This window comes from Lycium ferocissimum, chromosome 10 (assembly GCF_029784015.1).
Source record: "Lycium ferocissimum isolate CSIRO_LF1 chromosome 10, AGI_CSIRO_Lferr_CH_V1, whole genome shotgun sequence".
Lineage (NCBI taxonomy): Eukaryota > Viridiplantae > Streptophyta > Magnoliopsida > Solanales > Solanaceae > Lycium > Lycium ferocissimum.
The window spans coordinates 55,167,607-55,238,741 of NC_081351.1; the positions used below are offsets into that span (position 1 = coordinate 55,167,607).

The 71,135-nt window shown below is 36.1% G+C and overlaps 6 protein-coding genes and 1 non-coding gene across 9 annotated transcripts; 3 read left to right on the top strand and 4 right to left on the bottom strand.

The window, feature by feature from the left end:
• The first annotated feature begins 6,214 nt into the window (after nt 1–6,214).
• Nucleotides 6,215–6,967, top strand: LOC132035028 (uncharacterized). Its single transcript, XM_059425351.1, has 2 exons — nt 6,215–6,455; nt 6,576–6,967. Exons 1-2 carry the CDS (start codon nt 6,215–6,217, stop codon nt 6,965–6,967), a joined length of 633 nt encoding a protein of 210 aa, XP_059281334.1.
• Nucleotides 6,968–10,513: 3,546 nt separating this feature from the next.
• On the bottom strand, nt 10,514–13,629 carry LOC132034335 (proline-rich receptor-like protein kinase PERK3). 3 transcript variants are annotated; one of them, XM_059424652.1, is made up of 8 exons: nt 13,217–13,629; nt 12,503–13,125; nt 12,217–12,419; nt 11,799–11,925; nt 11,661–11,732; nt 11,411–11,594; nt 11,196–11,328; nt 10,514–11,113 (listed from the first exon to the last, which is right to left on the bottom strand). In XM_059424652.1, the coding sequence occupies exons 2-8, from the start codon at nt 12,651–12,653 to the stop codon at nt 10,865–10,867; spliced, it is 1,119 nt and encodes a 372-aa protein (XP_059280635.1). In that variant the 5' UTR covers nt 12,654–13,125; nt 13,217–13,629; the 3' UTR covers nt 10,514–10,864. The 3 variants fall into 3 exon arrangements, with proteins under 3 accessions (XP_059280635.1, XP_059280632.1, XP_059280634.1); XM_059424649.1 differs by having other exon boundaries at nt 12,217–12,425; nt 13,217–13,627; XM_059424651.1 differs by having other exon boundaries at nt 12,217–12,425; nt 12,503–13,107; nt 13,193–13,627.
• Nucleotides 13,630–17,295: 3,666 nt separating this feature from the next.
• On the bottom strand, nt 17,296–26,722 carry LOC132034336 (probable serine/threonine-protein phosphatase 2A regulatory subunit B'' subunit TON2). Its single transcript, XM_059424653.1, has 13 exons — nt 26,576–26,722; nt 26,297–26,542; nt 24,546–24,637; nt 24,380–24,442; nt 24,012–24,110; nt 23,005–23,163; nt 22,145–22,216; nt 21,880–22,012; nt 21,598–21,662; nt 20,642–20,717; nt 19,820–19,921; nt 18,627–18,819; nt 17,296–17,853 (listed from the first exon to the last, which is right to left on the bottom strand). Exons 2-13 carry the CDS (start codon nt 26,436–26,438, stop codon nt 17,613–17,615), a joined length of 1,437 nt encoding a protein of 478 aa, XP_059280636.1. The 5' UTR covers nt 26,439–26,542; nt 26,576–26,722; the 3' UTR covers nt 17,296–17,612.
• On the bottom strand, nt 18,379–18,496 carry LOC132035707 (small nucleolar RNA snoR104). The gene has a single exon (XR_009409423.1). It is a non-coding gene; the product is annotated as a small nucleolar RNA snoR104 (small nucleolar RNA).
• A 2,255-nt stretch (nt 26,723–28,977) lies between the features above and the next one.
• On the bottom strand, nt 28,978–29,637 carry LOC132034337 (uncharacterized). Its single transcript, XM_059424654.1, has one exon. The coding sequence runs from the start codon at nt 29,635–29,637 to the stop codon at nt 29,293–29,295; it is 345 nt and encodes a 114-aa protein (XP_059280637.1). The 3' UTR covers nt 28,978–29,292.
• A 15,391-nt stretch (nt 29,638–45,028) lies between these two features.
• LOC132034338 (anaphase-promoting complex subunit 7) lies at nt 45,029–59,999 on the top strand. The gene is made up of 18 exons (XM_059424655.1): nt 45,029–45,200; nt 45,939–46,007; nt 46,151–46,201; nt 46,548–46,685; nt 46,781–46,843; nt 47,070–47,185; nt 47,546–47,630; nt 48,799–48,858; nt 50,735–50,780; nt 52,750–52,823; nt 55,142–55,192; nt 55,274–55,474; nt 55,559–55,603; nt 55,695–55,788; nt 55,911–56,056; nt 58,707–58,936; nt 59,141–59,201; nt 59,523–59,999. Exons 1-18 carry the CDS (start codon nt 45,132–45,134, stop codon nt 59,607–59,609), a joined length of 1,686 nt encoding a protein of 561 aa, XP_059280638.1. The 5' UTR covers nt 45,029–45,131; the 3' UTR covers nt 59,610–59,999.
• Nucleotides 60,000–65,727: 5,728 nt separating this feature from the next.
• Nucleotides 65,728–67,242, top strand: LOC132034339 (uncharacterized). Its single transcript, XM_059424656.1, has 2 exons — nt 65,728–67,088; nt 67,120–67,242. The coding sequence occupies exons 1-2, from the start codon at nt 65,947–65,949 to the stop codon at nt 67,127–67,129; spliced, it is 1,152 nt and encodes a 383-aa protein (XP_059280639.1). The 5' UTR covers nt 65,728–65,946; the 3' UTR covers nt 67,130–67,242.
• The last annotated feature ends 3,893 nt before the right edge of the window (nt 67,243–71,135 follow it).

Genomic DNA, 71,135 nt, shown 5'->3' on the forward strand with positions numbered 1-71,135 from the left:
ATAAAACCCCCTCATGTCTTCATCCGACTTGACCCAAAATTCTGCACCGGTGTTCAAACTCATAAAATCACGGGCTCGGCATTAGCTGCTCTATCATCGGGACCTACACTGTCACCGAGCCCGGGCAAAGAATCTCACCGTGTCATCGAATCGAATAGCCTCTTGCCATCTACCGACCCGAAGCACCCGTGGAGGAATCGGGAGGCACCGGAGTTGGGGTAGGACCCCTTTATGTTCCTCTAATATAGGAGTATGGAGAAGTGCGAGACGGAGCCTCATCAGAACTCACCCTCTTCTATATTTACCGGGACTCCTATTCAATCGCCTTCTGTCATAGCTTTGCCCTTCCGGGCGGTCGTTGCTTTCCTCTTTACCATTGCATCGAAATCATAACGCACAATTAGTGGAAAAAAAAATCTTATAACATAGCTCAATCGCACGATCTATGAAGAAGAAAGACGGTCATTGTTCCTAAATGCCCCGCATCCTCTTGTTTATAAGTGCGGTGCGCTTCATACCCATAAGCAAGACTCTACTGGACACGGCTCATAGACACATCCTAGGACGGAACTGCTCTGATACCACTTTTTCATGACTCAACTAGTGAGCCATGACGGGTACCTGGAGCTAGCTATCGAGCACCACTCATCATGCTATCTATCATACTCAACCTGGACATAGATCATTATCACCACAAATTTATCATAAAATGATCATCAATATCTCCCAAAACATGTATGTGTGCATAAGCCTAGGAGGCTACAAAAATGATGTACAGAATATACAATGAAGGGGGTTACATAGTATCTGCAACCTACACATAAGTATCTACGAGCCTCTAACTGGAGTGCGAAAATCATAAGGATGGGACAGGACCCTGTTATGCCTTAAATATATATACAAAAGAATATACCAATAGGCTGCACCTCCGGAGTAGTGGGGGGTTCCTTCAAATCTGTTGAGTAAGCTCCTTAGCGTCTGTGCCGTCTCCCTACCTACCTGTGGGCATGAACACAATGTCCATAAAAGAAAAGACGTCAGTACGAACAATGCACTGAGTATGTAAAGCATGCATATCAACATAATATAGAAATGAGAGAACATAAAGTGAAGGGATAACCTGTAACTGAATTCTTCTTAAGGCGAAATCATGCATGCTACTTTTAATAGTAAACATCATCATATCATGTACACATATATAAACTGCCCGACCATATAAGTACGGTGTGATCATTATTAGCCCGTGCCGAGGTAAACATCTCAAGCCGCCCACTAGTGGTGTCTGCCCGGCCAATTAGGCACAGTGTAATCATAATCATAGCTGCACACTATACATATCGTAGTGGTGACTGCCCGGCTAACTAGGCACGGTGTAATCTTACATATACATAATATGAAGCATGCATGAGAGCTCAAGTAAAAGCTGTAACTCTATCGGAGTGACGTAAGGTCGGGAACCTCCGATTATCTTATGGATCAAAAATCACCGCTAGGTCTCACCTTGAGGGAATCAATATCATGAGGTGAGACAACAACAAGAAATAACATCAATGAGCTCATGAAATAAGATTGTTAACTCATAATAGCATCATCGTTATCATAGGACATGTCTTGTCTCTAAATTTCATAAGGAACTCTTAATAATCTTAGACTTTTAACTTTGGAATGTAAGAAGGTCATGGAAATATAAGAAAGGAAATCGTAGTAGACGAGTCATGCCTATTACACCTCCCATATTATTTCAAGGAGATTTCATCTTATTGGTGGTATATACCTTCGGTACGGTAGACCGCACCAGAGTTTTGGTCATGAGATATTTTGCTTGGTATGTGTGGTGTATAAGCATGTATTCTTGACATTTCAAGGAAATTGGAAGTGAAACGAATCGAATCGGAGCAAGACGAAGCAGTTCAGGAAACTGCTAACACCAGTCAGCGTCGATGGCCCAAGGAACAGACCGTCGACAAGTCGACGAGCCGTCGCCTGGCACCGTCGATGAGGTTCTGCGATCAGACCTCTCAGGCATAGAACGAAGGCGCACGTCGACGAGCCGTCGACCCTGCTCGTCAACCCGCGGACTCGCGGATGAAGCTTCCAGCCCGATTATAATATATAAGCCCCCATGTTTTATTTCATTATTTCTCCCAAGAATGCCATCTCTATATCTCTATAGAACCCTCTAAAACTTTCTCTCTAATTCTACAACAATCTATACCAAGAAATCAAGAGCAAAAGCCAAGATTTAAGAGATTCATATACTATGAAGCCTATTAGGGTTTGTGGAGAGTGAGAATTTCTTTGGCATGCAAGTGAAGGATTCCATTCTAATGGAGTGTAGCGACTCAAGGCTTGTTCCCAAGTGTTTAAGGTGAGTTTTATGTTTATTTCTTATTATTGAGGGTATTGAGGGGTTGAAAGACTTGGATTATGGAAGAACATAGAATATGGAGCTTAAATGTAGAATCAATGGTATTCTTGAATAATAGTTGACATGAATCATGACTCTTGATGTATTATGAATAGAATCTTGTTACAAATGACATTGAGAACATGGGATAAACATTATATGTGAGTAAATGTAGTAGTGCACTATGACCATGATTATAGATGACTTGAAATGAAATTGGGAAATGTGGATAATGTAAGTGAATGGAGATTATTGCTTAGGATATTGTGAATGTTATTATAGATGTTTGGGAGTTGATATATGATATAGAGAAAGTTGTATAAACAAAGGAAATGCTGCCCAATTTTCTCTAGCCTTAGTTAAGCATGTTCATGTGATTGATTAGCTAATGTTAATACGAACTCTCTTGAAGGTAGAGACGTGAGCATTGGAAGAGAACGTTCAAGTGATAAAGTAGCCAAACGAAAAGGTATGTAAGGCTAGTCCCTTCCTTCTAAGGTATGATTCTCATGAAATGAATTCCCTTTTCTTTCCATGACTTTCTTACATTCCGAAAAATATGAGTCAACGTTATATAGAGCTTCTTTTGAGACAAAGAATAAAAGATGCGTTACGAATTCGATAATGGTAATGAGGAGCCTAAGTCTAGAGATTCTAAAGCCTATGATGCGACGTTAATTATTATTGCTAGACCCACCTTATGATACTAGTTCCTTCAAGGTGAGGTATGATGATTATGACTTTTCCATAATAGAATCGGGGGTTCTCGACCTTACGTCACCCCGATATGGTTATAGATTATCTTGGCATTCTAATTTATGTTTTATGATGAGTTTATGAGATGTATGCGATGATACGATTTCACCGTACCTAGATGGTCGGACATATCACCGCGAAGGCGGGCTGCATATGATTCCACCGCGCCTAGATGACCGGACATGTCACCGCTAATACGGGCTGCTTATGATTACACCGTGCCTAGAGGGCCGGACATGACACCACTAGTGGGCGGCATATAATGGTTACCCGGACGCGGGTTAATGATTTATGATATATGAGATATGTATAAAATGCATTTACTTTTAAAAGGCTAAGGTGTTATATCTTTACCTCATGTTCATGATTTCTTTATTATGCCAGTTTCTTTTCATGCCTTACATACTCAGTACAATGTTCGTACTAACGCCCTTTTCTTTGGACGCTGTGTTCATGCCCACAGGTAGACAGGGAGGTGATCCGGATTCGTAGGAGCTATCAGCAAACTTTGAGAGCACTCCATCGTTCCGGAGGTGCCATTGATTATTATTTTGTGTCTATATATATTTTGGACACGACGGGGTCCTGTCCGGTCCATATGTCTAGTACTCTAGTAGAGGCTCGTAGATACGTATGTGTGGGTAATATGGTCTCACAATTTCCCATTTGTATATGTATATTCTTTTGATAGCCAAAGGGTTTATGTATAAAGAAAGGTAATTATGTTTCAAAGTGAAAATGGTTTCCCTATGATTAGAAGCAAGAGATTAATGAATGAGCGCAGGATGAGTATGATGAATAGTAGTATGAGCGGTGCTCGCTGGTTAGCCCCGGGTACCCGTCATGGCCCCTAGTCGAGTCATGACAATGCCTTTGAAAGAAAAGGGCTGGTCTTAGATACCTTTACGTCTCCTTAACGGCTAAGCGTTCTCCTTCTAAGCTCACAAGTCTACATTCAAGAGAATCCGCACCATAGTTAAGCCATTGGAAACATGCCTAAGCTAAGCTAAAGCGACTAAAGGGCTAACAAAAATTGGGCAACATTTTCTTTGTTTCGACAACTTTCTCCATATAATATAACAATTCCCAAACATCGATAGCGACACTCATAATATCATAATCAATAGATTTCTCAAGTTAAATATTGTTCACTTCTCAAATTCACCTTCAAACCATCCATAAATATAAGTATAATACAACATCATATTCGTTCTTCATATAACACTTTCTCAACGTCATTAGCATCATTCATAACAAGATTATACTCATCTCATACTAAGAATCTTGACTTAAATTAGCTTACTACTCAAAATGCCCTTATTTCCATATTTGAGCTCATATTCTACATTCTCCTCTAATCTAAGTCTTTCAACCACTCAATACCTTTAATAACATTTAATAAGTGTAAAACTTACCTTTGATTATGTAGGAATGGTCTTTGGATGAAGCTACTCCACTTGAGAAAACCCTAACATCAACACAAAAAGGAATCCTTGACTTCTACAAACCCTAGTGAGCACCTATATATACACTTGATTCACTTGATTATTGGTGTTTGATCTTTGATTTCCCCCTTGTATCTGTGTTAGTATGGTGTATGGAATATTCTAGAGCTCTCTTGAAGTGTGGAGAATGAGTGAAATGAGAAATAAGAACTTGGGCCCCTCTTTTTATAAAATTTAAAAGCTGCCTGCTATGGATTATACGGACACTTATACGGTCTGTGTAATTTTATACGGTCCGTATAAGTGACCGTATAATCTCTATGATACCGACGGACCGTATAAAGTTATACGAACTGTATAATTGGTCGTATAACTCACCCTTTTCCCGAATTTGTTCTCGTCGATTCATTTGATCTCTAATCCTTATAGAACCTTCTTAGCACTTGTTTAATACTTCATTAACCATCTAAGGAGACTTATAACTTCCTCTCAAGACATTACTAAATAATCCTTAACTCGATAACTTGCGAGACCTTTCCCAAACACAACTTATACTTCAATTCTCCTCAACGAACTTAGTTTCTCCGAGTCATATGACATCAAAATCTTATCGTATATACTTCAAAGCTACTTAATACTCTCCTTAATGTCATAAGGGCTTCATGTTCGCTTTCAGGTGCGTTAGTCTATTCACAGTATGACAACACCGAATGTCCGAGGTGTAACAAATAATGTCCTTTATCTTGAGAGCAGAATTGGAGGTAATCCTGTCACTTTTGCTGAGGTAGTTGATTTCCAACATTGTTTGGATGAGTGTGAACTTGCAGAGTTACCAAATACTGGATGTCAATTTACTTGGAGTGATAAGCATGGTACAGACAGAATTTTCACAAAAATTGATTGGGCCTTAGCAAATGGAGAATGGGTGGATAACATGCCACAATGCATAGTTAATGTGTTGCCTGAGGGGGTGAGTGACCATTGCCCCCTAGTGGTTAAGTTGATAGAAGATAGAACAAAAAAGAAAAGTTCTTTTAAATTCTCCAATATCTGGAGTACACATCCTGATTTCTTAAGGATAGTAGCACAGGACTAGGCAAATGAAGTGGTTGGATGCAAAATGCACAAAATAGTAAAGAAGTTGAAACTATTAAAAGGAAGCCTGAGGAAGGTGCATAAGAAAGATTTTAATAATTTTTTATCCCAGGTGCATAAAGAAAGAGCTGAATTGCAAAGACTCCAGACTTTTCTGTAATGTAATCCAACTGATGGGCCACTGCAACAAGAGGAGAAGGTGATGTGTGCAAAATTCAAAACTTCTGCATATCTGGCTGAATCATTGTTAATAAAGAAGAGTAAAGCTACTTAGATAAAAATGGGAGATGATAACACCAGATATTTCTTTTTTGTACTTAAGCAAAAGAAGTTAATGCAAACCATAACTCAGATAAAGGATGCTCAACAACAATGGCAACATGAACCTGAGACAATTGCTAATGTGCTTGTGGACTACTATCAAAAGCTGCTTGGAAAGGATGATGGAAATAGGTGACAGGCTCGAGCAGGAATCTTTTCTCAAGGGGAAAGATTGACAATAGAACAACAAATGCAGCTGGTGCAAGCTTATACTGCAAAAGATGTTAAGCAAGCAATGTTTAGCATTAATGAGAATAAGAGCCCTAGGCCAAATAGTTATGGTAGTGGTTTCTTTAGAGCTGCTTGGAAGGTGATTGGGAATAATGTGTGTGATGTTATACTGGAGTTCATGAGTAATAGGAAGATGCTGAAGCAACTGAATACAACTATGATCTCAATCATCCCAAAGGTAGCTAAACCTGAATTTGCTAGTCAATACAGATAACCTGAATTTGCTAGTCAATACAGACCTATATCATGTTGTAATGTACTGTATAAGTGCATTTGTAAAATGTTGTGTGTAAGACTGACTGGCATTTTACCTAGTATAGTGAGTGACACTCGAGCTACATTTGTGAAAGGCAGATCACTTGTGCACAATGTACTGATGTGTCATGACATTTTGAGACGTTACAATAGGAAAAATTCCTCTGCTAGATGCCTAATGAAAATTGACCTAAGGAAATCTTATGATATGGTCAAGTGGGAGTTTGTGGAGGAAATGCTTGAGGGATATGGATTTCCAGACAAGTTCATTCAACTGGTAATGGTGTGTATCAATACAACAAGATTTTCAGTCAAAGTGAATGAAGAGGGATGTGGATACTTTGAAGGAAGGAGAGGGTTGAGACAGGAGGATCCTATCTCACCCCAACTCCTTGTGCTACTGATGGATTATTTGTCTAGGATCTTAAGGAAGATGAGCCAATTACCTGATTTCTGATACCACCCCATGTGCAAGGAGCAACAACTTACTTATCTAACCTTTGCAGATGATTTAATGATCTTCTGCAAAGAATGAAAAATCTGTGAGAAGAGTGATGGAAGCATTAGACTATTTCTCTAAAACAACTGGATTGGAAGCAAATACAGATAAATCTAGTTTGTATATTGCTGGGGTTACTGATTCAATGAAATAAAGACTGCTGGACATTACATGTTTCTCAAGTGGATCTTTTCCAATGAGGTATCTAGGCTTGCCTTTATCCTTAAAGAAATGGAACAAGATTGATTGCCAACAATTATGTTTGAAGATAACTGAGAAAATTAGATAAGTGTCAACTAGACATTTGTCTTATGCTGGAAATTTACAAGTGATCAACTCTATACTATTTTCCTTGCACAACTTTTGGGGGGCAGTGTTCATCTTACCCTAGAGTGTAGTGAATGAAGTGGATAAAAAGTGCAGGATTTTCTCGTGGGGAAGTACAGAGGAGAAGAAGAAAACTGTCCCTAGTAGCATGGGACAAGATCTGCAAACCCAAGAAACAAGATGGTTTGAACATTAAGTGTTGTAGAGTATGGAATATAGTAGCATTTGGCAAGCTGATCTGGTTGCTATTGACCAACAAGGAAATACTTTGGGTGAAGTGGATTCATGGTATCTATATGAAAGAAGTGAGAATTTCTGGGAATACACAGCACCAGCTGACTGTAGCTGGTATTGAAAGAGGCTCAATAAACTCAAACTTGGCATGAGGAGGTGGTATAATGCAGACAGATACAATCTTACAACCTCAGGGAAGTACTTAATTGCAAAGGGCTACTATGACATGATAGGTGCAGGACAAGCAATGGAAACTAGCACACTGATATGGAGTAAAATCCTGCAACCTAAACATAAATTCATCTTGTGGTTGGCAGCTTAAAGGAAACTGTTAACTAGGGGAAGATTAGCAGGAATTGAATGTCCAAATACTGAATGTGAACTGTGTGATATGCATGCTCATGAAGACAGTAACCATCTCTTCAAGGACTGCACTTGGGCTGTGGGACTGTGGCAGGCTATGAATGACTGGATTAAATTGCAATTGTCAAAGAATTATATTGTTGATGTACTGCAGCTGATAAAACAGAAGCATTGGCCCAGGATGAAGAAGGAAATTGTTGCTGCTGTTCTAGGAGCTATGATCTATCATATTTGGATGGTTAGAAACTGGAAATTTTTTAGAAAGCAAAGTGTAAATATAGAGTTTGTGATACAACAGATGAAAACAGTAGTTAAGGAGAGAATATAGATGTTTAGAGATTCCAAACATGCTAGGAAATGTGAGTGGTTTATTGAGCAAATTTGTAATTAGTTCTTTGAGGCTTGAAAGATCCAGCAATCTTTCTAGAAGAGGGTTGGAACTTCAGGTGCTCCTTAGTGTGTCTTCAGTTTTGTTGCATGGTAATATATTGCCCAAAAAAAAAAGTGCCAATGTTGTCAATTTTCATTTTTTTAATCCGTTCCCTTCATCATTAGCTAGAAATTTCGAATTTTAGTTCAAAAAATTTTAATAGCAAGGCTTCACCTTAAGAGTTCTTTACTGCTTATCTGAATTAATTTGATCGGTGAGTTTTGAATATCGTATGACTAAAAAAAATTGTCATGTCTTTCTCCAACTTCTCTTACAATTTTGGGTTCTCATGTACTTTAATTTATTCCGGAAAAAAAAAAAATATCACAATGAGTTTCATACCCAATGGTATATGCCAATATCTGGACCTTCGAATGGTCCCATATAACATGTCCCATAAACTGACTATATTTTTCCCTTTCTAACTAATTTGATTTCTCCGGTCAATTGGTTTTGTGGGTTTTTATGAATTTTCTTTTAGATTCTTTTTTCAAAAAGAAATATCTATATTTTGACGTAGTATACGATATCTAAAAATAAATTTTTGCATTGTCATTTCTTCTATTAAAGTCTTAACGGACTGTGTTCATTCATTCCTACATGTTCAGTTTTACTGTGTCTTAATATTAGCCGGCTTCATTATTTGATTTTGATTAAAAATGAGTAAGTCTTTGGTTACTGTCAGATTATGGAATAAGTAGGCCTTGATGAATTATAGACTTAAGAAACTTGGAGCTGGAGCTGAAGCTGTGGCAAAATTAAGGACCCTCAAATTTAGCAAGAAAGTGCTGCAAAAAGTTTAGCATGCTTGGTCCCACCAACATGTGAATGTCTCTCCTTATATTTATTGGAAATGAGAAATGACACCATTTTACCCTTTTTCTCAACTCACCCCAGTTACAGAAATTATCAGCCTCTTCTATCCCTTTCACCCTGTTCTTTCCCTTATTTTTTCTTACTTGAGTCGAGAAATTCATTGACACCAAAACCAAGATGGTGATTTAACTTGTATCCATGGACAATGTATAGAATCTTACGCGTGCAATTTTGACTTTTTTTAGTAGGTTACTTGCATTATTTTTTAAGTGAAAAATGCTACTCTCTCCGTTTGTTTGTCTTATTTTAGTCCGTTTAAAAAAAGTTAATACTTTTTCTTATTTAAAAGAATCCTTTAATTTCAACTTTTCAATGATTAAGAAGCACTATAAGAAAGTCGAATTTGGTACATGACTACATTCTACATTTATTTAGTTTAATACCACAAGATTCAAAAGTCTTTTTACTTTCTCAAACTCCCTGTCAAGTCAAAACTAGACAAACAAATTGAAACCGAGGGAGTACTTATTATGAATAGTTTGTATATAGAAGTTGAACTCGTCAAAAACATGTCAACAACTATACTTGGTATCAAGCAATGATTTTAGGCTAAGTTGATTGAATGGTTGACTACATTGCTGAATAGCAGTTATGGGATCTCCAGCATCCATTACTGCAAAAATGGCTGATGATTGTTGCAGTGGTAAACAATTTCTATTAGAAGCAAGAGAAAAAAGGGGGAGGTGGAGTGGGATGGTACTCAAGATTTAATGGTTTCCTGAATTGAACATTTTGTAGTCATCTTTAATATAACAATGGTGTTTCTTATTTGAAGGGAAGAAAGAAACATGCTGGTAACTGAAGGTAAAGAAATTGTTTTATGTCCAATACATCTGTTTGGACGATTTTAGTTATGCACTTTGGATGAAAGAGCTCCTCACATATTTTTTTTCATTGATGCAGCGGTGCTTTTTTTTATCTGATGAGATCACCGTTACTCGATGATCTGGCAGCAATGAGGAATCAGAAGTGAATTACATAATCAATTAGTCAATCCTCATAATGTAAGTCCTTAGTGGTCTCTATAAAGATGAAATATATCCAAGCTTTATTTCAGAATCCTCAAGTTCCAAATGTAATCGGGAACGTAATCATGTTCATGAACTGAATGTGCTGTTAGGTCCTCTCTCATTCATGAACTTGAACCGAGTGAAATGTATATATATGCAGTAAATGTTCTTGCACCAGAATGATCCTCTTAAGATTAAATCTTGGCAACAACAATTTCTTCTATGTGAAACAGTTGATAATCCGATGAGAATAAACTATTCAAATTGGAAGAGCAGTTACTATTCAATTAACTCAATGTAAAAGGAGCACGGGATATTGTACTAACAAAGAAGGTTTCCCTCTTCTTCTGGTTACAATAATCGTCAAGGCCCAACCACAATCAAGCAGGATGCTAAATATCATAAATCAAACAATAATGCCCATAAACGCCTATCAGGATTGCTAGCGTAATGGACTGAAAAAACAAACAAAAAAATAGTTGCCGATTAATATTTCAGGCAATGACCTTTTGCTTCTCTACCTTTGTAAAAAGAAGCAGAAGGAGGGGAGACCATTCAAGCGGATGTACATTTAGTTGCAGGCTGAATTCTTTGGAGAAAACAGAAATCACTGCTTCAGTTTGTAAACAATTGACTTCCTAGAGTAACTGTGGAAGTACCTTCTCCCATACCAGTTGTGTGCATGATCTCCCTCTCAAGAAGCCTTTCAAGATCCAACACAACCGTTTCCATGGTTGGCCTATATCTACCAGGAAAACTCATGCATCTCAATGCTATCTTGATCAAATCCTTCATCACCTCCCCCGTGAAGCTTCCCATCAGCCTATGATCCACTAAATCCTCTGAACTCAGCTCTTTTTCAACCTTAATTTTGCCAAAGTTTACATAAGCAGTCAGTATAAACATCATGAAATGTTTAGATATTGAATTTGGTTCTTTAACTTACCCAATCAAGTACGCTTTGGTTTGATCCAAATTCATCTATATGTGAAGCATCCCTTCCAGTTATGAGCTCTATCAGGAATACCCCAAAACTATAAACATCACTTGTCTCACAGAGAATTCCAATTTGGTTTATCCTAAACAACATGGAACAGAAAACATATCAAAAAGTGCTTAAAAGTCAAGTTCGTACTCAAATGAGGCAAAGTGGCTGTTTACTCTGGATCTCTAAAAGCATTGACAGAACTGAGGCCAGATGGACCTGCATCATCAATTTTTTCGAGCAACTTCAGAATGCCCGCGTCTGCAACTTTGGCAATGAAGTCCTCATCAACCAGAACATTAGCTGTTTTAAAGTTCCCATGGATTATTGAAGGGCGTTGCCCATGTAAATGACTTAATCCTGTTAGAGTCAAGAACAAATTTAGAGTCATCTTTGTTTTGGTTTTGAACGAGTCTTATGATATACCTTTAGCTGTTCCAATAGCAATAGATAACCTTTGCTTGAATTCTAGCTTTGTTGCAGATTCCCTTCCTGTGTCTGACAAGAGAACCAATCAGCTTTGGCATATAATGGGCTAATATATATGCAAGGATAGATCCCTACCATACAAGTGATTGCGCATGCTTCCATTAGGCAAATATTCAAAAACCAGCATGGAGTATCCACTATCTTGGCAGTAACCTAAAAGACTGACCAGGTTCCGGTGCTGAACCCTTGATAAATGGGCAACCTATTATTCGAAATGCAAAGTTAGAGCTAGCTTTAGAAAGATAATTGAATTAGATGGTTTCAAGATTGGTTAAACTTTTGTATTGAAATGATAATAAGCATATTCCTTTGAGGTTCTAGTTTCAACTTCTTTTCTTTTTTATTAAAACAGGAATATGAAATTCAAAAATGTATTGGTTCCTTAAGAAGGAAACGAATGAAGTGAAAAATGAGTAGGATAGTATATAATCCATTCCTTGCCTTTTCTTCCTATTGTATTAAACAATCAACCCCTTTTAATAGCTAGACATACCTCTTCAGTAAACTCCTGTTTAGGAATCCCTAAACGCCTTTTTATAGCAACGACAGTTCCATCACAGAGCAACCCTTTGAAAACCAGACCAAAACTTCCACAGCCAATGAGATTGTTTTCATCAAAATGATTTGTGGCTTTCTCCAACTCTTCCATTCTGAATAACCTTGATGGACCAAAAGATGCTTCCCTTTTCATCTCCACTGAAACTACTTGGGCAGTACATTTAGCAGAAAGCAGAGTTAGCAGGGAAAATTTTAGTGATGATTTTATTTTTCTACATTACCTACTGCAGATGGATCTGAAGAAGCTGAGTCTGAATTCTTATTTGAATTCTTCCTGCTGCGGTACGCGCGAAAACATACAAAGCAAATTACTCCCAAGAGGAGTACTGCCCCTCCAATTCCTCCTGCTATAGGTACAAATGAACTTGCCATCCAAGAAAATCATCCAATTGATTTGAACATTTGACACTTGTGGTTATATGGATCAATGAAGAAACACTTTCCAGTCAAATTACTGTTGAAATTTCATGTAGTCCTTTATAGCAGTGCTAAAAACCATAAAGATGAATAAAGGTACCAACTTGAAGTACTCCATCAGTATGAAAAATCACATCAAGGTGGTGGTCCTCTTGTGTACTAAACATAGTTTCTGACCAAATGCTGATCTCAAGAATCCATTTGGGAAACAGTAACAATGGTAAGGAAGAAAATGCTGCCAATTTCCTCCTATCAGACAACTCATTGGCTAATTTCCATAGTACCCCACTTTCTTGTCCATGCATTCACACATACCAATATGTCAAGAAAGAAAGAAGCTCTATCAGCCAAGAAAGAAGCTCTATCAGCCTCTTTTCATACCCAACAAAAATCTCTTTCTTCTTCTTCACTTTTTCCCTTGGCTGGCCTGCTCAGTAAAACAAAGAAAAGGGAATTAATATTTGTGGCTTTCTTCAGATTCTGTCCATCTTTACACCTATTCAGTTAAGATTACATACCTTGTCAGTTGTACAAGTAGTACTTTTTGATTCCCCTGTGTAGTAAGATAGTTGGCACTGAAGATGACACTTAAAGGTGTCTAACAATTTCCACACAGCAAGAATATCTTAGTAATAAGATAGGGTGTTACAAACCTAATGAAATTACCAATAAAATGTGCTTTAGTCAAGTGTTGGGAACCTTTCAAAATATAGGAAATAAGGAAGAGAGGTTCTCATCCAATGTGAGTAGCTGTAACTGATAGTGAAAAAAGTTTTTGTCTTTACTAGGTTAGGAACAGTGAAAAAAAGTACTACTCCCTTTTACTGGACAGACATAATAATTGAAAGGAATCAAAAGAAAAGGTGAAAAAAAATCCATTTATCAATTTTAAGTCTTTTCCTTGCATCCACACTATGAGCATTTTTGCTTTCTTTTCTTTGTATGACCTGGAAAGAAGAGTGTCTCTGTTATTATTTTTGTTGGTAGAATGAGACATCACGTCATTACAGATCATGACAGCTGAGCAAATAAGACATTCCCCACACCAAAATCCATACACACAAATGCTGCTGGACTTATTTGCTGTCTTCTTTTATATTAGACCTTAATATTTAGGGGTCATTTGGTTGCTAGTTAGAGTTATGCATGAGTAGTAGTTATGCATGTCTTAGTAAGGCATAAATTAGTTATGCAGGGATGAGTTATGTCATCTCCGATGAGTTATGTCATCTCCTACTCTGCATAAAATAATACTACATAAGTTCTCTCATAACTAATACATATATGTATTAGTTATGCAGAAAATAAAAACATGAACCAACTATTGTATTAACACAGTGCTATGTTTTATGTGAAAAAGGAAAAAAAAAGCAATCATTGTATAACTTATGCTAAATTCTATGTGAAGTTTATTCTTCCCCATATTATAACCAAAAAATATATAAAGTTATGCTAACTTTAGCAAATGATTACTTTTTAGTGTTCCATGGATCTATTAGTGTTTTATAATGCACATTGAATTTAAGTCTGTGTCCTCCTCTTCCACTTTTTGGGTACTAATATAATGGTTGGTGACAGAGTGATAATATAATGGTAGGGGTCAGCCAATCCGATCGCTGTGAATTTAAAAGAAAAAAGTCTTATGCACCATCACCATGTACAAAAATATCTCACTATAGTGTTATATGAAAGACTCTAATACCAAGTACTCACTTTGTCCCATTTTATGTGTCACATTCTTTTTTAATATGTATTGTAGTCCCAAAAAGAATAACGTCTTTCTTTATTTATAAAATATAATTTTAAACTTCTCATTTTATTCTTAATGACATGAATCTATAGTCTTAAAAGTATCTATGGCATATTTTACACCCCAAGTTCAAAAGTACGTATTTCATTCTTTTTTAAACTTCATCACATAAATTGGGACGAGGGGTATTGCTCAGTGAAAACATTTGTCTATTGTTGGTTTTCTGATGACCTGATGATTGTTTGATTTTTTATATTATGAGTATTTAAATTTAAACTCTTATTTGCCTCTATATTTACCGCTTGTGGGGCTGTTGGCATTTACCTTTTCTTTTTTTCTCCCTTTTTTACCCCCAAAGGCTGTAAGATGAGCTCTTGGTACTTGTATGGAAGATTCTTGAGATGTAAGATATTCCCTGTACAACCTCTTTTTGTCTGGCTCTGTCTCATTTATAAGTTTTGTTATTTTCTTTCTTATGACTTTTGTGTCCTCTATTTTGGGAGGAACAGAGAGGGAGCTACAGTGAATAAATAAAAAATGTACATTTACATGAAGTTAACCGCCCAATTGACTTTAAAAAAAAAAAAAAGTATAAGTGGGTGCAATGGTATCAATTTAAAATTTTGAATTTATCTCTAATCGAGCCGATCTCAATTCATAATCGTTTTAAAACAAGTGAACAATAAGTAGGCGTTCGGCCATCAATTTTGAAACCATGGTTTCAAACCAAATAATAACATTAATTAATTTAGTGTGGTTTAAACCCTTTTAAACCATGGTTTGAACCCAAATCATCCAAAAAAGCATGGTTTCAACTTTTTAAATACAAAATTTAACCCATAAGTTAATATTTTGTAAAAAAAATCATAAGTTGGTAAATATTTTTAACAATTACCCCCATCAATCATTTACCAATCTCATTAACTTCCACCAACCTTTATTTATGTCTACCAATCTTTAATTTATGTGGGAAGATTATATTAAATAGTAGTTACATTACTATTCATGTTAAATTTTCGATTTTATTGAAGAAAGTTTGATCAATTCACGTTGATTTTTTAGAAAAGTCTTCTAATAGTGTACTAATTTTGTTATAAACTATAATTTGCTATTTTGTAAGATTGTATAAGAATTGAGAATGTTTTGATAATTTTCATAATTTGTAGTGGTTTTTATGTCTATAATAAAATACAACTTAAAATAAATATTCAAATACGATTTCAAACCATGATTTCAAACCATGTCCAAACGGGGCCTAAATTTGACTACTAAAAAGCATCCACGTTGTATGCTCGTTCTAGTCAAGAATAGAGGCAAATTGAGAATTTGGTATTAATGGGTTCAGATGGTGTAGTACATATATATTTCCACACATAAATGTGTTGGATATGTATACATGATTATAAGCTATCAATTCAACTGAACCTGCAGCAAAAAGTAAGGCAGTAGTGTCTCTAGCTAAGAAACTAGCCATTAAGTGGAGAGAAGTTAGATGTGTCTTTGGTCAAGAGACTTAACCAAAAAGGAGGAGAGTAATGCTGGAAAATTAAAAATCTGAAAGAGAGGTGTTGCTTTCAATATGCTGTGGTGTCTAAAAGTAGGGATATGTGCATGTGCAGTTCTCTATGGCTATTCCTATTAGACACGGGGTCGTTTGGTAGATAGTCAAAATTATTCCGGGATTGACTAATTTATCTCATCTATATTTTATAAAAGGTATATAAAATAATCCCAAGACATTCAAGACTAATTTTTGTATATGTTTTGGCATAAGGTATAAATTTATCAAGGTGATAAATTTATACCTTCTACCAAACATAAGATAAAAAATTAGTTACGGGATATCTCAGCTTATACCTTCTACCAAACGACCCCTATGGGTTTAAATTTTGAAGACACTTTTGTACATGTTCTCAACCGTCTATTATGTAGTTCAATTAATCACATAAAATATGTCATCTCCTTTAATTACATACGTCGGCCTCTCAACTGGAACAAGTTTGAGGTTTTGCAACTTATTAATGTAAGGTAATGGCACTTGAGAACACGCCCAAAAAAATTCTAAAACACTTTATCATATGTTCAGTTAATCAATTGAAACAACCAATAGTTCGAGGTCGACGCTGAAGGTAATTTTTATAGAACCATTATGTATGTGCAGTCGAATGCAATTGGTTACAAACACCAGTGGTCCTAAGACCAATTTTACTCCCATCTGCTACTTTCATTATCAAGAAAATATTATTTTGGTGTTTCTTATGGGTCGTTGTTTACTCCTTCCTTTTATTTCTTTTTCTGTTTCGTCTCGTCTTCATCACAATAGATTCTTTTTTCGTTATTTATTCTAATGGGTGTTGCACAGTGCATTATCATCAGATTAAACAAACTATAACTCTATCTTAAACTAGGTGACAGGACTACAAAATCTCTCCTTTATTTCCATTTTAATCATCCCCACATTGTGGGATTCACTGGGTATCTTGTTGTATTTCCATTTTAATCATCCCAATATTGCTAAATAATTTATTTTTAAAAGGCAACGTGTGTCTGATGTGCTATGCGGGAAAAAGTTATATACATCACGAATAATCAGTGTGGATAAATATATTCTTTTGTTTTACTATGAACGTTAATTAGAAGAAATCATTTGAGAAATGAGAACTGAAAGGGGTCAGCACGTACTTTGAATTCGACTTCAGTCAGATTCAAGAGATTTATCTTGGTTATAAGAACTCTAGACTATAGTTTCTCACAGAAAAACAATTTCATATTATTGATAAAACTCAACAAGTTCATGAAAAGCATAATATACTTGGCCAAAGGTAGAGATGATACAAGAGAGCAGGAAAACCTGAAATAGCTTTTCATTATAAGACTTGTAAAACATGCTCAATTTTGTGGGGTATGGCCAGTGAACTAAGCAACATGCACCTTTGATTCAGTCTCCACCTCAGATTTCAGGAATCTCTCTGCTACACAAGATTTCAAACATACAACTTCTGCAGGTTTGTTCAGCATCCAAGACTACCATAGTGACCGCATTGTTAGCCACTTCCCATTCACACAACTAAGAAAAGCTGAATTCTCTACATACATAGGATAATCTATTCTGCAAACTAGGATCTGATGTTAATGCAATTACAGATGATTGGCTCTTTAATCCTTCATCCTTCTTCTTGGGGTTCTTCCTCTTCCTGTAGAAGATTTTCCCTGTTGTCATGGGCCCAGAAACCACGGACGTCTATAAGCATGCTTGCAACAGTGCCACCTTGTTTGCATGATAGCAAATCAGCCAGTGATATCCTCAAAGGATCAGCCGGCTTCACCATATCCCATATTTCATCCCTTACGTCCTCGATGCAAAGTTCATAGTTCCCTCCTTCAATCCATTTCTGATGGACATCTCTGTTTTTTAAAATACAAAGGACAGTCATATCAGACATGGACCACTATAGTGGAATGCTCGGCGATAAAAGAATAAATCTGACTTTTAGATATGAATATTTATCCCTATCTGAGATAATGTAAAATGTTTGACGGACTGAAAAGTATGAACCAAAATCATTTTTGGTGTTTTTGGACATAAGTCGGTGCAATATAATATTAATGGAGAGCGGAAGTGGGAGAATGTTTCCATTTACCGAAACATATACTTCAGTTCTAAACAACCAAATACAAAAAGATCTCATTAAGGAAAACATTTTACATCATACCAAATAGGCCTTAATCAGGACACTGGAAGAAATTCTGTAGCAAATTATGGTGACTAACACCTAGATGGACCAACTCCAAAACCCTCCAACCTTTCTTGAGTTTTTGTTCTCTTTTCCACATCCCATTTAGTGTACAAGGGAGAGGTAAATGGTACGGGTAGCGTATAGAATCAAATAGTGCAATTCAGCCTATTGAGTGGATGGCAATTCAATGAGCTGATGTATCTGGTTATTTGAGACTTGCAGCACTATTTCAGGAACCACAAGCAGGAAACCCCAGAAACTCTGTTTAGGAAGACTGAATCAGGATACATATCAACTTATATGTGATCCCTTCTTTCACTTCCATATTTCAATTTTTCTTTTCTCCAGTAGGAATAACAAATACAATTAACAATGTACCACTAACCAGACAGGTCGAGAAAATTTACTCAAAGCAAAAATATAACTTCATGTTCCTTTTACCTGAATAGCGTGTGAATATCAGCTGTAGTTAGGAAACCCCTTCCATGGAGATCAAGACATCTGAACAAATATGTTAGACCCTCCGGAGCATCCTTGTTTTCCAGGGCCAGAACGAAGTCAAGAAAACTTTCAAAATCCATCTCACGGGCATTGCCGCCTCCAATTTTTCCACGTCGAACATGCTCGTCAAAAACTAGTAATTACACAAACCAACAGAAGTTCACAACAAACATACAAATTCAATCCTTGTAAAATATAAAAGCTATAGAAGGTTCAAAAATGAAAACACCACATGACTTCTGACTGTACAGATGAGCAATGCAAATTGGTATGAGATAACGAGCACAGAGATGAAGAAAACCTTATGAGAGAGAAAGAGAGCTGTTAGATGAACGGGCCAAGAGTAGTCCACTGCATCATGTTACAAACAGCAAGGCAAAGTGGAAAAGCAACATGATGTGGCTGAAGTTCATTTGAAATGTTTGTGGTATTTCCTTGAACGAAAGGCAGGATAATTTTACGTCCATGCAAATGGAACACTTCAGGTAATCCATCTTTAAAAGGGCCAAATTCCTTTAATTCCTTTTCGAAAAAAGGGCCAAAATCCTTTAATATCCAGAAGATGAGTGGAGGTGCATCTATTCTATCTAGAGTCTGGACTGTAGATACTGTAAACACGACCTATAGAGGGTCAGAGGGAAAGATTGCCGCAGTAAAGTAGGCAACTATATTGATGATGGAGGTAATGTTTCTAGTGTTTAGATTACATACTAATCTTATTTTTTTTAAGATAGAACGTTTCCAAATGTTTTCTTAATCATTATAACATCTTGAACTGCTTTATGGTGCGTAACAATTGGAAGTGTTCCCAATTTGCGGGTAACTCAACAGGTGGTGTCAGAACTGATTCTAGCAACGAGACAATTGTAGGACTTCGATGATGGCATCAACACAAGGCATATTCCTAGGTTTAGTGTCAGGTAGGTGAATACACAGTGTCTATCTTGGACAGCAAGGTTTCAATGTGAACTGCAGGAGTGACTCCTATAGGACAAATTCAAGCAATAATTGCAGAAAATGAACGAAATAGTTAGGAAAATAGACCACAGCTGCAGTGGACCACACGTCTGAAACGTCCCATAGATCTCAAGAAAGATACATTAAACGGTACATAAGCAGACTCTCAGTTTTACCTCTTTCAATGAAGATATCTGTTAGTGTACCATCTGCATATTCCCTTAGCTCCTGCTTGCTCAATGTTCCGTTCATATCTTTATCAAGAGCAAGAAACATGTCTGCATAATTCATATAAACATATTGATCATAAATCAATGAAGGAAGAAGAGGAGCAGTACCCAGAAAAATAGAAAGAAAAAAAAAAAAGGAAACAGCAGAGAGAGAGAGAGAGACAAGGAAAAGGAGAACAAGAAGAAAAAGAAGGGAAAGGAGGAAACTGTGGAGAAAACGGGGAATAATAAGAAAGATGTGAGCGGAACTACAATGGAAATTAGGATATTGTGTTTCCCGCAACAACCACAGAAGCAGGTATTTGGACATCTAACAACCAACTTTCTCCATTGTATGCGGTTTGAATTTCAAATTTCCACCAGCTCATGTATGAAAGCTACAACCAATCTTGTAATGCATGACCAAGTATTGAGAAAATTGGAAGCACTAAACTGACAACCTTTGTTTCATATCACCTCAACCTTTGTTTCCTATCACCTCACAAGTACTTATGACAGCATATCTTTTGAGGCCAGGATCACCACTTATACACCTTACAGTTCTGTACTTGATATACTATATGGAACTATACTCATTCAAAGGGGAACAATGTATCAGAGCTGGTAAACTAGCAGACAAAATGGTCCAGGAGTCGGGAAACGTTGGAACTACAACATAAACATACTGCAACCAAGGCTTACAGCTTCAACAAAAGCTGTGTAGAAGCAAAGCAGTAGACAAAGCATGACATGGATCTGCTTCTAAATTAAGAGATTTAAAGCACTGACCACAAATGCGCTGTGCAGAAGTCAAGGAAAACCAGTTTTCAGCTTGTTCTGTGTCAGTGACTTCTTCCTCAGTCTCCTAGTAGAACAAAAATGTGAACATGTCATCCTCTAAGTAAAAGGAAAACTAATGCAACTGCAGATTCTTGCTTTTAAAATAAATAGGGAAAGTAAAATAATACAGTTATATACTTCTCCTGCCGAAAATAATGAATGCTTGCTAAAAAAATAGTTTACGTGAACATTTTTGTGCATGCAAAGGAGTAGATGTTTTAGGGGTAGATTGTTAAAAAACTGTGGATTTCAGATTCTAGGTGAGATTGTAAAAGTAGGTTCAGAAAACTATGCAAATAACTTTGTTAAGATTATGCAAAATAATGACCTGGGATCGTCACTTTTATGTGTTTAGAAGTTCTGGGAACAGCCGAAATAACCGGATTCTACTTGCCAACCCGCAATTTTAAAGCAATAACATTTAGCAAAATACTAGGGTTGCAAAAGATATCAAAAGTTGAATAAACTAATTTGAGATGTAAAAGTTCTTTCCAGTATTTCACCAAGTCCCAAACAGCTTAAATAATGATTTTTTTTTTATTTTTTTTTTTTAATCAAGCATATGAGCATTTCTTTGGAAAACATTTCTGAAATTCAATTGGATTGATTAGGGAGAGAATAAGCCATATGAGCATTTCCTTTAGGGCAGAAAGTTTGATTATAAGGAATCCATAAATTTTGCTGAAGGAGGTGCTAAATGTAAGAAGTTAAATGTTCAAAGCTGATTAAAATGAAGGGATATGAGCATTTCCTTTAGGATTGAGAATAAAGCCCACTATAACTGTCACACGAAGAAATGACAGGTAAACTGCCATACACTTTAAACAACTTGTGCAATATTTATCTATAGCTCTTGAAGCAAACGTAATTGCATAAAGTAGTAGCAGACAACAACAAGAAGTTACCTGGTGAAGTTCCATCAACTCCTGGAGACAGTTGCTAAGCAATATCTTTTTTATGCATGCCTTACCTGTTGGGATCAACATTGCACTTTTCAAGGTAAATTCAGGTAATGACTGTAAAAAAAGAGTTTGTCCAGCAGCCCGCGATAAGGCTAACTAAGATCTAATGGGTTGGGGACATAAAGCAAGAACATTGTGCTTAGAAAATTATCGATTTGCTGAATTACAAAAAAGCAGGAGTACCACATACACCGGGTAATGAGAACAGTCATAAAAAATACAAACCTCGTCTATGGGGATCACAAAAGAAGAAAAATTTGTGTGCAGCTATACGGCAATACATTTGCACAAAAGCTGCTGGCATGTCTCGAAGCTGTGCTAGGTTAGGAATCAGGCCCCGTATATAGGCTTCCATTTCCTGTTTGACCTCAAAACGTGCATATGTGAATACAATTTGTCTAAGTGAGCTAATAATACGAATGTAATAACTGTGTAAGGCAAAAAGTAGTAATAGTAAAACATTGGAGTTGAGAATAGTGGAGAACCATACATGGGGTTGAAGGAAGCCATCAGAGTCTTCATCAAGCTCACTCATGTCAATTCGGGCTTGAGTAAGTGAAACCTAAAAAGCAGAGAGATCATATTACATATGCAAAAAATCTGACGCAGACAGCTTAATACCTCTTCCTAATTTATTCTTAGCTAAATATTAACTCTCCATTTAAAGTAAGCCAAGAAGATGCATCAACTCTTCCAGAGGACCAAGGACTACTAATCATCAAATTCCACAAAAGAACAAGTATCAAATGACTACAGAACTTTTGGTCGCCAACATCAAAGTAACCATTACATCTCGCAAGATGAACCCACATTAGAAAATCATGGCCAAGTAGCTTGCCTGCAGAAACCTTTCAGAACATCTCTTTTAACTACGAAAAACGTCCAATAATTACGCATTATATATTCTTACAGAGACAGATACGGAACGCCATGCTATTGGATGAACTTTCTGGTTCAACAGAAGTTCCTGTTCAATATAAGTCTAAGTAGCTAGCAAGATCTGCGAGTAACATATTAACTCTATTATAGAATTGGAGGACAGCCAATTCATGGTGCCTCCAGTTTTTTTAACAAATAAAATAGAGTTGATTTATGCAGTTCAGAGGGGTGCAATTCTGTCAGGAAAAATTCACACTCTCTTCTCAAGAGCTGAATCTTATTTACGCTTTCTCTTTCTTTAGTTTCTTCACATTTTCCTTCTTTTCCTTCAGGAAGATCCATGAGAAAGACACTAAAACAAGCACACGCAAATGATTTGACAGGGAAGGATATCTGAGTTTATTCAAACACTGTTGAGGGAAGAAAATTAGAACTAAAAGGACTTTGCAGATAGGGATTGATAATACTCACTGTACGCATCACATAAAGGTAAAATGGCAGGATGGCAATTCTCCCTGATTCATCCTTCTCAAACTTCATGAAATTTGAAGGACTGAAAAAGCGGCGACATTTAGGCCCTATTTGTTCTGTACAGACAGAGGCAATGTGGCAAAAGTCTTCATAATTCATCTAAACAAGACAAAGAATCACTTTCTCAGCATTTCATGCTTACAAGTGTTACAAGAAAGCAAAGAAATATTACACTATTGAAATAATAATATCACCAATAATAAATCAAGAATACTTTTTGTCTTTTTTTTCTCAGATGGCTCAAAACAATGTCTATGGTTAATTGCTCAAAGAACAAAGACAGTGCAACCGACATAAAAGAGAAGCAGTAAGGAAGTTGAAGATATATTCACGCAACTAGATATCGTCAAAAGCACATCAACAAGGAGCCAACAAAAAAAAAAAAAAAAAAAAACTGAAGCATGAAAAATACAACCATAACCACTTAACACCTATTCTATCAACATATTCAGGTTTATTATTAGCTGAGCCAAAGTAAATGGGAAGTAGGATTCAAGCGATTACAGTGATTAGGTATGACAGCCATTCGGACAAAAAATCGAAATGGTGAGGACTCTAAAATCGTCCATGCTAACACTTCCTGAATTATAGTCTCCAACTCTAAGTTCAACAAATAGAAATCTGCTGACAGTTTTCTGAATGATGCACCTATGTGCTCATGTAGGTGACATTTGGCAAACACAGTTTAGACATTTCCAATTGAAGAAGACTGTATATGCAACAATTTTTATCAACACGTTACTCCATTATGAAGCTAAAATTAACTCACCGGAAAGGGGCAACAACACAGAGCTGGAGCGAGTGCAAAATATCTACCATATGTATGTATGTGTTAATGTGTGGTCAAACATGAGACAAGAGAGGAGAGCCTTCCAAAGAGTATCTCATTACTCACTTGATGCTGGTTACTAGAGTTGAACCGCAGGAAAATAAAGTTAAGGTCTAACCTTTTCTGCACCAGTTGCATCATCTATCACGCAGTTCTCTCTTAAGCAGACCCACATAGCATCCAAATCATCAGCATTCAGCAAAAGGTCAGATTGTTTCTGAACAAATAAAAGTGGTTTATTAACTTTATATATTTTCACAAACGTAACCTATAACAATTTCTACAATCCCAATGACACTGTTTCCAAAAAATAAGTAAAAATTACTAGTCATCAATATCAACATGATGGCCATCAACCTGAAAACCAGAACCCCTCGGTAACAACAGAGAGAAGCTCCTTGGCCATGAGCACTGGAAGACTGGACCTCAATGCTTAAGGCTATACAACTAGTAAGCACATGCAAACTGGGAAAAGGGTATTAATACCTTTAAAAATCGGTATTTTGCCAGCCTCTGAACCCTATGACTAATAGATCCCTCTTCAGGTTTCTATAAGAAAGAAAAAATGATAGAAGAAGTATTAAGGATGAGAATAGGAAATGAGGTAGAAGCAACACAACTAACACTATCTTAAAGGAATGCAGTGTGATACCTTCTTATAAAAGCTAGGAATTGTGCCAGCTTCAGCACTCTTTTGCTGCTTCTCCTTGAAAATATCTAGCAAGATTCTTTTTGTTTCAAGCTCTGAATGAAACAAGGCAACATAGTCAGACGACGCAGACTGCACATAGATTCACAATTTACAGCAACAATAGACTTTCATATCAAGGGAAGTGTTAAACCAAATCAAAACATTAAAAAGAAGGTTTTGACACAGAAAATGTTTGAATCACCCAGCTAAGTTAGTATAGGAGGGAAAAACTAGTATGGGAGGGAAAAACTAAACAAACATATTAGCTTAGAAAAGCCAGCTCTGCAAATAGACACCTAAATCGTTACAGAAAACTAATCCGTCCTGAAGTGACAAATGTGGAGTCAATTTGAACCATTGGACACAAGTACGGAACAGTAGCCCACTTGAATTCTAGATGGACCTTTTGATCAATAGAAAGCAAGTAAAATATCACACGGTGTTCTTGGCTCCAACGGCATGAAATGCATCATCATAATATGGGAGAAGCTCATCCTTAACATAATTTTTTCTGTTTCCTAATGTGCATATGTAAATAAAACAAACAGAGTGGAAAGAATCAAATTACCTGATCTCATTTATCTAAGGAAAAAAATGAAAAGCAGACAACAAATGTTCTTACAACTATCAGATGTACAAAAAAAACACACAGCCCATGACCACCTTTGAGTTCTATCTAACTTTTTATGTGTTGACACAAGTAGTCTCAAGAACCAGACTACCATAGTTGGATCTCACTGTCTCCACTATAGTTTAACTAGTCCTCCTCCATCTGCCATCTTCCGTCAAGGATTAATAGCTCGTGAACAATACTAATTTCAAAAATAAAACTAGCACATAAAATATCACATATATAACACTTTTGAAATGAAAATGCATATAAATGATTAATTGAATGTCACATAGATACAATTTCAGCTTGTGACTCCTCAAAGCATCTAAAGAATTAAATCTTTATAAGGCATGAATTAACCTCGGAAAAATCACAGTAAAGTTAAACTAACACCGCCCACTTGAAAAACAAAAAAAAAAAGACCTTCAATGCTTGCATATATAAATACATAATTGTCACCACAGTTGTATAGAGCAACAACAAAAGAGGCATCTTGATCCCAAACTATTTAAGCTGTATGAATCCTCTGCATCCAATTCCCCTCAACAGTATCCTATTTCTTCAGCTCTATCATATGGAACGAAAATAAAGAAAAAGCTGAGACAAAAAAAAAAATTGGAAAATACTCCCTCGGTTCACTTTTACTTATCACTTTTAGCATATCAAGAGAAAAAACATACTCCCTCCGTTCACTTTTACTTGTCCACTATTCCAAAAATAGATTTTCACTTTTACTAAAGGATGTGCAAAGTCCAAACTGGACAAGTGAGGGAGTACATAAACAAGTTCTGGTAAATCTATGCAAAAAGAAAGTATCTTTCCTTTTTTTTTTTTTTTTTTGGCAATTCTATAATTCCAACTTTCCACATGACATGTTTAAAACCACAAGATTAAATGGCATTTTGGTACATTCTGCATATCTTTAATTTAAGATCACAAGATTCAAAAGTGTCCTTTTGTTTCTTAAATTCTGTTGTCAGTCAAACTAAATTGGGACGGAGGGAGTAGTATATGGACGAAAATAAATAAAAAGCTGAGACAGTGAAAAAAAATGGATAAACAAGTAGTGGTAAATGTATGTATAGAAAGAAAGACAGACCCATAAGGGCTTCGGATCCGAGACCCGCCCCGGATCCGATGTATCTACGGAGGTTTCTGACCCAAAGCATTGAGGATGCCGGGGGAATCTTTCGCTGTGCCGGAGCCTCAGGCCCTTCTCCATCGCTTGACCCACTGTACATTTCTTCAACAAAATAATGGTCTCAAATGAGCTTTGATCTCCAAACCCTAGAAATGTACATACATTTACAACACTGAAAGCTTGTCGATTGGTTGCTGTGTGGAGCTCCCTCCAAAGGTAGGGAGAGTGGCTATGCACAACAACACAAGTCAGAGAGGAAAGGAAAATTAATAAATTTATGTTTGGAAATTGACTCCACACAAGGGAAAACAATCCCCGGATAGTTTTATCGTCAACTCAGTTTTTGTAGTTTCGCTCACCAAAATAAAACTGTACTATTTTTTTCTCTTTTTACTTTGGCTCAATGCTTAAATTAACCACCAAATTACTACATCTAAGACTCTTTATTTTATTATTATTATTATTAACGGTAGAGGCTCAAATATACCCTTGTGCTATTAGAAATGGTATAAATATACCCTTTATTATATTTTCAGTTTAAGTATGTCCCTTTCTTATACGTTGACACTAATTTACCTTTATTTTTTAACAGAATAACACGTGTCAGCTCATTAATAAAAAAACCCGAGCCGTTTCCAAAGCAAAGTAATCCATGCCCATCTCCAACTACTACGTCGGCGCCGTTGGTCTTGATGTCGATGGTCATCTCTTCCTCGAATTCCGGCAAAAGAAATTTGAACCGGCAAACCATTTAAACTTTTACGAATACCTTGTGATGCCAAGAATTCAATGAAATCGAGAATCATGACATGAGTACAAAAAATGCAACGAATAATTAAATTTTCATTGATATAGACCTCACTATCATAATCACTAACTCCCACTCTCTTCACTATTATTTTTCATGATAAGTACACACATATCCAGTTTAAAAAAAGATAAACTATAAATGGATGATCTATAAACCATCGATTTTGCGGAGCATAGCTTATCCCAACACTATGTGTTGGACAGACAAATACATCTTTAAAGCAAATTTTGAGTGGCAAACATCCAAAACTTAAAATCTCACTTACCTCAATTGCGTAATTTAGATAACCTTTCCAATAAACCAAAAGATACTTCGAGATTTCAAAATCACCTCAAATTAAAAATATGATTTTAGATAGTCAAAAATCACTAAAGAAACATTTATTTTTATTTTTATATCAAATCAAACCCGAAGACAAAAGTCGATTGAAAAAATCGACACTGATCGACGAGTCCGAATCAAGACCACGTGAACTCCAAAACACTAATCAAAATTAAATGTTGATGATATTTGCCCTTCAAATAGAAGGTTTCAAGTCGAAGAACCTAGGGCTTAAATTCTCAATTCTAGCATTTTAAATTAAAGTAGCTCAAGCAGGAGATGACAAAAAAGCGAAACTATAAAAAGATTAAAGACCATTTGCGGCTTCTTGCATAAGTAATAGCAATGAGATAGTTCTTTAATTTGTATGGAAGTAAACCAAGCTTGTAAGCTTTAATTATGCGATAGATGTTATTCCCTCCATTTTAAAATAAGTGGTGTTTTTACCTTTTTATTTTGTTTCAAAATAAGTATTGTTTCTCAAAATCAAGAAGACATTAATTTTTTTTCCCTTCCATTTAAATAGATGGAGTTTTACACGACAAATGAAAAATCATCAAAGAGCTACTTCTTTTTGAAGACATTTGGTTCAAAATTATTACTAGTAATAAAACGCTTCTTACTTTTTAGGAATGAGTAATTTTCTCAAGGAGTGTACCCAAACTAGAAACACCATTTATTATGGAAAGGGGAGAATATGTTTTTCATTAATTCAAAATTATCTTTCTGTTGCATCCCTAACATTTGAATCTCAAGCTAATTAGTTCACTCTGCCCTATATTATGGCCCCAAAGATTTAATTTCTTGTTGTATTCCTGACATTTGAATCTCTAGCCATGCTCTTTTGTCCAATTAATACACTTTGCCCTATATTCTGGCACAAAATGACAAGCTAGAAGCCTATAACTACTATGTTTGGACAAAAGACAAATCACACAAGAAGCCGGATAGAAACTCTCCCTCCCTCCCTTAAATATCAACAAATCAAAAGGTTGCTGATTTAAGGAATCTATAATAACCTTAAATAAAAATTTCAAGATATATAAACTTACTCATATTATGTCAGTAAGTACTTATTACATTATCTCTGAAAAGCAAGTTATACTTTCTTTCTAAACCAACGATGTGTTAAATGCATAAATTAGTGGAGTTGACCGCTACTTCAGAATTCACAACAGGAAATTCAGCTTCGCATGAAAAGAGTACCGGAAAAGTAAGATAATTTAACCCTCATAAAAAATGCAACGGCCATCAAAACAATGTGTTGAGTTAAAGTTGAAACTGAAGTACGGTTTGACATAAATTTTATTGAATTTTACTTGTGAAAGTTGAAGACAGATGAGTAGAAACCAATATTCCACTTAAAATCCAACGGAGTACGTGAATTTTTATTGCACAAAATGTGCAAGTGACATAAATTTCTTAGGCCTAAGTTTGCCTGAGATGGTTCTTGAAAATAATGCAACAGAGAAAATTTTCTCCTGGCAAAGACAAATGCTAAAAGTAATTTAGCCTCCATAAGTTACATTCCATCTCTTAGATAAACGGAAGTCACAGTCATCGTCCACACAAAAGCGTCAAATCCAAGCATTTGCTTTCAACATCGTAATGGGTCAGGGGTCTTAAAATGCCAAGAAATGTACATCAACTTTAGTAAGTGTACTGTTTTCCTCATAACCCTACTAACTCTTAGCCAACTTTGCCTTTACAATCACGCATCATCACACAAGGAGTGACATCCTTATAATTTCATTAACAACTTCAATTTAGTATTTGAGCACAAAAGAAATGGGTAGTTACTTGCATGGGTAAAAACAAGTATCTATTTGGTCGATATATCAGAAGATGGAGGCGCCTTACTAGCGGAAGCAGATGAGGAACTAGTTGACGCTTCAGCTTCAACAAGTTTCCGGAGTCTTTCTTGAAGGACTCGAACTCGACTTTCAGTTTTACGGAGCTTTCTCCATCTATAGGCAAACCAAAGCCCGAATCCCCCATACACAACTATATAGGAACCCCAAACATAGGGGTAAGTTTCTGCATTCTCTTTGATCTTCTGGTACTGGTCTTGTATCTTGTCTGCCCAATTAGTATATGAGTAGCTTCCCAACTGCTTTTCTGCTTCAGCTGATTGTGGACTACCTTCACTTTTTTCCTGAGAAGTCATCGCTGCTCCCTTGATTTACCACTTGAATCTGTCCTCAGAAAGATAAAACCACCTCGGAGACGTTTGTTGCTTGGCTACAGAAAAAAGAGCATTACCTGGTTACTTTGAGGAAGAGCATTACCTACAAATGCCCCAACATTATATGGTCTAAACCCCTCCATGGGAGGCACACAATGTTATCCGATATGTAGAAAATAAAAGAAGCATTACTTTGATACTTTCACATTTGCAATTTGTATCGAGTTACTACTTAGTACTTAGTACATGCTATGATGCAAACAATTTATGGCCAAATCGATCTAAACCTAAAGAGGCATCTTAACAGCATATCTAAGATCAAGATGTGTTTTGTCTTGTCTATAAGGTTTCATCCGGATAATACTAATCTCTTGCTTTTTCTGTTTCTCAGTATCTGTGACATCATAAACTATAACAATTTTATATACTTCCAAATAAAGACAAATCAAATAGTCATGCATTTGCGTTTTGAGCCCACCGGACTAGACATCAAAAAAATATTTTGTTATAGGATTGAAGATCTTCTGAATACTCCTTTGTAACTATGAGACCTGTAACTGTTTGTGGCAGGTCTGATTTTTGGATAAATATACAAGTGTTACCTTTTCAAAAAAAAAAAAAAAAAAAAAAAGAGAATAGACATCAAAATGCCAAATAACGATAAAATGTCAATCACTTGCATTTTCTAAAAGGTGCTTGGAAAGCTAAGGTCAGAACTACATAGTCCAAAATAACAACTGATGTGGTCACCAGTTGAGTAATTGGAAGTTAAACACAGGCTCAAGTTCATGGATATTGTAATCAAGTCCAAATCAATTAGTAGAAAAGTCCTAAAAGTTAAAAGCGGTTACAGATTACCAACTTCAGAAAAGGATCACGCAAACTCTTTACAGTGCTTCCTTGCAGAAGCAAAAGAGCTAGAAACGCAATATTGTCGGGAAAAATTCCATGGAATACCAAATAAATCCATGTGCAGACTTTCAATAATCCATGGACCAGTTTATCCAACCTGACAAAATTATGATTAGAAGAGCAAACAAAAGAGACATAAACAACGTTTACTTAGCTTCAAAATGTGAGTAAACAATTTTGGAACAGTTTGGGTCCCTAAAACAATTAAACTAAAAATCGAACAAACAAAGCCGTCAATGTCCATTATCATCCCTTTTATCATGATAACAACTTAGAACCCGAGAGAATTGCACCATTAAAGGGTCACTCCCCAACCAAAGCTTATCTAAATTACATGTCCCATTATTGAATTCTCCATCTATGCAAAAATGATTGACACATTTCTTTGAACAGAGGCTAAGCCAGAATCTCAATTTTAAGGCTTCTAGACTTTAGAACGACGGTTTCAAGTAGTAATAACTGGGTTCTAGATTTAATATCTAAACATATTTAATGAATTTCTTAATGCAAATACACTATTTGAGCAAAAGCTACTGGGTTTGGCCGAACCTGTATCCGGGCTTCTAGCTCCACCCCTAATCTTTCAGATAGTTCAACTTTGACTAACATTTTGAAATATAATCATTTCCCATTTTGATATGATAAAAAATGTGATATATTGACATATATCACTTTTTTGTGCGATCTGAATTTCAAGTTTAAAGGAAATCTAGTCTACTTAGCTCCTAATATTGGTCAAATTAGTATATGAATATGTGAAAAAGCACCAAATAGATCGGGATAAAGGGGGTTAGCTCCATTAAATTAGAACTTTGATTCGTCAAATCTAACTACATGCAATTAACTACTACTAACAATAAAAGCAATAGGATGTGAAATGTGTACCTTTAGCTGGTAGTTATTTCTCTGCAAAGAAATTCGTAGGGTTTATTGAAGGGGGAAGAATTGACATACACAGCCAAACACACACACTCCAATGACAAACCTTCTTCTGTTTTGCTTTTTTAACCTTTCGACCCTCTAAAGTATTGGATTTGTAAACTTTGGTGCCATTAGTTTCGTCTTCTTATTTATTGTTTAATTTTGTTTTACTTTTTAGGAAATTGCTTTTCATAACGTATTATTATTGGAGAAGGATTATGTGTTCATTTAGATTAATGTGCATATGTAAATAGAACAAACAGAGTGGAAAGAATCAAATTACCTGATCTCATTTATCTAAGAGAAAAAAATGAAAAGCAGACAACAAATGTTCTTACAACTATCAGATGTACAAAAAACACACAGCCATGACCACCTTTGAGTTCTATCTAACTTTTTATGTATTGACACAAGTAGTCTCAAGAACCAGACTACCATAGTTGGATCTCACCTTTTAGAAAATGCAAGATATTGACATTTTATTGTTATTTGGCATTTTGAGGTATAGTCTGGTGTGCTCAAGGCCCAAAGGCATGGCTATTTGATTTGTGTTCTTTGAAATTTTATAGAATCTTAATACAGTTTGTCATTGTCAAAAAAAGAATCTTAATAGTATATGGTGTCAGAGATATTGTGAAACAGAAAAAGCAAGAGATTAGTATTAGCCTGGTAAACCTTTTAGATAAGACGAAGCACATTTTAGATATCTTTGTTAAGATACCTCTTCAGGTTTAGATCGATTGTTTTTGGCGATACATTGTTTGCATAATAGCCTGTACTAAGAGTATTTTGTAACTCGGCACAAATTGCAAATATGAAAGTATCAAAGTAATCGTATTTTTATTTTCTACATATTGGAGAACATTGTGTGCCTCCCATGCACGTTTTAGAGCACATGACTAACCCTAATTTGTTAAGATTAAGATATAAATTAATTGATTATGAACTATTACTCCTTCGACTAGGAAGGAACTTGATGAAAAAAATTGTAATGTTAGCTAGTATAGGAAATTAAAGTATCCTAAGCGACACAATTATGGGCTGTAATATTTCGAATTTGTAGTTAATATAATATTGTTTTTGACGTCAAAGATAAATGCCAGGAGAAACAAAGCGAAAAGAAAAAGTCAGAGCAGAAGAGCAAAAGCTGTCTGCGTATGACTAATTGATTTGAAAAGAACTCTTGAGCAGCCATTAGTAATTTGATCAAATTTTCAAAAAATACTTTTAAGTGTAATTTCTCAAAAAAAAAAAAATGTATTTTTGTGGAGAAACTATATTTTTTCAGCTTCTCGAAAACATGATTTACTTCAGAGCACTTTTTCTTCCTCTAAAAGCTTGACCAAACACTTCAATTTAAAAAAAAAAAAAAAAAAAAAAACTTATTTTTTGAAATTTTTGAGTGTGGAGAGGAACATTTTAATAGCTGAGTTGATTGGCTAAGTGCACTCGGCAAGGTTCGAATCACCACCTTCTAATCCCCTCCCCATTTTTCCCTGCCTCTTTCCTAGGGCTGGGCGTTTGGTATTCGGTTCGGTATTTTTAAAGTTCGGGTTCAGTAATTCGGTAATCGGTAATTGAAAGTATATACCAAATACCGAACTTTCAAACTTTGGTTCGGTAATTCGGTAATCGGTAAATCAAACTTCGGTTCGGTACGGTATTCGGTAATACCATATTGAAGTCCACTGTATTAGAATGCAAGAATGCTATGCAAGGGGTCAATACATTGCAAGTATCATGAGACAACCAAACTTTGGGGGGGAGCAATCAAACTTTTCATTCTTGAATTCACTCTAATATTCATTATGGACTATTAACACTCTTGTCAAGAACAAAAGAAGAAGCAGCAACAGAAAACTAACATAGCAAATGCATTTAGCGCAATGACATTCTTCTCATATTTGTCAAGCCACACAATTAACACTTAAGCAAATGCATGCATGTTTTGAGCTGATCTCTCAACATGACAGTAAAGAGAAACAAAAACATTGAGTTCATCAGACTCTTATTCAAACTAAAACAGAAATTAGCTGTAAGCCAAGACTAAAAGAGAACCCTTTAAACCTGTTTGGTAAGGAAAGCAGTTCTAGAGCTATCAAACTTGCAGCAGCAACAACAAAAGAAAACATAAGTATCAACCTAAGGTTACCTGGACGGCGACGAGAACAACTGAAGTGAAGAGTGAAGTCTGAAGGGTTCACTTGAAATTGCAATGGAGCTTTTGTGTGCGTGTAATGTGTTAGGTCGATTTGGGATTTACACTGTGAAGTGGTTTTAGGATTTTAGGTGTGCAAGTGAAGTGATGAGTGATGGGTAATTTACCTTTGGCTTTATGGTGTATTTATTTAGGGCAATTGACCTTTAGATGTGGTCTTTAATTATTGCCCCCCTTCCGAGCAAAACTAACATAGTAAAAAGACATTACTACCCCTAACCGTTACATATAAAACACAACAAAAATCGTTATTCTCAAATCCTTCTATCGTTAACTTGACCCCAACTTCGTTCCCAAACAGATTTCTCAATTATTCAAATCGTTGTTTCAAGCCAGATTTCTCCATTGATTTTGCTGCTACAACATCAGTAAAAGGTACAAATCTTAATTCAACTCAATTTAACGATTTTATGGAGTTTAGATTGTTAATATTTGAAAAAGATCATCTTCTACGACACTCGATTATTAAGAAACGAGATGACATACGGACTCAGATTGAACATTACGCACTATAAAATTATTCAGCAAAATAGAATCGATTGGATTTAATGCTTTGCTCTGATTTTAATTACTTTATACCTTAATTAAATTAGTATACAATGCTTATTTACTTGAAATTGTAATTATAGTAAATTCAATTTAAATCAGGCAATGCTTATCGATTTAAACTTGAATTAAGGTAAACTGTGTGCAAATTTAGAACAAGTATGCGGAGGAGGCAAAAGTTCAATTTGCAAAAGAGTAGAGTATGCCGTTAACGGCAATGTTTTGAACCAATTTCATAACAAGTATGCGGAGAAGGCAAAAGTTAAGTTTATGTAGAAGTATAAATTAGTCCGATTCTTCGCATTATCATCAAGAAACAAAAATTCATTATGCGGAGGAGGCAAAAGTTCAATTTACAAAAGAGTAGAGTATGCCGTTAACGGCAATGTTTTGAACCAATTTCATAACAAGTATGCCGGAGAAGGCAAAAGTTCTGGTTTATGTAGAAGTATAAATTAGTCCAGTTGAGTCAATCCTCTAATTGGAATAACTATTTGCGAGCATTTGATTTTATTTGGATGAAGGTAGAGGAGGTTTTCATTTTTTTTAATTTTTTTTAACCAAAAACAATTACTGCATTATCATCAGCAAAACAAAAAGTGCTTATGTCGGAGGAGGCAAAAGTTCAATTTACAGGAGTAGAGTATGCCGTTAACGGCATTGTTCTGAACCACCTTAATAACAAGTATGCCGGAGACGGCAAAAGTACAATTTACAAAGTAGTAGAGCATGCCGTTACTGGCAAAGTTCTGAACAAACTTCGAACAAAGTAGGCATATATATATATATATATATATATATATATATATATATATATATATATATATATATATATATATATATATATATATCCACAAAACATAAAATCCTAACTTCATAAGTACCAAACTACCATCATCAGTTCTAATTTCACGTGTACCCATTCCAAATTGCCCCATCGTCAACTTGGCCAGTGTGCTGGAATAACCTCTGCCTTACAAATCGTAATTCTCTTCGTAGATCATCATTTTCTCTACTTAGAGCACCGTAAAGAGCCCTCGTAAAATCTATATCTCTTTTGATATCGGCAATTTCATGAGTAATTTGCAAATTTGCAATATTAGGATGGATTTGGTTATGAGGATGGGCATGTTCATGTGCTTGCCCGTGGCCACCATTAACATGTACAATATGTTGATTTTGGTTCATTTTGTATGTGATTATATCTGGTTTTCAGAAGTAAAGTGTTTTTTTTTTTCCTCTTCAAAGTTGTGTTGGTTTATATAGAAGTATAAATTAGTCCATTTTAAATTGGAATAACTGTTGCATGGATTTGATTTAAATTGGATAAAGACAGAGGAGGTTTTTCAGTTTCATGAAAATAATCTGTTGCAATTTCATTGGAATAAGCTGTTGCGTAAAAAGCATTACTCCGTTTTTGAAGAATGCGGTAGCGGCAGTAACTTCGTTTACAAAATGGTAGAGTATGCCGTTTCGTGCATACTTCATGACATTACATACAAAGCCGCCGGGAAGGCGAACTTAAATTTTCAAAACTAACAACTTAAATACATTTCATTTTGGTTTTTTCTCAAGTGAATCTCTCTTCACGCAGAAGTTTAACAAAAAAATGACACCAAGATGCATCTACGTAGCCTTCAACGGCAAATGGGGCGCCGCCTACAATTATGTTAATCATGAAACCAAGCTAATACTTGTCAATGATGGTGTAAATTTTCAACAATTCACTCAACGGATATTTGCGGGGCATACACAACATACTCGGCAAAAAGAGGCCAACATATGGTTTGACACGGTGAGAAAACATCCAAAGGGATGCGTGTAAAAAACGACATTGATCTTCACACTTGCTTGTACCGCTCAACAACAATGACAACTTCAAGAATTCCCGTTTCATATTAGAGTTCGATTCAGCTGATGCGGAGGACAACCCATTACAAGAACATCATAATGAATCTATCCTAATGACAGAAGGACAAACCATAGAGGAAATTGACAGACAACTCTGCATTGCTTATGAAGAAGACATGTCTGAAGTTGGATTGGATGACGAACAACACAGCCCCCTATGGACATAACCTTGGGATTACACTTGAGCAGAGCGAGATAGTAACTCCTAACGGACACCTCGCCAGCCTACAATGGCAACCGCCAAACATTGAGCAAGTTGTAAACAATGACCTTTCTCAGCATCCAACTTCAATGAATGTTGTATCACTTACTCCGAGCATGACAGTTGAAGAGACACAAACACAGCCATGCAACAAAACAAAGACACTAAAAAGGAAGAGGATACAAAATGATACACAAATTTTGACACCTAGTGCATCGATTGATCAAATAGAAGTTGGCATTTTATTCAAAGACAAAGATACAGTGAAAAAGTGCATGAATAACATTGCAATTACTCGTCATCAACAAGACAAGGTAGAAAAGTCATGCACGCAACGGTATTACATCGAGATGTGTTGATCCAACCGCATTTGGCGTTTCCACAAGTTCAAGGTTCGTAGGATCAAAGTAGTTAACTTTTCAAAGTAGTTAACTTCGAAAAGAGACATAGTTGTTCAATAAATTTCATCACCTCTGACATAAGGAATGCAACTTCAAAAGTCATAGCGGAATACATTACAGACCTAGTACGCCATACACTACAAGAGATAACACCCAAATTTGTCATTGAAGAAATGAGAAGCAGATATGGCTTGCACATTGGTTACCACAAAGCATGGCGTTCCCTCCAACACGCTTATAATGTCATAAGAGGAATGGAAAATAACTACACACTTCTACCGCAATATCTTCACATGATGAAATTAAGAAATCCCCGGAACAGTTGCTAACATCAAATGGACCGCTGACAATAAGTTTAAATATGCTTTTTTCGCGTATGGAGCATCAATTGAGGGTTGGAAACACTGCAGACCAGTAATGATGGTGGATGCAACCTTCTTGAAATCAAAATACCGCGGTGTGCTCATGATAGCAGTAGCAAAAGATGGAAACAACAGCATATTTCCTCTCGCATTTGGTATTGCTGACTCTGAGAATAATGAATCCTACAGGTGGTTCTTCAGACACGTGAAAAAGGTGTTTGGCACGCGCAAAGACCTATCAATTCTTTCCGATCGCCACTCGTCAATTGCAACTGCAATCAAAGAACTGTATCCAGATACCCAGCATGGAATATGCATCTACCACATGGAGAAGAACTTGCAGAAATATTTCCCATCCGAAGCGATCCTATCACTGTTCTACAATGCAGCAACTACCTACAAACAGGCAGAGTTTCGTACCTATATGTCACAGATACAACAAATCGACCCAAAAGCTGCAGAATACATAGAAGAAGAACCACCGGAAAGATGGGCACGTTCATTCCACACCAACAGGCGTTACAACATGCTCACAACAAACAATGTCGAGACAATGAATTCTGTATTGAGGAAAGCAAGGGAGTTGCCAATAATGGCATGTATTGATTACATCCAGAACAAGCTGCAAAATTGGTTTTACCAGAGAAAATTGGATGCAACAGGACCGTCCCATGACCTGACGTGTTGGAATTTGAAAAGATTCTGCTTTTGAAAAGATAAGTAGAGGCTTCACAATGAAAGTAAGTACATTTTACCAACACACACTTCAATATTAGATTGGTGAGCAATGAATAGTTTAATTTTAACCAAACACAAAAGTTATCTTTGGATAAAGGAAAAACTATCACCCTATTTTTATACTTAGTTCTGCCGGAAGGGGCAGAAACTTATATTAACTAGCATGGAATTATGCCGGTGAGGGCATAACTATTACACTGTTTTTATGCTCACAATGAAAGTAAGTAGATTTTACCAACACACACTTCAATCTTAGTTTTATGAGCAATGGATAGTTTAAAATTAACCAAACACAAAAGTTATGCTGGACAAAGGAACAACTATGACCCTATTTTATACTTAGTTTCCGGAAGAGGCGAATATTATTTTCAATGTACGGGAAGTATGCCGGAAAGGGCATAACTCTCATATAATATGAAAATTGCCACAAAAAATATCACTCATTTATATTGTCAATTTCCACGGTGTAGAAAACATAACTCCGTCAAAATTTGTTGTGAAAGATGAAGGATATCAATACAATGTAGACTGAAGAATATGACTTGTGAGTGCTTGGAGTTCCAAACCGACGAGTTACCGTGCACACATGCCATGGCGTTATAGACAAAAGAAGTTTGCCAAAATCTACATACTTGTGCGGATTGGTTCAAGAAACAAGCCGCCAAGAGACATACAAAGGTGAAATACTATCGATTGGAAATCAAGACTCATGGATTATTCCACAAAACATTTTGGATATTAAAATAACGCCGCCCGATGTTAAAATAAGACCGGAAGAAAACAAACAAAAAGATATCGCCCAAGCAGAGAATCAACAAAGTACACATACGGATGTGGTAGATGCAAGTTCTTTGGACACACTAGGGCAACCGTAACCACGGTCCGCTCTCAATCCATATTCAAGAAGATACGGAAGAGGAAATTGTCATCCTAACATCACACTCTTATACATGGTTTATATGAATTTATCTTATGATTCTTGACGCATAATGCACACTCTGCCTGAAAAGAAATGGCAAAACTTTGGTATTACTAAGACTGAGACTTCAAGCATCTTATCACTCATTTATTCTTCTGTCCATTATTTCTTTTATTATTTTCTTTTATTAAGTTGTTATCTTCTTTTGTCTTTGTTGCTGATTGTGGCAAGTTCTCGAACTTAATTTACTCGAAAGGGCGGAACTTCAAAAGCATAAGTTGTGATGCAAATGGCATAACTTTGGTTTTCAACAAAATAACAACATTACGTCACAAATAATCCCCAATAAATGCATTTTGTCCGGTCAATAACTTCAAAGGGTTTGTCTTTGTTCTTTGGTTTTGGCAACTTTTTCGAACTTAAATTATGCCGTAATGGGCGTAACTTCTATTTATAAAATGAGAAACTATGCTGACCCCGGCAAAATTCGATTACACAACCACCATGAAGTTGTGATGGAAAGGGCATAACTTGGATTTTCAACAAAATAACAAACTTTTATGAACGGATAAGTTGAGATTAAAAATGAACACCATCAAATTACAAAGGGGCTTAAATTTGAAATTTATAACACAAACAAACTATGCAAACTTAATTTATGCCGGAATGGGCGGAACTTCTATTCATAAAATGACAAAGTATGCCGACCCCGGCAAACTCCTATTACATAACCAGCATAAAGTTGTGATGCAAAAGGCATAACTTTGGTTTTCAACAAAATAACAGCATTACGTCACAAATAATCCCCAATAAATGCATTTTGGCTGGTCAATAACTTCAAAGGTTTTGTCTTTGTTGCTGGTTTTGTCAACTTTTCTGAACTTAAATTATGCCGTAATGGGCAGAACTTCTATTTACAAAATGAGAAACTATGCCGACCCCGGCAAAATTCTATTACACAACCACTATGAAGTTGTGATGGAAGGGGCATAACTTGGATTTTCAACAAAATAACAGCTTTTATGAACAGAGAGAAGTTGAGATTAAAAATGAACACCATCAAATTACAAAAGTTAAAGTTGAAATTTATAACACAAACACAAACTATACAATCTTATAACATTTACAAAAAACACAAAGGGCGCACGAAAAAAGAATTACATGGTGCTTTAAAAATAACTAAAACAAACTATTTTTTTTCCTTTCTTAACCACGTGATCTAGCTCAACTAAAACAAACTATATTTTTGCTTTCTTCACAGACCTTGCTCTCTTTTTCATCTCATAATCACACACCATATTGTTATGTTTTCAGTTTCTTCTTTTTTCCATTTTTTTTAAAAAAAAAAAAAAGAATTAATACATTTTCAATTGGAAGTAAATTTAGCAATACCTATTAGAGATATTGGGAATAAGAGTCACTTTTTAGTTATCTTTTTTTATTTCTAGAAATTTAAAAAAAAAAAAAACTGTTACTACGAATTTAGCAGTACGCCGGAAAGGGCAGAACTTCTGTTCCCAACGGGCAAACTTATGCCGGAGGCGGCAAGATTATTTGGCTTGACTTTTGCATATTAAGCTCTTTGGATTTCAATTGGATTTTTTTTATTTTTAAAACCAAAAACAGCTACTCAAATTTAAATTGGAGTAACTGTCGCAACTATTGACAAAAATACAAAGAATTTTTCAGTTTTTCTTTCCATTTTTATTTTTTTTAAAAACAAATGTATTAATTGGAAGTAACTGTCGCACTTATTCGAGATGTAACTGTCACTTTTTAATTATCTTTTTCATTTTTAGGAAAAACAGTTACTTCCATCTTAGAAGTATGCCGGAAGGGGCAGAACATCTGTTCACAAAAATGGCAAAAGTATGCCGGTTAAGGCAGACTACAATAGAGCACAGTTTGAAAAAGTGAAACTTCATTATATGTACAGAAATGAAAGACCAATTTACATATACATCATTCGAAAAAGGGGGAGACACAATAACATAACACTTGCCATAAATAACAACAAAAAAATCAATTCACTTTCCTAACTCTTCTGCAGTACAGTATACATCTTCAACAGCAGAACTCAACCGTTTCTCAACTGGAGTACTGCTTGGTGTAACCAAACACCAATTAGGATAACCATCATCTTCTTTGTTTTCATCTTCGCATCTCGGACGTTTTCTACTATCTTCAACAGTTGTTTGCTACTTCATTTACATTTTGTGATGCTTCATTAGAAGAAAACGAGATAATCTCCGCATTGAAAAGCATTATTAATTGCAGCAATTTCTTTAAGTGCTTCTTTTTTTGCGCGGTCTTCATTTTCTTTCACAAATTCCTTTTCAAACTGAGAAAGAGTTTGAGTTTTATCAGACAGTTGACTTGATGAAGAAACAGCAGCATCACAGAGCATATCGAGCATGGGAGACGTCTCATTTTTTGTAAACCTTGCTTTACAAGATTCCTGCAAATCTTTTCCAAGATTTGCATCTAACTTCACCTCATCATTCACTGAATAACCCAAATTGGTTGTCTTTTACCGGATGCACAAGCTTTACAAGATTTGTTTTCGCTATGCGATCGAACTAAACTTTCAACACAATGCATCACATAATCAAATTTACTTTCCAAACTGTCAAGTCTACTTTCCAAACAAGTTCTTTTAGCACTTTCGAAAAGTCGCTACACATGACTTTGTTTCATCATGTACACGAACTAAGCTATCCACAAACCTTAATCGCACCAACAAAATTTTTATCCAATTCTTCGAAACGGCTATCCAAAGACTACAAAACAACGAAAAAAAAAAAATTAAACAAAGAAGAAAAGAAAATGAGAATAAACAAAAACACCGAATGCAAGCATGCAAAGTATACATATCATATTAACAAACTCAAAAATAAAAAAATAAAAAGCCATACGTTTACTTGATTGACAATTGTAGATCGTTCATCATCAAGTTGATTCTTCACACTAGACAAAACACCTGTATAACAGATCAATAAAACAACACATTACTTTTGATGTCATTAAATTAATGTTGAATAAGTATGCCGGACCAGGCAGAACTTAAGTCTGAAAATGAAAACAGTTTGCCGGTAGCGGCAGAATTCTAATATGAAAGGAGAAATGTATGCCGGAAGGGGCAGATTTTAAGTTTGCAAAACCAAAAAATATGCCTCAAGGGGCATAAACTTTCATTTCCAAAACCAAAACAGAGAAGACTGCAAAATGTGTTACCTACTAAAATAAGTCTCAAAATGAGAACAGTATGCCGGTAGGGGCAGAATCGAAATATGAAAGGAGAAATGTATGCGGAAGGGCAGATTCTACGTTTGCAAAACCAAAAAGTATGCCCCAAGGGGCATAAACTTTAATTTCCATAACCAAAACAGAAAAGACTACAAAAATGTCACCTACTAAAATACTCTACCAGAAGGCCTCTAAAAAAATAAAAAGCCATACGTTTACTTGATTGACAATTGTAGATCGTTCATCATCAAGTTGATTCTTCACACTAGACAAAACACCCTGTATAACAGATCAATAAAACAACACATTACTTTTGATGTCATTAAATTAATGTTGAATAAGTATCGGACCAGGCAGAACTTAAGTCTGAAAATGAAAACAGTTTGCCGGTAGCGGCAGAACTCTAATATGAAAGGAGAAATGTATGCCGGAAGGGGCAGATTTTAAGTTTTACCTACTAAAATAAGTCTCAAAATGAGAACATTATGCCGGTAGGGGCAGAACTGAAATATGAAAGGAGAAATGTATGCCGGAAGGGGCAGATTCTACGTTTGCAAAACCAAAAAGTATGCCCCAAGGGGCATAAACTTTAATTTCCATAACCAAAATAGAAAAGACTACAAAAATGTCACCTACTAAAATACTCTACCACAAGGCCTCTAACTCAGAATTCAGTTAAACAACCAAAAACACAAAAGGCAAAGTACAACTTACATCAACTATCTGAGAAGTAACCCGGATGGAAAAACCGCACGGAAGAACAAGGGCACGAATCATCGGGAAATTTAAGTGCCAACTGGATAATCCAGCATCTCTTGTTCCGTACCAACAACAACAGCATGGACAATAAATTTCTTGAATCGCTATAACACAATATAAACACATCAATTAGACAAAAACACAAAAAATAACAAGAGGGAAAAAGAACCAAGAAAAAGAAGCATCAACAAAAGGGAAACACATACTTTTTCAGCATGGAAGAAATTATCAGTAATAACTTTATAATCAACTTGCTTTGAAGTACCCCAAGACAACATACGAGGAGACTTCAGACCATGAAAACTTGAAAACCCTCGAAAGATAGGGAAAACTTCCAACAGCCACACATTTAAAGCATAAGGGAAACCACTAATCATATAACGTGTAGATGGCATGCTCTTGAAAGTCTTCACACAACCACGAATCGACCGTACCAACCAATTAAAACTAAGGGAACCCCAAGGATAAGACACTCGAAGACTGTCATCATCAATTATCTTCATTAGGTGACCTTTAACAACACATTTCTCGTTACGACCCAACAAAACCCTCTCCATTATATAGATCTCAGCAAGTCTAACAGGATCACTAGATCTTTCCCAAAAACCACCAAGACGATTACTTGACTTGATCTGTAAGAAACTCTTGAGATCACACAACCTTATTCTATCCTGATTTGGAAAATAAAGTCTCAACAATCTATTTGGCCCGCTAGACACAACACTAAAATCGCCAAGACAAGAATCCAAACCAGTAATAAGACGGAAACACTCGGAATCAAATACACACACACGATCAAATATCTTAAACTTTAACGCACTATCATTACTAGATGAAAGTTGCGATAAGATCAAGCAATGGAAAATACTATCACTCAGGTGGACATCAACCAAATCCATAAACTGTCCAAACACACCCCTTTTCAACAAGTCCAATTGAGAGACACTCAAAAAGGACAAAATCAAACTCCGAAAATGAAAATCACCACTCCACATGCCACCTCCTTCAACCCAGTGTTCAAACTTAACCAAGGGATGTTCCTCCTATAAAAGAAAAATCAATGTCAACAAAAACCAAGAATTTACATAAGAATAAACCAAAAATGAGAATGAAAATAATTAACATATACCATAATAAAAAATCAGCCCCTAGACTGGTACACAAATACCTGCATAATAGAAGAAAGAACCAAAACACATAAGATTGCATAAAAACAAAAATTATTAACAAGAAAACACCAAAAAACCCAAGACACACATAAATTAACTTAATTCATGAAGTTATGGAACGAACAGGCATAACTTTATGCGGAAACCAACATAACTTCGATTTCAAAAACCAATAACTGCGGACCGCATATGTTGCCTCAGACAAACACAGTCTTCATGAAAACACAGGTTACTAAACAAAAAAAACACCAAAAATCTTAAACCAAAGCTTATAATCAGGAAAACATATAAACTATCATAAAAACCAACATTATTAAAAAAAAAACACCAAAAAATCATAACACATACAAAGTAACTTAAATCACGAAATTATGCCGGAATAGGCATAAATGTAGTTTCAAAAAACAAAAATTCTGCCGGAACAGGCATATGCCGCCTCGCACAAACACATTCTTCACAAAAACCAGATTATTAAACAAAAACAACAGCAACAACATAAAACAAATTCGTGTGCAAAACTTCAAAGATTCAACGAAGAGAAAACCAAAACGCATATCAAAATCAACTAAAACATATTACGACATTCATAATACGACATTCAAAAAACCAAAATATATACATGGGCAACGAAAACTAAAGTTCAAAAAATCATACGGACACTTTAACAAAACACTATAATTTTAAATAAAAAAGGATCAATTAAATATAAAAACGACGAAGACAAAGATATCAATTCAAAAAACAACAATTTAACATAAAAACAAATATTGAAACGAGCAAAAGATCCAAATTCGTACCTAAATTTTGGAACAGATAAGACAGACACAAAACAAAGGAGGAACGAAGAAGCAAAAAAAAAGAAAAGAAAAGGGAAATGACGAAATAGAAAGGGTTTTAATGGGGTAAGGGTAATTTCGTCAAAAAACTTTCATTAAAATGCGCTCAGGGGCAAAAATTAAAGAAGGCATAAATGAGGGGCAAAATATAAAGACCAGCCCAAAAGAAGGGCACTCCGCGCAAAAAAAAGATTTATTTATTTTGGTATGCAAGTTTGTTGGTGGAACAAAGGGAAATTCAAAAAAAAGGGAGCGTCTTCAAATTCAAGTACTCACTCACTCTCACAGTTCCAGACTCAGTCTCTTGACGAATCTTAGTCCTCCGATCATCAAAGAATGGACGTTCCGAAAGACCATATGACCACTTTATTGGATCATGGCTTGTTCGCTTCTGCTCAAATGCTCGTAATTTCCACTAACCCCACCCTCCTTAGGGTTTTAATTTCACCCTTTTAGCTATTATTTGAATACACTTTACTGCCTATATTATCCTTTGGTGATTGAATTTCACTTCTGCTCAAATGCTCGTAATTTACTGACCACGATGGCTGCACTTTCTTCGTTTTAATTTGCTGCGTAGATGATCTTGATTTTGTTTCTTGGGTGATTGAAATTTACCTCTGCTCAAATTCCTGCTACTTGCTGACGTTGAAGTTTTACTTTCATTATCTTAGCTTATCATTTTTTGGCCATATTTTTCTAAAAGTTTTAATCTATCTTTACTGAAATTGAAGTTTTACTTTCATTATCTTAGTAAAGATAAACTCATTTACGTTGAATAGGGGTAACATTTTAGGGATAATTATATTTGTGGACCGCTCAAAAGAATAATAGCCGGCAAATGTATAGGTTTTGTATATTAAGTATAAATATACATACTTACATGGAATATAGGGCTTTAATTATTTAGTGTATTTTTTTTTTTTTTTTGGCCATAGGGCTAAAAGTATAATTTACTGCTTACATATCTTGATTTTGTTTCTTTGGTGATTGAAATGTTACCTCTGCTCAAGTGTTACTATTTTACTAGCCATTATCGGTTTCAGTTTCACCATTTTAGGTATCAATTCTGTTTATAATTTATATATGTAATTTATTGCATAAGTAATCTTGATTTCTGTTTCTTTGGTGATTGCAATCTAGGGATGTTTTCTTGTTTCGTCGTCTTCCATAAGTCTTGAAACAAGTCCGCACCTCAAGGCTGAAAATTTGGTTTGTCTCTCTTCTCTCTATCTATTCATCTTTACAACAAATTTGGAATTCTAAAAAAAAGTTTTTAGGTTCAGCTAAACCATGATTTTGTATGTTCAAACCCGGACTAGTTGATTCGTTGATCACTGTAATTTGTTATTCAGGTGCTTCTTGGAGATGCTTTATTTCGGGAGAAAGAGTACAGGAGAGCTATTGTAAGATAATTTGGTTTAATATAGATGAATCAAAATGTTTTCTTGGCGTTAGATATTGTTATGGCATATTAGATTTTATATCGTTTGTCCATATTTCAATGATTTACTATTATTAATACTGGGTACATTTCTTCTTCAATGAGGAACAAAGAATCTGCTTTATTATCCGAAAAGGGCAATCTCATATCATATCGCCTCGTAGAGCAGAGTCTCTGTCTACTTGGGATTGGCCATGAGAAGTACATTGATAATATTATCAAATTAATAATGGCTACATTTTTATATGTATGGTACCAAGATTGATTAGACAGTGTCAGTTAAACTATTTGGTTTACTAATTTGCCAGCACGCATACAAGCAAGCATTGCACTGCCACAGAATAATTCCTAAGCAAAATGCATCAGCAGTTAGAAGTTCACTGTCTGCATCAACCAGGTCATCATCGCCAAATTCTTTCAACATTTCAACGATTAATGAGAATGAGGTATCTTGGCTTATAACTGATAGTTAGAAATGTTGAGCTCACCATGGCACTACTGAGGGTCTTTTGCTCCTTTTATTTTTTCATCTTCATAATAGGTGAAGTTCAAAATTGCATCATCACATTGTGCACTCAATGAGAATAGAGCAGCTCTTCTCGAGGTTAGTCATCTTTATGACTCTATATCTGGCGTAGACAGTTTTAGAATGTTGGGTAGATACCAATGCCTATTTGTGATGAAAAAGGAAATATGTTCTTTTCTTGGTAATTCTTAAATGTTGCTAGATATTTTTGTGATGCTGTTTGTCTGTCTATGTGTATAACATCTCCCTTGGAGAAAATTTTCAGTTGCTAGCACTAAGTATTTTTGCCATGTTTATGTCACAGATGGAGGGAATCCCAAGCAAAGCAAGAAATTTGCAGATGAATCTCATGATGGGAAAACTTTACCGAAATTCCAGACATACTCGTGCATCCATTACATGCTATAAAGAGTGTTTAAGGTCCTTTGTCTTCTTATTTTTCTGGAAAAATTTATTTGGCTGTGACAGTGTATGTGTATTTTCTTATTTATTTTTCCTTCCCTGGATATGTTTCTTAGTTTCTGCTTCAACTTTGTTAGTCTTTGACATTTCAAGTAAAGAAAGGAATACACTGAACAGCTTTGTTGCTCTTTCTCTTTGTAATAATTTTGCTTTTGGCCTTCTTTTTCCTTCTTGCGTCTGTCCTTGTTCATTACCCTGCCATTTTATAGATCAACCTGCAGAAGCAGTGAGCAATATGAAGTGTCACAAGTTATTGGTTGCATTAGTTTGACATCTCAGTCTTATCCATCCTATTTTTGTTTTTCCTCTTATTCACAGGCATTGCCCTTATATCATTGAAGCCATCATAGCTTTGGCAGAATTGGGTGTTGCAGCTAAAGATATTATTTCATTGTTTCCACAGGTTTGTTTTACCAGATTTTCAATATATATCCTCACTCAATATATATCCTCACTATCCTCTCTGTAAAGGAGAGGTCATTTAAAAACTTTGCTTACAAACATTAGACAGCTTTATTGTTAAGGCTTGGTCATAACAAAAATACATTCAATAAGAACGCCTTGCAATGCATTTCATTTAGTTTTAATTTCTTAATGCCTAAAGTTGTGCATCTGTAATTTTGCCCCTCTTATTCCAAATCCAAATGTGTAAGTGATTAGTATCAATCCTTTTTGTCCATCTTCTAATTTTAGCTTCAAATATGAAGATTCAAATTTGGTCTTCCCTTGCGGTTGACAATGCTATAGGTTGTGGTATCACGTTGTTAAATTAGTGAAGGGAGAAAGAAATGTCTCTTCTTTGATCATAACTTTCATCTAATGTAGTTGTCATAACATTAATGGTATCAAATGCTAAGTTGAATAACCATTGCAGCCAGAGTCGTCTAAACATCTTTGCTATGTGATGCTCCTGCTGTAGCGTGTTATAAGCAGTCACTTACTTTTGTGCTTTAGTGGAATAGGATAATCTTCTGATAAAATGGGAACACCCTTTATACTACTTTGGAAGAAAGGAAGTGCCCAGTTGTATTTAAGGGAAAAGTACATTTAGACACAAGTTCATACCCCCCCCCAAAACAAAAAAAAACTACAACACACAGAGTGTCAAGAATTAAAATCACTTTGGTGAAGCTTAGAAGATGTATATGAGGAGCATGGAAAGGTAAAAATCATTAGATTATTACAACAGAAATATGCCTCTTTTTTTGGTCTTGTTTTGGATGAGTTGAAGAACCTGACTTGAAAGGTATCACCCCTCTGTTTTACTTCACCTCCTCTCTTGTTAACTGTCCACGGAGGAGGAAAACCCACTTGTAGCCTTCCATTTTTCTTTTCACGCTCCAGTCCCTGCGGAATTACTCTTGCTAGAGTCAGGACCTGGGGAGCTCATGGTAAATAGTAATGTGAACCATATTATCTTGCTTGAAACTGCACATGTCAAAAAAAAAAAATCTTGCTTGAAACTGTCATTTCACGGGTGTCATTAATAAGATGGACTTTTGGGCAGAATTCATAACATGTTTCAGAGCAATAATAGTACAACAACTTGCTTACTTTAGATATCATTGCAGACCCCAACTCGAGGTTCAAGGTCTACTTTTGATCATTTTGATTCAAGTCGTTGGTTACAGGTGAGTGAACAATTTATATGGTTTACCTTGCTTTCATTAGACTGAGCTGTCTTTCTTAAATCCAATTTTAATTCTTACCTTTTGTACTCCATTTTGTGTTTTAGCTAAATTATATTTGGATATCGTCACATGATTTCAGTCACACACTGACAACTTGTTATTGGGTTGTTCAGTTTCTTGAATGAAGAATTGTTTTTGTTTCTTACCAATCTCATTGCTAGTTACTTTCTCGTTGTGCTGGTGTTCGTGGAGGGACACTGGAGTAGTTTCTCGTTTTGTGTCCCAAAATACAAGACCAAAGCTAAACCAAACCAGGTTGTTTTTAGTCCAACCCCACATGAGAGTTAGGAAACTAATGAGAATCTTAGGTTCTTATATCTCATGTTTGCTTTGTGGGGTCGAAGCCCATTGCTACGGTGAGTCAGTGACAATTTTGTATAGGAGAATGACATGGGTAATCACAAATGCTTTATATTACAAAATATTTTGACTCATTGAACAGGATGCCATTCTGGTGTGAATGTACTATCTTAGAAGATATCTTTAGGGTACTTACTTATGAGTTGATGGATCAGGTGGTGCCAAACTTGCAATGGTGTCAACACATGAAAACGTGAACATAGGTTCTCTATGTTGTTAAAAATGAGCTAATTTGCAACCAAGGATGTGACCTAGATTAATTAATGAAGCGGTACAAATCTTGTAGACCAGGGTTCAAATCCTGGTAGAGACAAAAAAAAAATTACTTCTTCCCTCTTCAATTTATGTGAATCTATCTGACTGGGCACAAAGTATAAGCAAAAAATAAAGACTTTTGAAACTTGTGGTCTTAAATAGGCCATAACATTTGAGTTAACAATTTGAGAGGCAATAAAAGTTTGTCATTAAGGGTAAAATGAGAAGCCTAAGTTAAATTATTTCTAAATTTAGAAATGGGTCATTCTTTTCAAAACAGATTAAATAGGAAAAAGGTTCACATAAATTGGAATGGAGAGTATGTGATTTCTTCCCATATGCCTAAGCCTTGGTGGACAGAGCTATACAGTACATGTGTTGGTGGAAGGTAGCAGGTACCCAGTAAAATAGTCGATATGCGTGTAAGCTGGTAGGGATAACACCATTGTCAAAAAAATAAAATCAAAAGAAAAGCTAGCTGAGTTGGGTATGAAATTATTTGTGTCCAGTTGAAAAGTCCCCAATCAATGTGGCCCAAGAAAGTATTGTGCTTTAAGATGTCGATCTTTGCATATCTCTATATATTGGCAAGATGTAGATAGAACAGTGTAATAGCAAAGTTAGATAGAAGCAGCAGGTGTTTACTTCTTCAACAAAATTACTCTTTGCACATGTGTATTAAAAAAAAACAAATTTAATTAAGAAATGGTCAACACACAAAAAGTTAACAACTGATAATGGCGACTCCTTTACACCACTTGATGGATAGAAATAGGCAAAATCAAATTGAAGAATTAAATGACTTTAATTGGAAAGTTCAAGAAAAATAACCATTTTTCAGTTAGGGGAGGTAAGCCTGAGGGATGGTCGGGGAAAGCAGAGAAATGGGGGAAGAGGTAAAATCTGAGATTCCTTATTCTGTTCGCTTTGGTTTCCATTTCCTTATCATTTTAATCAACTTGGTTCAAATTCCTCGTGCTTTGCATACGTATTTCTGTATTTGAACTTGTCAACTATAAGTGGCAACTCTCATGCACCTAAATGTAAATAGGCATAACTGTTTCCTTATCAAAAAGGCATAACTGTTTAAGATCTGGTCCGAAGCATATCTGCCAATGTTCACTTTTTCCAGTCTTTTAAGTATTTAAATTTCATTTATAATGTCTATCTAATGTCCAATTATTCTCTTCCTCCTGTGCAGCGTTATGTTGAAGCCCAATGTTGTATTGCTTCAAACGATTATAAAGGTGACAAGCTTTTCCTAATCTGGAATGTGCCGGTTTGACTATTTTAGCTAATTGTTGCAGTCTTGCCGTGTCCTTTGATACTTCTGATTGCCTCGTTGGACGAGACAAAAATACTATTTGAAAAATTTATCCTATTTGCTTTCTAGTTTGCATGGCTATGTATTGTCACTGGGAAGAAGTGAGATATTGTTTTTTCGAACACGTCTCAAAGGGATTTTCATTGCAGGATAATATATTTATGACTGAGTCACTTTTCATGGTGAAATCTTGCAGGAAAATATATTGTTTATCTGCATGTAATTGACATATGCAAAAGCTAAAACAAGCTGAAACACTACTCTTTTGAATTCCTTTTCACTTATCCAGATTATATTCTTGAATTTTGGTGGGGTTTGGTTGTAGCAATTGAACGAAATTGGGGTGTTAAATTATTTTGGGTCTTTGATTAGCTATGATAAATAATTTTAAGCTTTCTTCCCATTTTTGGTGGTTTGACGTATTTTTAAAGTCTACTACATAAGCATATGATCTTTGATATTTTGCTATTGGAGCACTAGATTTCCCACGTCTAAATTCCAAATGGACAATATTATATTTTATCATGTTATTTTAGTTGTTTGTTACTTTAACTTTTATTTATTATCTTTTTGGGTAGTTTAAATGTTTGTTTGTTTGATAATGGGTGTCCGAAATAGCATGTAAACAGATGGCCATTAATGAGATTAGGGAATGAAAACTGTAAAAATAACTCCCAGTTGTGAATTTAATGAAATAGGGATAAATTTGGCTTTTTTTGAGTGTACAAGGGCAAATATGACCCTAAAGTTGGATCGCAAGGGCAAATATGTTAAAAAGTATAAGGAAGGGAAAATATAGCTTATTTGTGAAAGTACAAGAGCAAATCTAGCCTATTTGAATAGTGTAAAATCCTAATTATTTCCGAAATTAGCTTGAACCCCTTATTGGTCTTGTTTAGCTTAATGTTATACCTCTTTGTATCTCTTTCTACCTATTTATAAAGTTTGTATCCTACCTTTATTAACTTTGACTAATACCTAGTAATATCCATTTTATATCTCGTATAACACTTATGGTCTACTTTGAGCATGCTTGCAAAATGTTCTCAATATTTTTATGCATTGTAAAATTTTAAGTTATTCCTAAATCTTGATTGATTTTGTTATTAAAATAAATTGAAATACTATAAGCTAAATTTATTAATTAAAGATAGAAATATATGGTAAATATCAAATTTATGGGGTAACTTAAAAATTTCTGATATCAGCTAACCAAAATTTTTCTGAATATAATTCTTTTACATGATATGCTAAGAAAATCATTTAAACAAATTAACAAAAATCTAAGGTTGTCGAATGACCTGTTCATAGAATAATCAGTATTTGAAAATTAACTTTTCCCTTTTCTTTTGTTACGAAAGTTGGTTAGATTTATCAGAAAACAATTAGGGAAAAGTGATACTTTTGACAAATCGTGAAATAAACGTTTGAGTGGGTTTCTAAATGAAAGAGCAGAAATTATGCAAATTTTACACCTGGTTAGTCTTTTCTTGGTTTTTGGTTTGGTGGGTGTGTGTGTGGGGGGGGGGGGGGGTGGGTCCCTCCTGCTCACCGACTCACCGGTGGTAAATGATTAGGAAATGAAACCAGCTTCAGTGGGTTCTCTGTTCCCTATTATTTCTGCCGTTACTTTCTTTTTCTATTAGCAAATTACAGAAGCACATAATCGATATGCCATTTGCATATTGGGGGATTCTTGCACAACAATCATACTTGTTTTATCAAAAAATATAAAAATAATAATGTAGCCATAATGTTTCTGTATTTGAACCAGGAAACAGGGAAAAAGTGCCTATCCAAATGGCCTTTTAGAAAGTCAAATATTCTTTTATACATGACGCTTAATTTTTGTTTCATTTTCCTTATCACAGTCTGCTTTTCTTTTTCTGCAGGTGGTCTGGAATTCTTTGCAGAGCTTCTGCGACGATTTCCCAATAACATACATATTCTTCTTGAAATGGCTAAGGTTAGGGCTTAATGAGTATATGGAAATTTTTAAAGATGCAAGTCATAGCACAACGCTCCTTTTATTCATATGACCAAATACGTAGATAGCCCCTTAAAGTTGACATGAACTTCTAACTTTAACTTTGCCGCTGACCAGATAGAGTGGTCTACTTGACACAAATATGTCTCGTGGATATCCGAGTCTAGCAGACTCATGTGTGAGTTGCAATCGTGGATGACATGTCAAATAGACAAAACAACGAATGACACGTGTATTTTTACAAAACATAGCTTTAACTTTCTTATAAAATGATATTGTATTTTTCTTTTAAAAAAAAAATATCAGAGGAAACACCCACCCCTCTCCCCCTCTTCTTCTCTTCTCAAATCAGAAAACACCCTCCCGCCACCAATGCTTCTCCCTCCCTCGTCTTCTTCGTGTTCCAACCAATGAAGTCATCATATCATATGCCGTACTTGAAGGGAAGCTTTATTCCCTTGGTTGAAGAAGACATTATGATGATCCTAGCCTTCTTCAACAGTGGAAAAGATCCATTTTTCATCTCGTATCTCTTCCAAAAGATTTCAACAAGTTTTAGTCCTTGCACATGTACGATAGAGACATGTGAAAAGAGAATCAAAATGAAATAGAGGGATTGATAAGAAGTCATTCTCCAACGTGTTTCTTTGACTTTTTTTAGATTGGTTTGATTTTTCAGTCTTGCTGCTGGGAAACAGAAATGGATGGGTAAAAATGAGAGTGGAGGAAGGTGTAAAATGGTGAGTTGCACGGTGATCTTTTTGTTTCGGATGAAGCTGGTTGGTGAAGGTTTTATGGTGGTTGCTGGTTCAAGTAGTAGAGCTTTTTGTTATATGTTTGTGCATTATGTGTTATGTCAGCAAGAAACAATGCCATCTGGATTCCATAGCTGAACGATCACCGGTAAAGAGTCATTGGAATCTCCATATTTTCCAGTGGGAGAGTGTAGGCCAGAATTCTTTTTATCCTTTTCTCCTTTGAAAGGAGTCTGATGGTTAAGGTGGCATTTGGTCGATTTAATGGTGTTCGTAAGTGTGTTTTGGGTGTTGTTGTATATGTGAAATTGTGCGGAGATGGTGAAGGAGGTGAGGGTCAGAGATGGAAGGTGGCTGAGAGAAAAGAAAAGTTTTCTAAGCTAACAACAACAACAAAAGACTCACGCGCTCAAAAATTAGGTAGAAAACACACATCTTCCATGTCAGCCACGGGTATTTCTAAGACTCATATGTGCCGAGTAGAGGTGTGTAATGATAAGGTGTCTAATGGCCTGTTTGGCCAAGCTTATTTTTCTCCAAAAGTACTTATTTTTTCCAAAAAGTGCTTATTTTAAAAAAAGTGAGGTGTTTGGCCAAGCTTTTGGGAGAAAATAAGTACTTTTGGGGAGTAGCAGAAGCAGTTTTTCAGAAGCTAAAAAAGTAGCTTTTCCCCAGAAGCACTTTTTAAAAGCTTGGCCAAACGCTAATTGCTGCTCAAAAGTGCTTTTTAAATTAATTGGCCAAATACAAACTGCTTCTCACAAAAAGTACTTTTCAAAATAAGCTGATTTTAGAAGCTTGGCCAAACAGGCTATAACTGGCGGTTAGTGCCAACTTATGGGGCTCTATGTATTTGGCCTTGCTTTTACTATGTATGTCTGGCAGTAGGACGATGCTCATGATTAACATGTCAGAGGCATGGATATATCAATTGATATACGACCAAATTATTATCCATAAAAAAAAATATATAAAAAAAAAAAAAAAAAAAAAAAAACTGAATTATTTGAAAGTAATTGTGCTTTTTCTTACTCGTGGATCAAATATTCTCTACACTGGTTTTCTCCTTTACTGGTATCACATATGTAGACTGGTTGAAGTAGTGAACCATCAGATGCCTAGCATTTTCTTTCAGCTTTCTAGATTTGTCTGGTCTAGTCATTGAAAGTCCAACCATGCACATTTGAACTGCTCGTCGAGGAAATGCCTTATTTTAATGATTGTTCTAAATTACCCAGAAAAAATCCGGCCTGAAAACTATATTTTTCTTCACTTTCCAGCTTTTGGACTATAGAGAATTACAGTTGGTATTTATTCCATATCAATAAAATAAAATAATAATAACTAGTGTTGGTATTTGTTTATGTTCACGGATGGCTGAATGCTCATTGACATAATAAATTGAATAAATCTCTTAGGATGAAAATAGTTTTTATCCTAAACCCTTAAAGGAGATGATTTCTTAACTTTTTCTCTGAAATTTTTATTCTGAAAATGAGAAGAAAGTTATTGTTATCTCATCTCGTGTTTTCACTTCCAAAGGTTGAAGCCATCATTGGAAAAACTGAAGAAGCTATAACGGATTTTGAGAAGGTAAAACGAGTGTTTCATGCTGATGTGGTATTTATCATTTCTAAATATGCACTATATGTTAATATTGAATGGTCTCTGCAGGTTCGATCCATTGATCCATATGTTATTACTTATATGGACGAGTATGCCATGCTCTTGAAGCTGAAGTCTGATTATTCGAAGTTAAATAAATTAGTACATGATCTACTAAACATAGACCCAACCAGACCGGAAGTTTTTGTGGCCTTGTCTGTCTTATGGGAAAGGAAAGACGAGAGAGGGGCTCTATCTTATGCTGAGAAGGTTAGTTTTGTTGAGTTTTAGTTTTGAAATTGTTATTGATGAAGCAAGCATAGACTAGTGATGATATTGCTTTTTTGCAACCAGAGCATCCGCATTGATGAGAGGCATATACCAGGTTATATAATGAAGGTATGCTTAAGATTCTTTCTGTCTAGTGGAATGCTTTTCAATACCATATAGTTAGGTTATTCTTTTTTTTTTTTTTTTGACCAACATCTAGGGAAATTTATTCTTGTCAATGAATCGCCCTGACGCTGCTGTGGTTGCTTTCAGAGGAGCTCAAGAATTGAGACCTGATCTTCGTTCTTATCAAGGTTTGTTTTCAAGAAGGGTGATGTTCTATTGTATAGGTTGCCAGCATTCTGCTTTTTTGAATGACGCCATTGTGTTGTTCCATTCCTCTTCTGAATTGAGTTTCTTACAAATACAATTCTAGGTCTAGTACGCTCTTATTTAGCGATTTCAAAGATTAAGGAGGCACTGCATGCTGCAAGGGAGGCAATGAAGGCCATGCCACAGTCAGCAAAAGCTCTAAAATTGGTGGGTGACGTACATGCTAGTAACACTAGTGGGAGGGAAAAGGTATAATTGACTTTCCTCCTTTGTACCTTTTGATATTTGAACCGAGTTCACTTCCCAGACTTAGCTGGTGTACTTGATATATCTTATTAGCATTGTGTAAGAGGATCATAAAGGTTTTAGTGAAATTAAAACTAACAGAGGCACTATTGTTCCCACTCGCATATTATTGGTAGCAATATCATAAAGATGGGTTTAAATACTATTTCAACCTGAATTCTTTATATGACTGGGCAAGATTATTAAGGTGAGAGCTGCAAACAGGCATTTTCTAGTACACTGACCTAACTAGTTTACACACAGCTTGTTGCACATGACTGTAATGGAGGATGAAAAAAAAAATATTCTTAAAAATTCAGTAAAAAATGTTTGATTATTAAAATGTCTGGTGTATTGCTCTAACGTTACTTGTTTAGTATTCAAAATTGTTAACAAATACTTCCTTTGCCCAAAATCAATTACGTTTTTGCAGTATGAAAGCTGAACTGTCGACTTTTTGAGTTGATTTCATACATTTGTTTTGTAAGAATAAACACTTATTATACTTAGAAACTATTAAAAACAATATATGTCAAATTTTGAAAAATTGATCATAATTTTTTTTCAGAATATCTGTCTGAAAGAAAAAAGTGGTTTACCTATGCAAATAATAATCGTGTCATATCTATTGGGACACTTTCTTTAATCCTCTTTGACCAATGAATTTGTTTTGTTTTTCACCTTTTAAACGTCCAATTTAGCAAACTAAAAGTTGAAATGGATGAATCTATTATACATGATAAGGAAAATGATGATATTCCAACACATTTTTTTTAATATACTCCCTCGGTCTCAAATTATTTGTTCGCTTTTTTGTTTTACACGCCCCTTAAGAAATGAGGGATATTTGACTAACTTTACCTTTATTTATATAATTATATCTAAGTTGTAATCTCTCTCCATTAAATGTTTACTCTATTTATGTGTCATCTCCATTAATGACAAAATTCTACTAAGGGTAAAATGAGAAAAAATAATTAATTGTGCCTCGAACTCCTAAAACGACAAATAATTTGAGACAACTATTTTTAATAACCACGACAAATAATTTGAGACGGAGGGAGTAATGATTAAGGAGGTGCATACTCCTTATGGTGTCAGTCTGTGGAGATCCATCATCTTTTTTAATATAATGATTACTTAAAAGTGGTATGCCTTTGGGTATGTTTGTTATGTCATATATAGGTATATATTTTTGATTTGACATTTTACTTTTTACATGTAAAGAAAATCCAATTTGGTAAGACTTGGGCTGCGTTCGGTATGAAGGAAAATGATTTACACGAAAAATATTTTGCGGAAAGCATTCTCCAGTGAAAAATAGATTATTTTCTTACTTCTTTTCCAGTGTTTGTTTGGTGAATAAAATATATTTCTCAAAATATTTACTAGTAATTGATTGGTGAATAGAAGATGTTTTCCAATTCTCTTGTTATTCGTTTAATCTGATATCAACTTTACAGATGCTTTGTGTATCACAAAGCAACACCATTGAACTTTAGTCAAGGTCACGAAGATTAATCTTTCTTTTTTCTTATAAATAAATACTAAAAATGATTACATTTTTGTACATTGCGATCGAACACCTACTGCAAACACGAGGGAAAGGTTATGAATTACATTGTCACAGAAATATAGATGAGGTTGTACAAGGAGAATGCCTCCGTCATGCAGGAGTGTAGTGCCTCGTTCTGGACGAGGAAAGTGACCTTCTCTTTGGTCTCTAAGGAAGTCATTTTCCCCTATTTCAGGAAAATATTAAGTATTTAGTGCAACCAAACAAGAGAAAATAGGAAAATATGACACCATTGATCTGGATCAGAGTTCTGCTTTTGTTTGTCACGTGAGATGTACATTAGGGACAGTGACTGCCATCTTTAAAGGAAGTATGTTTCTCCTTTTATACTTTTTATTTGTATTCTTCTCTTATGATAGTAGCAAAGATTTTTTTTTTTTACATATTTCAAAAGATCCGAGAGGTTCATGTCAGTATAGATGAGTGGGTGGCTTTGTAGGTAACCATATCTTTATGTAGATTCTCTACTTTTTGGCATACATCGTGTATGGGACTTCTTCCCACAACATTAATAAAATGTTATCCTATACTCTCTCCATCCCAATTTAAGCATCTTAGTTTAACTGGGCACAAAGACTTTTGAATCTTATGGTCCTAAAATAAAGATGTGTCTGATGTACTAAAACGTCCTTTGAATCTTGTGGTTTTAAACTTGCCAGGCAGGATTTTTTTTTTTCAATTTTTTTTCCCTCAAAAGAAAGTGGGGTTTGGGGAGGGTAGAGTGTTGGTGTACGCAGACCTTACCTCTACCTTGGTAGGGTAGAGAGGCTGTTCCGATAGACCCTCGACTCAAGTAAAGCAGAAATACGGCAATACAGAAACATAAGCAGGATGTTTGATTTGTCAATTTACTAAATATAGAAAGAGGCACTCTTTTTGGGAAAGACCAAAAACGAAAGTAGACACTTAAATTGGGGCATAGGGAGTATTTTTTTAATTTTATTTTAAAAAAGCAAATTAAACATTATAGCTGTACATCTGAGTAGCACTTGATTTCTTTTCTTATTCTTGAAATTCAACGTACCAACTCTTTTACAGGCGAAGAAGTTCTATGAATCTGCACTAAGACTGGAACCTGGTTATCTGGGAGCAGCGCTAGCCTTGGCAGAACTGCATGTCATTGAAGGTCGAAATGGAGATGCTGTTTCTCTCCTTGAGCGATATCTCAAGGATTGGGCTGATGACTCGTTACATGTTAAGCTTGCCCAAGTATTTGCTGCTACAAATATGCTACAAGATGCCCTGTCACACTATCAGGCAGCACTGAGGTAGTACCTTTTCCTTGAATGCTCTTGCAATGCTTTGCTGCTCGATTTTAAGGCATTAGAACTGTTGGATAATCATCTCACAATATCAGCCCTTGTCTAATTGCTTTAAACCAGAGAAGGTAAAAGCAAATGAGAAGAGTAGCAGTTTGCATGGAAATAGCATTATTCCAAATACTTAAACCAATATTTTGCGTTGCCTGTCAGGATAAATCCCCAAAATGAAGCTGCAAAGAAAGGACTGGAGCGCCTGGAGAAGCAACTCAAGGTTTTGTTTCCTGTTCAACGTGAAAGCATTGTGTCTCTCTCTCTCTCTCTCTATATATATATATATATACTTGTTTAAAAAATTTCTCTGCTAAATATTGTAACTAGTTGTTCTAGAACTTATCTATTCGCGATACTTTGGAAAATTGATCGTGGGACGCCCAAATTCACTTGGCCATACCTCTGGTTTACATTACTTTGCTGTCCTGATGTCATGCATTAATCGAGTTTCTTAACTTAAATGAACTTAAACCAGCACCCAGTAGACAGTTTTTTGGTCCCACTCTTGTTTGCTTTAAATGAACCTGTCCATTTTCGGCAGGGAGTAGATCCTGATGCTCCAGAAGAAGACGAGGAGAACGATGTTGAGGATGCTGATGCAGACCAGGAAGAGGCTGAGCTTTTATGATGAGGAACGGAAACAACCCATCTTAAGCTCTTCTCTTGTTCTGCTGCATGCACTTATATGAGAATTGATTCAATTGGCAGGCATCTGATATAAAAGCAGCAGAAATCCACTTCACCAGGAGCAGAACAGATTCTTTGTGGCCTTCCAAATAAGGCACTTGTTGCAGCTACCTCGGGCTTTACCGTGCAAATTCTTCGCCATCAGACTGTCCAGCAAGATAGGCCCTATTCCTCTCCGAGGTATAAGATGGGCTGCCCACATGTTGTAATTTATTGTAGTCTCTTTTCCTGTCAATGTAAATTTACTGAATCAACATTTTTGTAGTAACTCCAAAAAATTTTGAACAAATTGATTGATATAAAAGTCAGCCTACTTGAGCTTTGCAGAGCATATTCGCTCCTATCCTCAGGTAAATTAGAAAGTTGTAGTAGGTTAATAGCAGGCGAAAGATAGTTTAATTATAATGAATTTCCTGAATACAAGAGTTAATTATAAAGAATTTCCTGAATACAAGGGTTAATTATAAAGAATTTCCTGAATACAAGAGTAGTATCAGACGATGTTTTATAACTAATGTGTAAAAACTTTATCTGTGGCTCGAGGCTTTGTGCATAAAACGTAGATGAAGTTCACCTAGAAGGTTAAAACTGAGCAGTGAGAGATTGCTTTTTCATCTCAACGGAGTGCCCAGACCTCAAAGTAGCCAAGATATGGGGATAGGTGACTCAACTTGGCATCTTTTCTGGCTTTGTAAAATTTATTGTTTGCTTACTTCTGTTTGTCTGCAGACCATGAATTGGCATACAATTTCCAAGACGGTAAGCTACTATTAATCTCTCTCCTTCAGTTGATAAAGTGAACAGCTAAAATCTGCAATATTGGGTTTAAATTTATTCCATCGCATCACAGTCGTCTACATGTTCCGCCATGTATTTAAGTTTTTCGCCCTTTCTCATATCCTATATGGAATCCAGCTGAAATAAAGGAAGAGTTGGACCATTACATTCTCTCCACCTTCAAACAACACTTACATTCCTCAACCTTCAAACAATGATCAAGAGATAGTGCAAAAATCTGGTAACTTAACCTTCAAACAATCATGATCCTCCCAAGATGCTTCTTTAGATGGAAGATTAGATCTCATTGAATAAGGACTTCCACTGCTGTTATGATACAACATTAATCAACCGCCTCTTCAAAATGGCGATGGGTTTTACCAAAAGCTGGTCATGCTCACTGGTGATTGGCAATTCAGTTTGGACCATATTTCGACTCCCAATCTTGTTTTTGAGTAAAGACACATGGAGCACAGGATGAATGCACGATAAAGAAGGTAACTCCCACCACTAGGCTACATTTTCCATCCTTTCCACCACTTTATAGGGACAGTAGTATTTTGAGAAGAGTTTGGGGTTCCTTTTAAGTGCCAAGAAAGTCTGCCGGTAAGGCTATAGCTTTAGCAAAACCAGGTCACCTATTGGAAATTCCCTCTTAAACCTATTCTTGTCAACAAGCACTTTCATTCTTTCGTGAAACTTCAAAAGATGATCCTTAACTAATTGTCATAGTTGTCATCTTCAAATCGTTAACTCGTAGCAAGAGCGCGAAAAAATTGAGTGCTTCTTATCACAACCCTTTTTTGTAGCAGAATTATTTATTGGTTCTCCAGGTTCTAACATAGGTCACATTAATATGTGGGGAGGGGTGTAGCCATATGGAGCTTCAAAAAGAGTTCACTGTAGGCTGGAGTGGTAGTTTGAATTGTACAACAGCTCAGCTAGAGGTAACTACTGCTTCCACTGTGTTGTTCTGCTTACTGTCTTTCATCTAATACATTTATTTATTCTCTCAGTCTAGCCATCTATTTGAGGGTGATAGGTTGTGTTGTACTTCACTGAGTGTCCACTAATTTAAAGTATTCTTATCAGAAATAACTTTAAAAATAACATGTATCTATCTGTCACAATGGATTCAAGAAGGGCATGGAGAGAATAAAATACTTAAACCACATTTGATGGATGTGCCAATGCGATGAAATGTGCAAACTTTGTCATTCCTATCAACCATCACTAATATGACTTCCTTCCTTTTGAATTCGAGAAGTGCTTCAATAAAGTCCATCTGTATGTGCCTCCATGCTTGATCTGGGATGGGTAATAGTTGTAGCAAGCCAGGGTAGTGCACATGCTCATCCTTATTCCTCTGACAGACCTCACATCTAACTATATAATTGTTCACTATTTCCGTCATGTTAGGACAATAGGATATTTTAGAGAGCTCATTTAATGTACCATGTTGGCCAGAATGGTCTCCACTGAGGAGTCATGAAAAGTCTAGTACTTGTTTTCAACTTACTAGCCGGACCTACGGTTACCTTCCCTTCCATTCTTAGTACCTAGATGAATAATTTTAATACTATATAAAGAAGAGTTGTAAACTATAGGACTTCTTGTTCGGGTAGGAATATTTCGGTTTTTCTCTTCGATAAGAATAGGGATTTGAAATGATACAAATTCCTCTTCATTCTGTTGCTTGGACCCTGCTTCTCTGTGCAAGTTGAGTAATCAAGTGGCCAACTTGTTACCTGCATAACTATTGTGGGGTTTCTCCATCCAAACAGGGATATTCATATTGATAATTTACAGTTGAGCTGTAGTTTCTGCTTGCATTCCTCCTGAATTCTCTGCATACTTGTTGGATAATGCATCAACTACTCTACTTTCAATACCTTTTTTATAATGCACCTCATAGTCCAATCTAAATTGTAATTACCTGACTTCTCATTTTGAGTATTTGTGTTCCAAATCATGTTTTGAGACTTTGTATATGTTTGTATTATATTTGGGACTTGTCAGTATCACTCGGGATGAAACCCCCGGGGCTTGGGGTGGTTTTGGACATGATGGAACTAAAAAACCAGCAATTGGAAAGCTGGTGCAAGTGCTGCTGCACCCTGCAAACGCGAGGGGGAAGACTACGATTGCAATGAAGAATTCACTGGTCAGCTGGAGCTTTGTGCTTCACGACCGCGAGAAAATTGACGGCGAACATTGAGGTCAAATAAGTTGACCCTCCACGAATGCCAAGAACAGTTGTGAGGCCCAAATATAGAGAGGCCTCTGCGATCGAGTGACTTTGACCGTGATCGTGTAGGTATGACTGTTGGAAAATCGGGGGAGAAGTAACACTCTCGATCACTGAAATTCTCTCTTGAAGACAAGTGAGACAACGATTGTTCTTTGTTCCACTCAACTTGACTTACATAATCAATCATTCTCTTTGAAGAGAAGTGAGGAAAATATATTTCCACCAACTTAACTTACAGTTTGGGTTACATTTTTTTCTTCTCATATCATATGACTATAGTACCTAGGTATTTATTGGACTATCCTAGCATGCACCTAATCTAGTAATGTATCATCATTTAATTCTATTCATCCTCTTTTTTTCTCAAATACATGTATTCTTTACACTAATATCCAAACACATGAATTTAACTAAATTCATGTATCACATAAATTAAAAAGTCTTTTTCTTCTTCCAAGGCAAGGTTCACATTTCAACACTCCCCCTTGAACCTTGTGGTTGGAATTCACAAAGTACTCTTCAACTTCTCAAATCTGGATTGCAGCATCTTCTTCGTGAAGCGCCAGTAGCAAAGTTGTCTCCTCCTCTTCTTCTTCTTCTTCTTAATCTTCTTCGAGGAGTTTTAAGTTGATCACAGCCTTAGCTTGCAAAGCTAACTCAAGACCATATTCGTTATGTGATCTCATCATTCTCCTAAAGATCCTCATTTTCTCAGATTCTCTCATCTTCTCGTAAGATGTTTCCTTCTTGAGATTGATGTTGTTATTTCTACTAATAATGCTCAGAAGGCTTATCATCAGTTTCATCAGAAATTTCCTCTTCACCACTGCTCTCTCCTTTTGTAGATTTCTCAGTAGCATGTGCAATTCTTTTTTCATCATTTTCTCAATTATCATTTTTATTGTAAAAATCTTTTTAGATTCTACAACAACAGATAATATTTTAGAAACGTCTATCTTCTTCAAGAATCACTTCTTTAAATTTCATCAAAGCTAGAGTTGTCAGATTCGATAACATGCTTTCTCATGTTTATAATCATAAACATCTTCATCTTCTCGGGTTTCACAAAAAGAAACCTTCTCCGACATCTCTTCATCGATCTAAGTATGGATTTTCATATCCGTCTTTCTCATGGCAGCAATATCACCTGCTACCTCTCTACTCGAGATTCTTCATCGTGCAACTACTTTAAGCGCAACTGCTTCATCAAGGTTGACACCTTTGTTGGGCTCCTTGCCCTCAAAAACATCCTTCAAAAGCTGTTCACTTTTGAAAATTTGGTAGTTCCACACCTACCACTACAATTTCTTCAAGCTGATGCTTCTCTGACACAACATTCCCATAGCTATAATAGCTAACTTCATTCATATTCATTCTTTTGAAGTTTTTGAAAAATTCAGATTCTCCACAGGTCTCTCAAGACAAGTGGCTTTGATATCTCTTGGAAAATTGGGGGAGAAGTAACACTCTCAATCACTCAAATTCTCTCTTGAAGACAAGTGAGGCAATGACTCTTCTTTATTCCACTCAACTTGACTTACATAATCAATCATTTTCTTTGAAGAGAAGTGAGGAAAATATATTTCCACCAACTTGACTTACATTTTGTGTTACATTTTTTTCTTCTCATATTATATGGCTATAGTACCTAGGTATTATAGGACTATCCTTGCATGTACCTAATCTAGTACATGTATCATCATTTAGTTCTGTTCATTCTTTTTTTTTCCCTCTCAAATACATGTATTCTTACACTAATATCCAAATACATGAACTAGCTAAATTCATGTATCACATAAATCAAAAAGTCTTTTTCTTCTTCCAAGGCAAGGTTCACATTTCAACAATGACTTGTTCAACCTCTACAATCTTATAGAAGGCCTGACTTGGTATAAATGATCGGTGAGAACAGTTCAAATTTAGTTGTTTTCATTTATTTTTTTTGGCAAAGAGGAGCTCATAGTCATGGGTGATCTCTTTTTAAATCTTTCAATACAAATCCTTGAGAAAGTGATTCCTGTAATGAACCATGTCATTACTAGTAGTTAAACGACAGCGTATGGGTCGTAATTAAATAAGGATTAACGGATAGTTTAAAAGTTAGTTAGTGGAGAAATGAAGGGCTGAGATTAAAAGGAAGGGGACGGCTAGGATCAGCTGTGGAAGGAATATAAGTACAAGGTTGTTGGAGGAGAGAGGCAATGAAAATGGTATGATCATCTCTTCTCTCTCACCTGCTCTTCCTTCTCTCTTCTTTCTCTCTTCCTAAATTCTTCATCTGCAAACCCTTCCTAAATTCTTCTTATCCTAATCTACTCTTCTCATAAACTCAATTCGATCACTAGTCATGGAATTCTCCTGAAATGCTCACTGTGTGTGCGTTCTTCATTTCAGGTATGTTAATGCACTGATCCGAGTTAATTCCAGCTGTGGTGATGATGATTGATTATAGTTAATTAGTTATTTTTAGCTGAGTTTATGTAATAGACTTATTCCTTGAAGTAGCTGGCAGTTTAACTGTATTTGGTTGCTAAATTGTTGTTAAGACTGTTTGGAACTGAGATTAATTGAATTGTGACTGAGTTGAGCTGTGTTAAATTGTTAAGAACATTACATTTGGTATCAGAGCGACGATTTTGACTAGACCTGTGAGGATGGTTGGGGCTGATGCTACTAGATCTAAGCAGAATACTGAAGAAACAATTAAAAAATTGGAAGGACAGATACAAGCAAATAAGATGGAAACTGATGCTAAGTTTGAGACCCTTGATCTAAAATTGGTTGAAATAAACTCAACCCAAGCTGAGATGAAACAAATGATGGAGGAAACACATGAGGCTATGATGAGGTTATTGGGAAGGAGTAGTGGGAAGACCACTGAAGAATCATCAGGAGGCAATAAGGGTGATGGGCTACTTCCTAGACCAAGGACAGTAGAACCCTTAGGTGGTATTGCAAATGGGGGTGGGGATAACTTTCAGCCAAAGCTACAATTCCCTACATACAATGGGACTGAGCCTAGGACTTGGAAATGGCAACACTACATCTAGAAGGGGATGCAGAGAATTGGTATTTCTCCTACACTCTCACAAGAACGCAAGCGAGATGGGAAGAATTTTGTAAGGAATTGATCAACAAGTATGCTGATGAAAATGGTGAAAGGGTTGTGAATGACTTTAAAATGCTGGTTCAGACCACTACTGTCAATGCTTATTTATAGAAGTTTGAAGATCTCAGGGCATTGGTATTGATGAGAAATCCTAGAGTGCCTGAAGATTTTCTACTTGAATGTTTCATTGGTGGGTTGAAGGAGGAGATTGGAGAGACAGTCAAGATGTATGAACCTTACTCTCTTTCCCAAGCAGTGTCATTTGCAAGGAAACAAGAAAGGATCATCAATGCTAGAGAAAGGAAAGCTAAATGGATGCATAAGGGAACCATTGTACCTTTTAACAAGGAACCAGTCAAAAACATTAAGTTGCCAAGGAAAGGGCCTGAGGCCAACGCTAGACCAGAGATCAAGCCTGAGTTTAGGAGAATTCATGGTGCTTGTTGGAGGTGTGGAGAAAGGTATCACCCAAGGCATGTATGCAAGGACAAACAGCTCAATGCCATGTCTGTAGTGGAGGAAGAACAACAAGGAGAAGGAGCACAAGAGGAGCGCCAATTGGCTTTGACAGTTGAGGAAGAAGTTACACAAGAGATGATGGAAGGAGAAGAAGAAGCAGTATGCTTAAATGCTATGTCCTGTACCCCTGAGCCTAACACTTTCAAGCTTAAAGGGTTTATAAAGAAGAGAGCAGTCATAATTCTAGTGGATTATGGCAGTACACACAGTTTCCTTGACAGCCAAACAGCCAAGGAACTGGGGTTAGTGGCACAGATGGACAGACTACTGAGGGTGACAGTAGCCAATGGGCAGCAAATGTATAGCCATCAAAGTGTGACTGTGAAATGGAAGGCTAGTGGAGTAGAATTCACAGACAAGTTCAGACTACTGAACATAGGCAGTTGTGATATGGTGTTAGGGGGTGATTGGATGAGGGCACACTCCCCAGTTACTTTTGACTATGAGCTCTATGTACTGAAGCTTCAGCAAGCTGGGAAAATGGTGACATTAAAGGGTGAATTGGGTCATGGTAAAATGCATCAGATCACAACCAAAGGTGTAGTAAGAATATTGAGGAAAGGTCAAGCATTATTAGCACACTTCTTTACTATGGTGAGCCAAGAGATAGTGGAAGATGAGGAAATACCAACAGAGGTGCAAGGAGTTTTGACAGCTTATGCTGAAGTGTTCAAAGAACTTAAGGCTTTGCCCCCAACTAGGGAGCATGATCATGCTATACCTATCATACCAGGTGTTAAACCAGTATCCTTAAGGCCCTACAGGTACAATCACTATCAAAAAGCTGAATTGGAGAAGCAAGTAGCAGAAATGCTTGACCAAGGGATCATTCAGCCAAGTCACTCACCTTTCTCTTCACCAGTGCTATAGTGAAGAAGAACGATGGCAACTGGAGATTCTGCATTGACTATAGAGAACTGAATAAAATAACTATTAAAGACAAATTCCCAATACCAATTGTTGATGATCTGCTAGTTGAGTTAGGAGGGTCCAACTATTTCTCTAAGTTGGACCAGAGAGCAGGTTATCACCAGATTAGGATGAGGCCAGAAGATGTGCATAAGACAGGATTTAGAACTCACCATGGGCATTTTGAGTTCAAGGTCATGCCTTTTGGCCTGACCAATGCACCAGCCACTTTTCAAGCACTTATGAACTCCCTATTTGGCCCCTACTTGAGGAAGTTCACATTGGTGTTCTTGATGACATATTAGTGTACAGTAAAACACTAGCAGAACATGTGGAACATCTTAAACAAGCTTTTGAGATACTACAGCAGCACTGTCTATTTGCAAAGAGGTCCAAATGCACATTTGCTAAGAAGCAGGTAGAGTTTCTAGGACATATAATCACTATACAAGGGGTTGCCACTGATCCTTCTAAGGTGGAAGCCATGCTGAATTGGCCAAAACCAAGGAATATAAAGGGCTTGAGGGGGTTTTTTGGGCTGACAGGATATTATAGGAGGTTTGTCAGAGATTATGGCAACATGAGCAAACCACTAACAACACTACTAAAGAAAAATGCCTTTCAATGGAGTCCAGAAGCAGAAGTTGCTTTTCAAAAACTTAAGCAAGCTATGAGCCAAACACCAGTGCGTGCCATACCTGATTATAGCAAGAAGTTCATTATTGAGACTGATGCTAGTCATTATGGACTAGGGGCTGTACTGACTCAAGAAAACAAACCAATAGCATTCTATAGTAAGGCTTTAGCACCAAGACATTTGGGCAAGTCTATATATGAAAAGGAGTGCATGGCAGTTATTGCAGCCATAGATAGGTGGAGGCACTATGTGCAAGGGGGGCATTTCATTATCAAGACAGATCATTTTAGTCTGAAGTATTTAATGGAGCAAAAGGTAACTACAGCCATTCAACAGAAAGGTCTAACCAAGTTACTAGGCCTAGACTATGAAATACAATACAAGAAGGGGCCAGAGAATAAAGTAGCAGATGCACTCTAAAGGGTACAAGAGGATCAAGGTGAAAATTTTGCTATGTCTGGTGTACAACCTCATGGATGTTAGAGGTAGAAAAGAGTTATGAAGGAGATGATTCAGTGCAAGACCTGATTACTGCATTAACTGTGGACTCAAGCATTCATCCTGATTATAGCTTCACAGCTGGGATGTTGAGATTCAAGGGGAAGTTATACATAGGCAAGACTACAACATTACGACAATAAATATTACAGTTGGTTCATTCTTCAGCTATAGGAGGGCACTCAGGACAACAAGGGACTTTGAAGAGGTTACAACTATACTTCTTTTGGCCAGGAATGAAAAAAGATGTGCATGACTTTGTATCCATCTGTGACATCTGCCAGAGATGCAAGGATGAAACTGTTGCCCATCCTGGATTGTTGCAACCACTGGAGATACCAACTCAAGCTTGGAAGGACATCAGCCTTGATTTCATTGAAGGGCTACCAAAATCACAAGGGAAAGATGTGATCCTTGTGGTAGTGGACAGATTCACAAAGTATGCCTATTTCATTCCCTTACAACACCCTTACACTGTTGTGACTGTTGTGGATGTCTTCATTAAGGAAATCTACAAGCTTCATGGATTTCCCAGCACAATGATCTCAGACAGAGATAAGGTTTTTACTAGTAATTTCTGGCAACAACTATTCAAGGCAGCTGGCACCACTCTTTGCATGAGCACAACCTACCATCCTCAGACTGATGGACAGACTGAAAGGTTGAACAGGTGTCTAGAAGGTTACCTTAGGGCTATGACAATGAGCAAGCCTAAGCAATGGGCAAATTGGTTGCACCTAGCCGAGTGGTGGTACAATACTAACTACCACTCCTCCTTGAAGTGCATACCATTTCATGCTCTCTATGGGTATGATCCCCCTCAACTTCCTGTGGATGCCTACTTACCAAATCCAGTAGCAAGTGTCCAAGAATTGGTCCAACATAAAGCTCAGTTTCAACAGGTCCTTAAGGACCACCTGGTACAAGCTCAGGCCAGGATGAAGTTTTATGCAGATCAAAACAGAACTGAGAGGCAGCTAAATGTAGGGGACTGGGTTTATTTGAAGTTACAACCCTATAAACAGTCATCTAGGGCACTCAGAAGGAACCTCAAGCTTTATCCAAAATACTATGGTCCTTATTTGATAAAACAAAGGATTAGCACTGTTGCATACAAGCTCAAGCTACCTGATAATGCTTTAATACATCCTGTGTTTCATGTGTCCCTGCTCAAGAGAAGGATTGGCCCAACTGTTGTTCCTCAACAGCAATTGCCTATGGTGGGAGAGGATGGTCAGATGTTGGTCAAGCCCATGGCTATACTTCAGAGGCGTATGATTAAGGTAGACAATGCAGTTGCTGTTAAAGTCCTGATACAATGGGAGAACCTTGCTCCTGAAGAAGCCACATGGGAGGACTGGTCTTTTATCATGGCTCAGTTTCCAGATTTTATTGCTTAACTTGATTCCCATCCTTGAGGTCAAGGATGTTTTGAAGAAGGGTGGAATGTAATGAACCATGCCATTACTAGTAGCTAAACGACAGCGTATGGGACATAATTAAATAAAGATTAACGGATAGTTTAAAAGTTAGTTAGTGGAGAAATGAAGGGCTGAGATTAAAAGGAAGGGGACGGCTAGGATCAGCTGTGGAGGGAATATAAATACAAGGTTGTTGGAAGAGAGAGGCAACGAAAATGGTATGATCATCTCATCTCTCTCACCTGCTCTTCCTTCTCTCTTCTTTCCCTCTTCCTAAATTCCTCATCTACAAACCCTTCCTAAATTCTTCTTCTTCTTATCCTAATTTACTCTTCTCATAAACTCAATTCGATCACTAGTCATGGGATTCTCCTGAATGCTCACTGTGTGTGCATTCTTCATTTCAGGTATGTTGATGCACTGATTCGAGTTAATTCCAGCTGTGATGATGAAGATTGATTATAGCTAATTAGTTATTTTAGCTGAGTTTATGTAATAGACTTATTCCTTGAAGTAGCTGGCAGTTTAACTATATTTGGTTGCTGAATTGTTGTTAAGACTGTTTGAAACTGAGATTAATTGAATTGTGACTGAGTTGAGCTGAGTTAAATTGTTAAGAACATTACAATTCCTTAACATCCTTTGATGATTATATTCGCATTTGGTGCAATTTTAACCATAGAATCATGAGCTTTAAATGCATACCATCACCGCCGAGCCAACTCCTCACCTTTCAAATGGTAGTCTGTTGAACATTGGGATTAAGCTAATGGGCCAACCCCACTAGTACAGGAATTGTAAGACATTTTTTTGCGCGGATTGCCCTTCTGTTGGGTTAAATTTTGTCCCTCATATTTGTGATCTTTAAATTTTGCCCCTTATATTTATGGTCTTTAAGTTTTGCCCTTCGCTTGGAAAGGTAGGCGATACCTGAGGTTCTGAGTTCGAACCCCCGTTCAGGCATAAAATAAAAAAAATAATTTCGCAAGGCAAGGCTGGGGCGTGCATGCTGGATCCGGCATACACGCCCTCTTAAGGAAAAACTAAAGTTATGCTGGATCCGGCATAACTAAAAGTCTGCCCATAAGGCAGAATTTTTTCTTAAGGCATAGTTTAGTTATGCCTTATGGGGCAGACTTTTAGTTAAGACATAACCAAAAGTATGTTTCATAAGTCAGAACTTTTCCTTAAGGCATAGACTTTGCCTTATAAGGCAAACTTTTAGTTGTGCCTTAAGGAAAAATTCCGCCTTATGGGGCATACTTTTAGTTATGTCTTATGGGGCACACTTTTAGTTAAGGCATAAGTAAAAGTATACCCTATAAGGCAGAACTTTTCCTTAAGGC

Excerpts from the sequence above, each read along its gene's own strand:
- LOC132034339 (XM_059424656.1), top strand. The coding sequence starts at position 65,947 with ATGAGAAATCCTAGAGTGCCTGAAGATTTTCTACTTGAATGTTTCATT.
- LOC132034336 (XM_059424653.1), bottom strand. The coding sequence starts at position 26,438 with ATGTACAGTGGGTCAAGCGATGGAGAAGGGCCTGAGGCTCCGGCACAG. Across the intron at positions 19,922-20,641 it reads TTCTGCACAGCGCATTTGTG|ACATGTTTCTTGCTCTTGAT; the intron begins GTCAGTGCTTTA and ends TGAATTATGCAG. Across the intron at positions 18,820-19,819 it reads AGATATCTTCATTGAAAGAG|TTTTTGACGAGCATGTTCGA; the intron begins GTAAAACTGAGA and ends TGTAATTACTAG.
- LOC132034338 (XM_059424655.1), top strand. The coding sequence starts at position 45,132 with ATGGACGTTCCGAAAGACCATATGACCACTTTATTGGATCATGGCTTG. Across the intron at positions 45,201-45,938 it reads TCGCTTCTGCTCAAATGCTC|GGATGTTTTCTTGTTTCGTC; the intron begins GTAATTTCCACT and ends ATTGCAATCTAG. Across the intron at positions 56,057-58,706 it reads ACACTAGTGGGAGGGAAAAG|GCGAAGAAGTTCTATGAATC; the intron begins GTATAATTGACT and ends ACTCTTTTACAG.
- LOC132034337 (XM_059424654.1), bottom strand. The coding sequence starts at position 29,637 with ATGACTTCTCAGGAAAAAAGTGAAGGTAGTCCACAATCAGCTGAAGCA.
- LOC132034335 (XM_059424649.1), bottom strand. The coding sequence starts at position 12,653 with ATGGCAAGTTCATTTGTACCTATAGCAGGAGGAATTGGAGGGGCAGTA. Across the intron at positions 11,733-11,798 it reads CATGCGCAATCACTTGTATG|ACACAGGAAGGGAATCTGCA; the intron begins GTAGGGATCTAT and ends TTCTCTTGTCAG. Across the intron at positions 11,595-11,660 it reads TGCTATTGGAACAGCTAAAG|GATTAAGTCATTTACATGGG; the intron begins GTATATCATAAG and ends TGACTCTAACAG.
- LOC132035028 (XM_059425351.1), top strand. The coding sequence starts at position 6,215 with ATGCAGCTGGTGCAAGCTTATACTGCAAAAGATGTTAAGCAAGCAATG. Across the intron at positions 6,456-6,575 it reads AGCTAAACCTGAATTTGCTA|TGAGTGACACTCGAGCTACA; the intron begins GTCAATACAGAT and ends TACCTAGTATAG.